The sequence below is a fragment of the Pan paniscus genome, chromosome 10 (assembly GCF_029289425.2).
Source record: "Pan paniscus chromosome 10, NHGRI_mPanPan1-v2.0_pri, whole genome shotgun sequence".
Lineage (NCBI taxonomy): Eukaryota > Metazoa > Chordata > Mammalia > Primates > Hominidae > Pan > Pan paniscus.
The window spans coordinates 13,974,177-14,046,265 of record NC_073259.2 but is presented as its reverse complement, the minus strand read 5'-3'; the positions used below and the strand labels follow the sequence as shown (position 1 = coordinate 14,046,265).

The following is a 72,089-nucleotide window of genomic DNA, read 5'->3' as shown; positions in this document are numbered from 1 at the left end:
AGACTATGAATTTGAACGAAAATGGAAATTAAAAAAGAAATTATCTTACACTCTGTACCTTCAGCACTTTTCAGTTCTGATTTCTCTTTGATGCATTTGAGCTTTGCATGGTGCTCTAACTTGTGCACTCCTGTGCCTCTCTTACAGCGTGAAAAGTTGTGATGAGTCACTGTCAAGGATAAAAGCAAGTTAGGTTTCTTTTTCTATATAACCACTAATTAGGGAAATAGGGGCTGACCTTCCTAAACTTTCTCTTATCCTAATAATTAAGGCCCTCATATTCTCTTTTCTTTCTATGCAGCTTGTTTGTTTCAGCTCCAGGTGAATTGGTTGAAAGCAATTGTTGAAAATTAATATTTTTATTATCATATTGTCCTTTTTTTTTTTTGAGACGGAGTCTCGCTCTGTCGCCCAGGCTGGAGTGCAGTAGCGCGATTTCGGCTCACTGCAAGCTCCACCTCCCGGGTTCACGCCATTCTCCTGCCTCAGCCTCCCGAGTAGCTGGGACTACAGGCGCCCGCCACCACGTCCGGCTAATTTTTTCTGTTTTTAGTAGAGACGGGGTTTCACTGTGTTAGCCAGGATGGTCTCGATCTCCTGACCTCGAGATCCGCCTGCCTCGGCCTCCCAAAGTGCTGGGATTACAGGCGTGAGCCACCGCGTCCGGCCCGTTTTGTTCTTTACGGGAGAAGTTTTGCAAACTTTTATGTGCACATGCTTGCAAGCATGTTTTTCTATCAAAATTTGTGTTAGAATAGGGGTTTTTGGTGCGCGCTGGGTTGTATGAACCTTACGCATTTCTAAAATACTTTCACCTTGAAATATATAAACAAATGTACCCTTCCTGGACAGCACACACCGGGGCCTGTTGTGGGGTGGGGGGAGGGGGGAGGGATAGCATTTGGAGATATGCCTAATGTTAACTGATGAGTTACTGGGTGCAGCACACCAACATGGCACATGTATGCATATGTAACTAACCTGCACGTTGTGCACATGTACCCTAGAACTTAAAGTATAATAAAATAAATAAATAAATAATGAAAAATAAACAAATGTAAAAAAGTGGAAAACAGTTTAGCAAATTATTGTGAGGTGAACACTCCAGGTAACAACTACTCAGCTCAAGAAACAGAATATTGCCAAAACCCCAGATAGCCTTCACATCTCAAGGGCAGCTCACTCCCTCGCCTTTAAAGGTAACCACTCTCCTTTACAGGTAACCATTCCTGGCTTTTAAAGTAACTGCTGTGCTTTGCTTCACAATTTTGTCACTTACTAACATGTCCCTATAGATCAGATTTGCCTGTTTTTGAACGGCAATCACACAGTATGTATTCTGATTCTTTTGTTGAGAATTGTTTCTGAAATTTATCTATTTTGTTACGTGCTCGCTATAATTCATCCATTGTCATTGCTGTAAAGTGAACTATTGTCTTCCTGAAATAAAATATATTTATCTATTCTACTCCTATTAGATGTGTGCATTGTTTCCAGTGTTTGGCTACTGTGAACTATGCTCTTCTGAGCATTTTCAACCATGCATTTGGAGCACATAAGCATGCGTTTCTGTAGGGCACATACGTAGGAGTGGAACTGCAGGCAATAGGGTACGAATATTGTAAACTATGATAGCGGTAAACTTTTCCAGAGTGATTGTAATGCTTAAACTCCACCAGAAGCAATTCACTAGAGGTCCATTTGCTCCATGGCATCATCAATATTTAGTAGTGCCAGACTTTTTATTGTTGCCATCCTGTTATGTTCGCAAAGGTGTCTCACTGTGAGTTGCATTTGCATTTCCCTGATAATTAATTAATGAGGCTGGCACTTTTGTGTGTTTATTAGACATTTCATTTTTCTCTTTGTTTTAGTACCTATTTAAGACTTTGCCCACTTTTTTTATTGTAAGTATTTTTCCTACTGGTTTGAAAAAATTTGTATATAATCTACATGTGAATTATTTATTAATTATATGCATTACAAGTATCTTCTCCTATGGCTTTTTATTTTCACTGTTACTGGTATGTTTTGTTGTACAGTAACTCATTTTAATGTAGTATAATTTGTCAATGTTTATTTTCTAGTGCATTTTGTGGCTTGTTTAAGAAATCATTCTCTACCTCCAGGTCATGAGGATATTCTCCATTTATCTTCTTAAAACTTTATTGATTTACTTTTCACATTTTGGACAATAATCCGCTCTAGATTTGTTTTTGTATACAGTGTGATGCAGGAGACCAATTTCATCTTTTAAATATAAATAATCAATGGGCTCTGCAACATTAATTGAACAAAATTGTCCTTTTCCCGTATATCTGAGATATCTTCTTTTGTTTTATATAAAGAGTCTTATATACATGCAGGATCTATAACCAAGCTCTCCTTTATTTTCCTCTAGTCTGTTTGTCTTGCACCTATATCATATTACTTTAATTATAATTATTTTATGTTTGATATCAGAAAGAATTTTTTTAATGGTGGTGATGGTTTCAAGGGTGTATACTAATCCCCCAAATTGAGATGTATACATTAAATATGTACAGGTTTTCATATGTCAATCGTACATCAATAAAGAGGTTGAAAGAAAGGAAAAAAGAAAGAAAGAGAGGGAAAGAGAGAGAGAGAACAATTCTTCCAACCTTGTTCTTTTCAAAGCCAGTCTATCTGAAAGTTATTTTTCTTCTGCTTACTCTTTTCTCATAAGATGTATCCCTTTGTAATCCCAGTCCAAAATGGGGGGAAATTTGCTATAGTAACCAACTTTTACATGTACAGAAAATGGTCTAAATTCCATCATTCAATCTCTATCACAAGGTACCACCATTGAAAGACAGAAGGTCAAGAATGTAGCTCTGAATATTCAGCGCAAGACCCTGAAGATATTATAGATAGGTTATGCTAGGAAAAATCAAGATACCAAAAGGCTTAGAGCAACTTCAGAAAAGTTGTTTGGAAATAATAATTCAAGAAGAGTTCTACTTTGGCTAATAACTTACCCAAACAACTTGCAATAAAACAGACACTGAGAAGTAAGATGAAAACTACAGCAATAACCGAAGGTATCAGCTGGGAATGCATGCCTCCTTCCACTAGGACCAAAAGAAAAATAGAGATTAACCTCCTCTCAGCTACAAGCTAGGAAAGCTAATTCTACCAAGGAGCAATCTAAAAGTGACAGCAAACCAAATATTTCAGATCTAGAGAAGAGCATAAATATTTTCTCCAAATAAATCAATTTTAGAGCTTATTGATGAATAAATAAATAAGAAAGAAAAATGTAAAATTTCTTGGTAATTTTGAAATGAAAAGAATTTTATAAGTAAGATACAAAACCCAAGAGCCATTAGAATAGATAATTTGAGTACATAAAAATTAAAACTTCTATATAACACAAGCAATGTTAGAGTCAAGGAACGTATGAAAGGAAAGTCTTGTCATAATATTAATATCCACACTGGATAAAGTATTTCAAAATCAACTAGAAAACTGAGCAAAACTCTGAGCAGGAAATTTGCTGAAATTTTAATTTGCTGAAGTTATAAATAGCCACTAATCAAACAAAAATATGCCCAATCAGGGAACTGTAAACGAAAAGATTGTGGTATAACTTTTCACACATCAGACTTTTTAAGTAAATTAAGTGCATGCAGTGTTGGCAAGGCTGAGGGGAAATAAGCACTCTTAGTGAGAAAATAAATGCTGCTGCCTGGACTGGAAAATTAGGAATGCCTTTTAGAAGGATCAATTTAGTGGCATTTATCCATTTTTAAATGCATTTCATTTGCTACAATAATTTCAATTACAGGTGTCTATTCTATAGAAATAATTGAGCTTGTTTATGTTAAAAGATATTCATTGCAGTACTTCTCAAAATAGAAAACACATACTGTAATCTAATATTTACATGTATATTATCAATAGTGGAAATTCTAAATTATGGTCCCTTCACACAATGATATTCTATATAGTAATTAAATAAGCATGTAATCAGTATATATTGATGCAAAAAATCTCTAAGAAATATTGTTACCTAAAAAGGTAATTCAATAGGATCACACTGTGATTACAGTTTGCCATGGTAGGGTGATGAGATAAAGTAAAACTTTAATTTTAATTTAAACATTTCCACATTTGTTCTATATATCTATCAAAAATATTATTTAATATTATCACAATACAAATCCACTGGTGTCACTTAAGTCAAACATAAAATGGGACAGTTAGAGCCTCTGATACAGCATAAGCCTAAATGCTTTTTCTACATCTTCCTTTTCTCTTTTTTCTTTAAAAGAATCTTCTCATATTACTCTCTTTCTTTTCATCTTATTTCTCTTTTATATATTTTATCTCCCCTCTTGGTCCAATATACATTTTATAAAGAAGTTTCTGTTATCCAACTTATTTGACTCTATGTCCTTCCTCCTCACCAACGTCATTTTTATTTCCTTCCACCTCCTTCTCCCCGTCATCATCAACAATCTTTAAAACTACCATCAATTCATATGTTTTAAATTAGTATAATTCCATCTGCTTCTTTGAAATTGAAAGGAGAGAAAGTACTCACGTTTACTTTGAGGTTTTTCTAGCCCCATTGTCTAATTAGTCTCTTGTTCAATGGTCAGGAGGGCAAGAATTTGTTCTATTTTTTTTCCCCCAGAGTATATTTCTGTGGATAGGGGAATATATTCAGAAATACTTGAGATCGAACACCAATGTTACATATTGTAGTGAGATTAGAAAGGTACCAGTATAAGAAAGTTAGCTCAAAAGAAGTCTTTTTCAAAGACGGGGGTTTCCTTTGATACATTCCGGGAGATGAGGCGAAAAAAAAAAAAGGAAATTGAGAAAGCAATACCAAACAACAGTTAGTAGAAACCCACAAGTATGTTGAAATCACTAGATCAGTGTGAAATGTGGAATTTCTCAATTTGTTTTTTTTTTTCATTTAGACAAAAAATTTAGCAACGCCCTAAAAGAAATAATTGTTATGCCCAATAAAAATTTAGTAAATGTCCCCTCTTTTTAAATTCTTTTTGTGAATATTATATTTTCAAAGGCAGTTATATTCTTGGGGTGAGTTCTATACTAAAAAGTTCTCTGGACTGAATAAAAAGTTGAGTCTAAGAGAGCAAAAGACAATGTGAACAATGAACAAAAACTTTTAAAGTACACATTGTGTGTACATGGCATGTGAAGACACAGCAACCTTTGTTTTCGAGTTGAGGAAGAGATGATAGAGCAGTTAATTAAATCCCAAGAACTTTCTAGGTGAGCAAAAAGAGTTGTGTTAAGGCAAAGACAAAGAAAATGTAAGATTCTGTGATAAAGACACCATCAGGGTCCCTGACTTCATTTATAGCACTGTTAGGGAGTGAATGTCTGTATCTCCTCAAAATTCACTGGTGGAAGCACTACCCTCCCATGTAATGGCATTTGGAGGTCAAAAGTTTGGGAGGTAATTAGGTTTAATATGAGGTCATGAGAATGGGGTCCTCATGATGGAATTATAAGAAGAGACCCGGCTAACGAGCTGTTTACTTCCTGCGGGTGCTCAGGCTGTGGCCGTCTTCCTTGCTGTTGCTCTTCTCATTGGAGAAGATGGCCCTGGAGACGGTGCTGAAGGACCTGTGGCATCTGTGGGCCTGTTTGCTGTGTTTCTGTGGGCCTGTTTGCTGTGTTCACTGGTCAAGGTACTATAGACCAGTTTGAATATGATGGTTGTGACTATTGAGATGCATATCTACAGATGAAGGGTAACTGAGAGATGCTCTATGGCTGCACCAGCTCCTCCTTTGATGGAATCATTGCGATGATGAGTCCAGAGGACAGCTGGGTCTCCAACTGGCAGCGAGTCAATAACTTTAAGCCAGGTGTATATGCGGTGTCAACCACTGGTCGCTTGCCCTAAGGAACCGTGCGGGAGCTGAAAAGTTGAGGAGTGGCCTACAAATCCAAAGACACAGCTATGAAGACCAGATGCAGGGCTGCCAGCATCTTTGCTCTCCACCTCCTGCCTCTGCTTATTTTTTGTTCTGGAACTAAATGGGCAGAGCTTCAAATGCTTCCTACCCTCCAATTCAGACTCAGCCAACTGTTGAGAGAACAGCACATCATTTTATCATTTTACCTTATTTGGACTTCAGGTGGGGGTGGGAGGGATTTGGGTTGGTGGATTAACAGATGGAATTGAGGAGAGAGTAGGATGCTGACTTTCCTACCTGTGGCCCAAGGCTGCGCCTTGCTCATGAAGAGGTCTAGGTCAAATGTCAATAAATAGAAACCTCTAGAAAGTTCTTAAGGCCATGACACCTGCCTCGCCTCCCTCTTCGTTTCTCTTAGGCACACAGTAAGAGCTTATTTGCCCTATAAGATACCTTCCCAGAGCAGCAGAGGCTCTTCCACTCCCTCTTGACTGTCTCAGCCTCCAGGATTGCAGCCTTTGTAGTGTGCTTCCTTGCTTCCTATCAGAAGGTGCTGTCCAGAGGCTCAGTAACCCCATCAGCTTGGTGGCCCTGGTGTCTTGCGCTTGTATCCTTCTGCCCTTGAGACCTGGCACAGCAGTATCCCTTGAAGAAATCCTGAGGCTTTGTAGTGCTCCTTGCTCCTTGACCATGTTTAATAATTCTTTTCCCCCTCTGCTCGTCAGTTTTCTTCTCTTTACTGCTCTTCCTATATCTTAGGCCAGTCTCACACACTCACATTTTACATTTTCCTTACTGGAGACCCTTGGGCCTTGGCCGACTGCTGGGTCCTAGTCTGCCTTGTTTGTGCCCCTGTAGGAGGCAGGTCCTTTTCTCCGCTGGCCCAGTAGGGGACCTTGGGTAACATCCCATTTTTTGGCCAAAGTGAGTTATTTGTTTTAGGATAAAAAATTTACTACAAATTCTCATTTACTTAAATTTCCACAGAAATCCTGTTAGTGTCCCCATTTTGATTTCCCTAAGTTCCTTGTTCTCCCTCTGTAAAAAGAGAATGATTACACCTTGCCTGTTTACCTCAGGAATGTTGTGATTATAGAAACGAAGCTATGTGAAAATTATGCAGCCATAAAAAATGATGAGTTCATGTCCTTTGTAGGGACATGGATGAAGCTGGAAACCATCATTCTCAGCAAACTATCACAAGGACAGAAAACCAAACACCACATGTTCTCACTCATAGGTGGGAATTGAACAGTGAGAACACTTGGACACAGGAAGGGGAACATCACACACCGGGGCTTGTTGTGGGGTGGGGGGAGGGAGGAGAGATAGCACTGGGAGAATGAGGAGTTAATGGGTGCAGCACACCAACATGTCACATGTATACATATGTAACAAACCTGCACGTTGTGCACATGTACCCTAGAACTTAAAGTATAATAAAAAATTTTTTAAAAAAATTTAAAAAAAGAGAAAGAGAGGAAAAAAAAAGAGAGATGAAAGAGTTCTCCAGAAGGCAGTCATCTGCAAGGCTAGTAGAAAGCCCTCACTGGTAAAGTGGTTAATTTGACAGGACTCCAAGAACGAATTTACATGACCTGAAGGAAGACACTTTGGGATTCATCACAGAAGCCACATAACCCACAGAGAGCAAAGAAGAGCGACACAGAACAGCTGCCCATCCAGGATTGCCATGGAGCCAAGGGAGGCTCCCCACAATGGGGAAATGATGAGTGACAGTCCCTAGGGACCCACACTTCTGCCATGCTGGCACTCTGATCTGAGACTTCCAGCTGTTAGAACGGTGAGAAATAAATGTCTCTCTTTCATACCAACCAGTCTATGGTATTCTGTTATAGTGGCCCAAGCTCACTAAGACAAGTACATAACAGCTTAGAGATCCTTTAAGAAAGATCTCTACAATTTCCAGAATATAGCCCTTTCCCTGAACTCTTCCCTAAGCTACAATATTACTTTAATGATATGTGTGTATATATATTCTGTGATCTTCAGTGAAATATTACTTTACTATGTTAAATTGGGGATGGGAGGAGGTAAAATTATAGATTTGGCAATCCATATATTTTCCGGCACCGCCAGTCACTACAAGAAGTATTCCAATAGCAACAATAGCACTAACCCACAAACTCGGATATGCAACCCTGGAAACTAGATTTTTGGTTAAAGTAATATTTATTTCTATCAAAAGGACCTGGGACTCCTAGAGAATACATAAATCCTGCTTAGAACAGGAAAGAAATAGAATAGGTTTGGCACATTCTGTTGTTCTCAGAAAGTGACTATAATTTCAAAAATATGAGGGAAACCCTACTCTAGAAACTTCTCAGAGCTGAATGAAAAGCTGTGTCCAAGACAGTTAAGATTACAAAAAGACAATATGAACAATAAGCAAAACCTCCATTAACCTTTATTTTTGAGTTGAAGAAGACGTGACAGAGCTGTTAATTAAATCCTAACATCTTCCTAGATAATAGAAATCAGGCTTGTTAAGGCAAAAAAAAAAAAAAAAAAGAGAGATTCTGTAGTATAGACACAATCTTTATCACAGGTAAAAGGTAAAGTGGTTAATTTGACAGGACTGCAAGAATAAATTCACATAATTTGAAGGAGGACACTTTGGGATTCATCACAGAAGTAACATAACCCACAGAGAGCAAAGAAGAGTGAGACAGGACAGCTGCCCACCCGGGATTGGCATGGAGCCAAGGGAGGCTCCCCACAACGAGGAAATGATGAGTGAGTGACAGTCCCTAGGGACCCACACTTCTGCCATGAACCCGTACAATCCTGGGCACAGGGGATGCCCCTGACACCCCCCCGAGTCCTGTCCTCCACCAGGCCTGCACTTACATGGAGAGCTGCATGGAGTCGAATTCATGGTGCTGAGGAGCAGACAGACTGCAGGCCTCCGCTAAACCTTGTCAGGCAAAGCCCACTGGCCTGGGCCCCCAGCAGAGCCACTCCACCCCCGCCTGAGGACTTGGGCTGGTAGCAGCTCTGCATTTCTATGGGATGGAGCTCGCAGAGGTAACACAACAGGAACACCGTTTTTTTTTGCCACTTCCATAGCCCCCGCCCCTACTGCCTTCAGGCTGGGAAGAGGGTGAAGAGCCTAAGGACTATCACAGACCTCCAGCATAGAACAACTGCCTTACAGAAAAGTGGCCACACTGTTTTCCATGCAAGTTCATGTGCCTGCTACTCCTCACTAGGCAGGCCTCCCCACCTGAGCCCCCAGCACCGCTGCCCTGCCTTGACCTAGGCACTTCAGGTGGTGGCAGCTCTGCATTTCTCTGGGGAGGAAATCCCAGAGAAAAACCACAGGTTCTCTACATTGCCATGACAGCATACTAGTCTTGCTGCTCTCGGGCTGGGGAAGGAACAAAGAGACTGATTGCTTTCCTGGCACCTCCAGCATGCTACAGCCACCACATGAGGAGGAGCCGAGTCTTTCTTCCCTGTGAATCCCTTGCCCCCTACTCTCTACCAGGCAGGGCCCCCATCTTGGGCCCGCTGCATGGTATCCCCACCCCCAGCTGAGCATTCCCATTAGCTGTGGCTCTGTATCTGTCTGGGGCAGAGTTCCCAGAGACCACTGACAGCCACTTTGCCGCTGTCACTGCAGTGGTACTGCCCTTGCTGCCCTTGGGCTAGGGAACGAACACAGAACACAGACTCTGATTGCTTTGCTGGCACCTCGAGCATACACAGCGACCATACAGAGGGGAGCCAGCCTCTCCTTCCAGTGAGCCCCTGACCCCCTGCTCTTCACTAGGCAGGGCCCTGGGCTTGGGCCCATAGCGTAGCCACCCCATCTCCAGCTGAACATTCCCACTGGCAGCAGCCCTGTGTCTCTCTGGGGTGGAGTTCCCAAAAGCAACTGACAGCCCCTCTGCCACTACCACTGCAGTGGTATCTACCCATGCTGCCACTAGGCTGGGGAAGGAAAAAAGAGCCTGAATGCTTACACCTTCAGAATGCCACAGTCACACTACAGAGGAGAGACCAGACTGTCTTCCCCATGAGCCTCATGCCCCTGCTGCTCTTCACCAGGCAGGGCCCCCTGGCTTGGGTTCACAATACAGCCACCTCACCTCATGCTGATCTTTCTGATTGGCAGCAGTTATGCTTTTCTCTGAGTGGAGCCCATGGAGACGAGTGACAGGCCCTCTGCCATTGCCACTGCCAAGGTTCCTGGCCCTGCTGCCCCCAAGCAGGGGAGGGGACAAAATGCCTGAGCTCACCCCAGAGCTGTGCTGAGCAGCCTGGAAATGCCAAGCCAAGATCTGTGGCCACTAATCTCAAGTATGAGAGAAGCCCACAATAACAGAGCACTGAGAGAGAGCACAGCCACAAATGTGAGGAAATACAGAGAAGCCACATGGATGATCAACAGCCTGCCTGCCAGTCATTATGCTTAGGCACCATCTATTAGATCCCAGCCCAAACTTCAACAACAAAAATACTTTGCTAACATACCTCCCTGTGAAACCAAGAGCAAGAATTCAGCCACAAATAAAGATCCCATGCAAAGCCTCAGTCCTCTGAAAACATCCAGAAATGAAGCCAACTGACTATACTCCAATTACACCACAGTTAAAGGAACATCAGCCCACACAGATGAGAAAAAAACTGGTGCAAGAAGTCTGGCAACTCTAAAAGCCAGAGTGTCTCCTTACCTCCAAACAACCGCACTACCTCTCCAGCAATGGTTCTTAACCAGAAGGAATGACAGGTGTAGAAATCAGAATCTAGGTGGCAATGAAGATCATTGAGACTCAGGAGAAAGTTGAAAACCATTCCAAGGAACCTAAGAAATCCAGTAAAACGATTCAAGAGATGAAAGACAAATTAGCTATTTTAAGAAGGAACCAAGTTGAGCTGATATGGATGAAAAACTCAATTCAAGAATTTCATAACACAATTAGAACTATTAACAGCAGACTAGATCAAGTTGAGGAAAGAATTTTGAAGCACGAAGACCAATTCTTTGAATTAGTTCAGTTAGACAAAAATAAAGAAAAAAGAATTTACAAAATGAACAAAACCTCTGGGAAATATGGGATTATGTAAAGATACCAAATCTATAACTCATTGGTGTCTCAGAAAGAGAAGGAAAAAGAGCATGCAATTGGGAAAAAATATATGAGAATATTGCCCATGAAAATTCTAACTAGAGAGGTTGACATTCAAATCCAGGAAATTCAGAGAACCCCTGCAAGATACTATACAAGACAACTATCCCCAAGACACATAGTCATCAGATTCTCCCAGGTCAACATAAAAGAAAAAAATATTAAAGGCAGCTAGAGAGAAGGTGCAGGTAACATACAAAGGGAAACACTTCATGCTAAAAGTGAACCTTTCAGCAGAAACCCTACAAGCCAGAAGAGATTGGGGGCCTATATTCAACATTCCTAAAGTAGATAATTTTTAACCAAGAATTTCATATTCAGCCAAACTAAACTTCATAAGTGAAGGAAAAATAGAATCTTTTCAGACATGCAAATGCTAAGGGAATTTGTTACCGTCAGCCCTGCCCTATCAGAGATCCTTAAGGGAGTGCTAAACATGGAAAGAAAAGACCATTACTGGTTGCCACAAAAACACATTCAAGAACATAGACCATTGGCACTATAAAGCAAATACACAGTGAAGTCTACATAACAACCAGCTAACAACATGATAACAGGATCAAATCTGCACATATCAATATTAACCTTGAATGTAAACAGGCCGAACACCCTATCAAAAGGCATAGAGCAGCAAGTTGGATAAAGAAGCAAGAACCAACTGGCTGCTGTCTTCAAGAGACACATCTCACATGCAATGACACCAATAGGCTCAAAGTAAAGAAACAGAGAAAAACCTACCAAGCAAACAGAAAACAAAAAAGAAGCAGGGGTTGCTATTCTTATTTCAGACAAAACAGACTTTAAACAAACAATGATCAAAAAGGACAAAGAAGAGCATTACATAATGCCCTAGATGATTCAACTCAATAAGAAAATTTAACTATCCTAAATATATACGTGGCCAACACTGGAACACCCAGATTCATCAAATAAATTGCTAGAGACTTAAGAAGAGACTTAGATAATGACACAATAGTAGTGGGAGACAACAACACCCCACCGACACTATTGGACAGATCATCAATGCAGAAAACTAAAAAAGATATTCAGGTTGTGAACTCAACGTTTGACCAAATGGACCTAACAGACATCTACAGAGCTCTTCATCCAAAAACAACATAATATACATTCTTCTCATCACCACATGGCACATACTGTAAAATCAACCACACACTCAGCCATTCTCCACAAATTCAAAAACACTGAAATCATACCATCCACACTCTCAGTCCACAGTGCAATAAAAATAGAAATAAATACTAAGAAGATTGCTCAGAACTATACAATTACATGGAAATTAAACAGTTGGCTTCTGAATAACTTTTGGGTAAACAATGGAATTAAGGTAGAAGTCAAGAACTTTTTAAAAACTAATGAAAACAAAGATACAACATACCAGAATCACTGAGACAGCTAAAACAGTGTTAAGAGGAAAGCTTATGCCACTAAATGCTCACATTAAAAAGTTAGAATGAACTCAATTTAATAACTTAACATCGCGACTAAAAGAACCAGAGAAACAAGACCAAACCAACCCTAAAGCTAGCAAAATAAACACCATAAGCAAAGTCAGAGCTGAATTGAATAAAATGGAAATGAGAAAAACCATACAAAAGGTTAATGAAAGCAAAGGTTGGTTTTTTTGAAAGAATAAATAAGATTGGTATACCACCAGCTAGACTAACAAAGAAAAAAAAGAGAAGATCCAAATAAATGCAATCAGAAATGACAAAGGGGGTGTTAACCACTGATGCCACAGAAATACAAAAAACCCTCAGAGGCTATTATGAACACCTCTATGCACACACACTAAAAAAACCTAGAAAAAATGGATAAATTCCTGAACACATAAAACCTCCAAAGATGAATCAGGAAGAGATTGGATCCCTAAACAGATCAATAACGAGTTCTGAAATTGAGTCAGTAAAAAAAGCCTACCAACAAGAAAAAGCGCAGGACCAGATGGATTCACAGCCAAATTCTACCAGATGTATAAGGAAGAGCTGATACCATTCCTATAGAAATATTCCACAAAATTGAGCAGGAAAAATTCTTTCCTAACTCATTCTATGAGGCCAGCATCATTCTGATACCAAAACCTGGCAGAGACACAACAAACAAAGAAAACATCAGGCCAATATTCTTGATCAACTTAATGCAGAAATTCTCAACAAAATACTAGCAAATTGAATCCAGCAGCACATCATAGAGCTAATCCACTGCAATCAAGTAGGCTTTACCTTTGGGATGCAAGGTTGGCTCAACATACATAAATCAATAAATGTAATTCATCATAAAAACAGAACTAAAACCAAAAACCACAGGATCATCACAATAAATAAACAAAAGGCTTTCAACAAAATTCAACATCCATTCATGTTAAAAACTCTCAACAAACTAGGCATTGAAGGAACATACCTCAAAAAATTAAGAGCCATCTATGACAAGTCCACAGCCAACATTATACTGAATGGACAAAAGCTGAAAGCATTGCCCTTGAAAAGTGGAATGAGACAAGGATGCCAACTCTCACCTCTCCTTTTTTTTTTTTTAGTTTTTCAAATAGTTTATATTTATAAAAATATGCCAAAATGACATTGAACCATTATCTAGCAATGTGTTTTGATGTCCCTATCACTCTTTTTTTTTTAAAAAAATTATTATTATTATACTTTAAGTTTTAGAGCACATGTGCACAACGTGCAGGTTTGTTACATATGCATACATGTGCCATGTTGGTTTGCTGCACCCATTAACTCCTCATTTACATTAGGTATATCTCCCAGTGCTATCCCTCCCCGCTCCCCCCACCCCACAACAGGCCCTGGTGTGTGATGTTCCCCTTCCTGTGTCCAAGTGTTCTCATTGTTCAATTCCCACCTGTGAGTGAGAACATGCGGTGTTTGGTTTTTTGTCCTTGTGACAGTTTTCTGAGAATGATGGTTTCCAGCTTCATCCATGTCCCTACAAAGGACATGAACTCATCATTTTTTATGGCTGCATAGTATTCCATGGGCGAACTCTCACCTCTTCTATTCAACATAGTACTGGAAGTCCTAGCCAGAGCAATCAGGCAACAGAAGGAATTAAAAGGCACTCAAGTAAGAAGAGAGGAACTCAAATTATCTCTCTTCACAGATTGTATATCTGTTCTATACCTACCAATCCTCATAGTTTCTGCCCAATGTGTCCTAGATCTGATAAACAATTTCAACAAAGTTTTAGAATACAAAATCAATGTACAAAAATCAGTAGCATTTCTACACACCATTAATACCCAAGATGACAGCCAGGTCATGAACACAATCCAATTCACAATAGCCAGAAAAAGAATAAAATACCTGGGAATACAGCTTCCCCACTGCAGAAGTGAAATTTCTCTACAAAAATCACAAACCACTGCTCAAGGAAATCAGAGATGACACAAACAAATGGAAAAACATTCCATGCTCATGGATAGAAAGAACCAATATTGTTAAAGTGGCCACACTGCCCAAAGCAATTTACACATTAAATACTATTCCTATCAAGCTACCAATGATATTCTTCACAAAATTAGAAAAAAACTATTTAAAAAGTCATATGGAACAAAAAATGAGCCTGAATAGCCAAAGCAATCCTAACAAAAAGAACAGGTCTGGAGACTGGAGACATTGTGCTACCTGACTTCAAGCTATATTACACGGCTACAGTAACCAAAAAGAGTGTGGTACTTGTACAGAAACAGACAGATAGACCAATGGAACAGGTTAGAGAACCAAGAAATAAAGCTGCACACCTACAACTATCTGATCTTCAACAAAAATGACAGTAACAAGCAATAGGGAAAGGATTCCCTATTCAATAAATGGTGCTGGGATAACTGGCTAGCCATGTGCAAAAGATTGAAACTGGACCCTTACCTTTCACTACATACAAAAATCAACCCAAGATGAATTAAAGTCTTAAATGTAAAATCTAAAACTATAAAAACCCTAGGAGAAAACTTAGGAAATACCATTCTGGACATCAGCCCTGGCAAAGGTATGACAAAGTCTCCAGGAGCAATTGCAACAAAAACAAAAATTGAAAAGTGGGAACTAATTAAACTAAAGAGTTTCTGAACAGCAAAAGAAACTAACAGAGTAAACAGACAACCTACAGAATGGGAGAAAATGTTTGCAAACTATGCATCTGACAAAGCTCTAATATGCAGAATCTGTAAGGAACTTAAACAAATCAACCAGCAAAAACACAAACAATCCCATTTAAGAAATGGGCAAAGGACATGAACAGATACGTCTCAAGAGAAGACATAAATGGCCAACAGGCATATGAAAAAATGCTCAATATTACTAATCATTAGGGAAATGCAAATCAAAACCATAATGAGATATCTCACACCAGTCAGAATGACTTTTTATAGCCAAAAATAACAGATGGTGAGGTTGCTGAGAAAAGGGACTGCTGATACACTGTTGCTGTGAATATAAATTGGTTCAGGCATTAAGGAAAGAAGCCTGGCAATTTCTCAAAGAACTTAAAATAGAACTGCCATTTGATCTAGCAATCCCATTACTGGGTATATACCCAAAAGAATATAAATTATTCCACCATAAAGACACATGCATATATATGTTAATCACAACACTTTTCATAATTGCAAGGACATGGAATAAGCCTAGATGCCCATCAATAGTGGACTGAATAAATAACATGTGGCACATATACACCATGGAATACTATGCACCCATAAAGAAGAATGGAATTATGTCCTTTGCTACAATATGGATGGAGCTGAAGTTCATTACGCTATGCAAATTAACACAGGAATGGAAAAACAAATATCAAATGTTCTCACTTATAAGTGGAAGCTAAACATTGCGTACACATGGACACAAAAAAGGACACAATAGACACTGGAGCCTACTTGAGGGTGGAGGATGGGAGGAGGGTGAGGATTCAAAAACCATCTGTCAAGTATTATGTTGCTTATCTGGATGGCAAAATTATCTGCACACCAAATCCCTATGACATGCAATTTACCCATGTAACTAACCTTCACATGTACCCCTTGAACCTAAAATAAAAGTTGTAAGGAAAAAAATTTTTTGATTAAAAATAAATAATTTAGGCAGAAAAACTGTTTATTTCATTATGATGATTAATTGGAACTTCTTGAATGTATAAAAATTCATGAATTTATAATGATCCAAAAAGGGAAATAATTTTTATAATATAAGATATTAATAAGTATTATGTTTTATTTTTAAGTGATTTTAGTAAAAAAAGCATGTTGATATATGTACATTACATTAATATATGCAAATGTTAGTTTCCTCTAGTAAGATTGTATACAATTCCAAGCTTAAGTATTTATTTGCTTTGTTTTGTTTTGTAAAAGTATATAATAGGTACCAGAAATGATATCTAATCCTGGGGAAAAAGTCAATTCTGTACCAACAACAGGGAAGACCAATATGCATCTGTTGTTACACTTAATGACCAAGTGGAAAGGGGAGCCAAGAGTCCATACTCTGAGTAACTGAGTGGAAAGAGGGCTCACAATGTACGGCTAAATGATGAATTGGTCAGAAAAACTAAGCAAAGGAGCTGACAACATAGATTTACTCATGTCCTGGAAGACAAATCCAAACATGGCCTTACTGATTATGATAAAATAAGAAATACATCATTTTGGAATGGTGTTAACAGGTTAAGCCAATGAGTTACATAACATTTACCAAGCGAGATATTAGAAGTACATTTCTCAGAGAGATATCTGGTTATAAAAAAATCTAAATTATATAAAAAGTATGATTCAAATAGACTGTTTCATGTCACAAGTGAAGTTTAAGAATAGAAATAATTATGAGTCTTATTTCATGTCCAAAAATCAATTGGTGGGTAAACAGATCACTTAATCTCGCCTCGATGCAATGAATGGTTACAATCTTGGAAAGGAATCAAAATAATGTGACTGAAACATAATAAGATACAAAAGTACGTATTGCAATACCCACCAAGAATGCACTGAAAAGGTATGCTTCAGTGTAGGTATGTTGCCAAAATTTACTGTGTGGTTTCAGCTTACGGAATATCAAAGATCTGAATGTCAACTTGAACTTTTTTCTAGCACCCGTGAACTTGACTGATCACTGATCATAGGATCACATTAACAATGGTAGTAATATAAGAACAACATGTTTTCCCAATTCCTTATTAATACCTGAGTATTTTATTTTAAATATTCATAAATATTCTAAATATAACTTTTGGTGAAAATTCTGTTGTGTATTTACATTTTGAATTATATTAAATTATATTTTGAATTCTATTAAGCAGTTAAAGTGCACATTCATTTTTGCCAGAATAAACTGCCACCATAATAACAACTGTGAGAATTTCTAATTTTATATTAAAAATTACTGAGACTTTGAATATTTAAATAAGGAAATGAAACAGCAGTGAACTTAAAGTGTAGTAATTTAAAAAAATTATACAGAACCATAGTGTAAATTAAAATATGTGCATATCTTTTTGGTTGTTTTAAAAATAAACAAAAACAAATCAAACACACAACAAAAAAAGAAACAGCAGTGAATATAAACACTAAAAGAGAGTGTAGTATACTTTAGGAAGACAATGATCTTTTTGCAAATGGTTTTAAACTTTATAGAATACAACAAAGTAGAAAAATAGGAATTAGATTATTTCATAATTCTATTATTTGTAGAATTGTTTAGTAAGCTAGAATTTCTAATAGTAGTCATATATTCCATTTAAGGTATGTTTCTTTCCCACTTTGTAGATTCTTCACATCTTTTAAGGATTAAATCACACCCCACAATTCATAAGGAAAAATCATGTACAAGAATTATGATAAATTGTACAATCTAAGACATATTTAAGGCCAAGTAATATCAAGGAAAAAAGAAAGTGTTAGAGGAAAATGAGGTACCCGATAGATATTTTGGTCCTCCATAAATCTCTTTGAAAGTAAATATTTGTTGCAATCCAGAAGCTGAGAGTGTTATGTAATTATTGCTGCACTATATACTCAAGTTCTTGTGACTTAACTACTAAAAACTTAGCTGCAATAATTTTTGATAAGTTTATATTTATTCTTTTATCCCAAATAACTCATTCTATGATGTGAGATTTATTTTAGCTTGGCTTTCTCCAAATGTTTATTTTAACATTTAGCCATTCAGCATTCATTTATTCAACAATTTACCGATCACTCCTGTGGTTTAATTGTGCCCCCAAAGTTCACGTATTGGAAACTTAATCACCAACACAACACTATTGGGAGCTGAGGCCTAATGGTAGGTGATTAGGTCCTAAGGGCTCTGCCTTTATGAATGGATTAATGCTACCATACAGTCAGTTTGTTATCATCAGAGTGGGCTTCTTAGAAAAGTGAGTTTGGCCCCTTTTGCTCTCTCTCTCTTTCATGCATGTGCTCTCTTGCCCTCCCACCTTTTTCCATGGGATGTTGCAGCAAGAAGATCCTCAACAGTTGTGGGCCCCTAGACCTTGGACTTCTCAGCTTCAGAATTGTAAGAAAGAAAGAAATCTCTGTTTTCTATAAATTACTTAATCTGTGGTATTCTGTTATAGCAGCATAAAGAAACTAGGCCAATTACCTGTTTTGTGACAGGCAGTGCTCTAGCCCTTCACAGTTTGATAGAACTGGCCGTGATGATGGATCAATATGGTAGCCATTAGCCTCAGGAGACTACTGAGCATTTGAAATGTGGCTAGTAAGACTGAGGAAATAGCTTTTTATTGTATTTAAGTTTGTTTAACTTCAATTGAAATAGCCAGAAGTGAACAGAGGCTACACTATAAAACGGCACAGCTCTAGACTCCTATGAAACAGGGAACAAAAGAGGCAAAAATCACCGCCCACATAAAACTTAAATCCTAGTAGGATGAGATAAAGTAATTAAAGATAATCATAAAACATACATAGTATGTTAAAAGACGATACGTGTAGTAGGATAAAATAGAACAGGACAAATGGGATTGGAACTACTGAGAGTGGGACAGGTATAATTCGGATCTATTCATCTGGGAAAGTCTCACTGAGGTCACATTCAAGTAAGCACTTAAAGATGGTGAGAGCTAGTCGTGTGGATTTCAGAGAGAAGAACCTTCCCGGGAGAGGGAGAGGAAACAGCTTGTGTAAAACCCTAAGGTGAAAGCTTATCTGACATTTTCAGGAAGAGGAAGTAGGCCAGTATGACCACCTAACTATATATTTGAGGCACCTTAGTTAGACAGTTAGAAAAGTAAGTACATGTGTTTTGGAAAAAATAATGAAGAATATGGCATTGATATTTTACAATACCTTTAAACATAGCACCAATTTCTGTAATCATTGCATTCGTATCTGCTGGAAGTTTTTGAAGTGTTCAAAAAATCAACCATATGAAATGGCTATTGTTGTTTAAGTATTTTTTAAGAAATTAATTTTCAAATATGTAGCTCATGTTTCTAAGCTCAGGAAACACTGTGTTTTAAATTTTTGTTTGTTAACTATACACTGCGCACCAAATTGTGCCCAAGGCCCCACAGGTATTAGAGATATTGTCAATAATATCTATGTTATAATATGATTTCATTAGTGGATGCTGAAAGATACAACAATTTTTTCTTCTTACTCTCTTATTAACCAATGACTTCAATTTTTCTTTTTTTATACCTCTTCCCAGGTACTTGCTATTCAATTATTTTTGTTCATATCAGTATTTATATTTTCAACCCTAGATTCTAAATTCTTGACATCTTGCTATAGTGCTTTATTCCTAATAATTCATTCCTGGGTTGGCTATGATAGTAGGAATGTAAATGAAAACCCTTGATATGCTTATTGGGTTCTGTTTTCTAGCTCTATATTAATACTCTAGCTCTCTATACTGTACCTAATACTTGTGTACTTGACTTTTATTTAAAACTATATAATTTTCTCTTTTTATCAGGTAGAAACAGCCCTAGCAATTAACTCCTAGTAGCTACCTATAAACCTGGCATATGTATACAATTGTTTAGTGAAGATATAAGTAGGAAAAGATTAAACTTTTGAACAAAAAGTATATATACCCAAGCACTGTCACTTGTAACAAGTAACAGTCCATCTATTCAACTTTATCAGGAAATCCAATGTTAAATGCGTTTTTGTGGAAACTTAACAGTTTGTGAAAGTTCAACAGTTTGCAGGAACTGAAGTAGATACACTTCAATTTAATCCCTCTTTGATAAAAAGCTGTCTTAAAGCACAAAACAGAGTCCACAAAATCATAAACAGAATTATTGATCTGGAGCATGTCACTTGGCTTCTCTGAAACAAAGTTGCCCCATCTGTAAAATGATGCTTGCCTCCTGATCTCATAAAGTTGCTGCGAAAAGGTAGGTCTGTGTGAAAACATGCATTTTCTTAAATATTTTAACTTTTATTTTAAGTTCAGGGATACATGTGCAGGTTTGTTATATAGGTAAACTGGGTGTCACTGGGGTTTGGTGTACAGATTATTTCACCACTCAGGTAATAAGCGTACTGCCCAATAAGTAGTATTTGATCCTCTCCACCCTCCCACCTTCCACCCTCAAGTAGGCCCTGGCGTCTGTCATTCCCTTCTTTGTGTCCGTGTGTCCTCAATGGAACACATGTTCTAAAACTGTAAAGAACTGCGTAAATAAGACACTATCATCTTTGTTAATGAAGATCCTTTAAATTTTACATCCTCAGTTTGAAGATCAGTGATTATACTGGATGCTCATGCCCTTACAACCAACTTCTGCTACTTTACATAAGGCCCCCCAACTATACTTATAGCATTTCTTAGTTTCCTTCTCTTCTTCACTGTCAGGCCATTAGTGTCACTTTTTGTCATTCTCAAGAAGAATCCACATGTCCACCTCTTGCAGTCAGCAGTTGATACCTCCTAATGCAATGGTTGTTAACAATTTCAGTCAACACGCTCTTTGTGAGTATTGCTCCTTTTATCATTCTTCCTCCAAAAAAATTAAACATACATTCATTTTGTGGGCGTTTTATCAAATCCAGGAGAATTCCATAACAACTCTGCATGGCCCTTGTCAGAATTAATTTAACTAGAAGATGGTCCTCTTTTTCTTTATCTGTCTTTTTTTACAACTCCAAAATAGGATGACAAATAAATAAAATGTTTCATTTTTTAAAGCTTATAATTTAGAGGAGAAACAAGATGAATTTAACTGCAGAGGAAGAAGGGAGAGGTTGCCCTCCTGTGGCTGCTACAGGTAAAACGACATTCAAGCTTCCCTCTGCACCACTTCTTTTGCAGGTTAAAATAAAGGAATCTCCTCTGAATAAACCAGAATTGAAACACAAGACCCACAGAGAAGAAAATGTCACGTTAGGGTACAGAATACAAGTTCTAACAAGCTCCCAAAAATGGATAGATCCACCCTAAACCCATGTTGAACAATGGGACAATCAGTGGTGATCCTGATACACTGCAGATTAAAAGCCCTTCTCCCTTTGTCCTGTCCTCCTGGACAACACATAACCTTCCTGGATTCTCATGCAATTGCAATGAGGAGAAAAGAGCTCCAAAATAACTGAGATTGAACTTCCTATGAGGCTGGCATAACAGGATCTTAGAACCAGATTTCCTTGCACACTCAGGTGTGTTGACAGTTATACCCAACACAACAAAGAGAAAGGCATAGTGTACAAGAAACAGTAGATCTAAACCAAACGAGCTGGGAAGGAAAGTCCTTGGATAACAACCATGAACAGGACTAAAGGATAGTGAGTCTAGTGTGGAGTAGCAGAAGGAGGATGCTGAGAAGAACAGATCAAAGCACAATGCTGTATAATAGAAAGATTGGGAGGATTGAAGATCAAGGGTATAACAGATAATTCAAGGAAAGGTAACTAGCAATATCAGAAAAAAATTAAAGTTGTACAAGAAAGGAGGATTTAAATAGGAATCAAATTGAAGTGTGGCTTGAGTTGAAATAATAGATGGAGTCTAAGTAAATAGAGGCCATGTGATCTGAGTGATGGAAGCAATCTCCTCTGAATAAATCAGAATTGAAACACAGGACCCACAGAGAAGAAAACATAATGTTAGCCCATATCTTGGCCCAAAAGAAATGTGATTATGTAAAAATTTATTGATTAGAGTTAGCCTTTGGACAAAGCATGGACATTCGGCCATGGTGTAGTATAGAATGTAAATGTCAACAACCTTGACAAGGTACAATTTAAAATGTGGCTGAAGTAAGAAGGAAAGGGATGAAATGAAGGAATATGAGGGGAGTATGGGAACAACTGTTCTCATTTTAATGAGATGAAACAAAAAATAGATGGCCAAGAATACTATTTAGACTTACAAAAGTAACCAACAAATTAATGAAAAGTAATAATATCATTACTTAATTATCAAAAGTCAAAGTAGAAAATGTAAAAATGAAAAGGAAAGTGGAAAAGAATTAGAGGAGCAGGGAGTACTGGATTGCAATTTGCAGAAATAGAAATATGAGTTTTATTTAGAATCATGGAAAAAATCACTAGAAGAACTTAAAAAAAAAAAGCTGACCAGGCATGGTGGCTCACACTTGTAATCTCAGCATTTTGGGAGGCTGAGGCGGGCAGATCATAAGGTCAAGGGATCAAGACCATGCTGACCAACATGGTAAAACCCCGTCTGCACTAAAAACACAAAAATTAGCTGGGCATGGTGGCGCTTGCCTGTAGTCCCAGCTACTCAGGGGGCTGAGGCAGGAGAATCACTTGAACCCAGGAGGCAGAGGTTGCAGTGAGCCAAGATCAAGCCACTGCACTCCAGCCTGGTGACAGAGCGAGACTCCGTCTCAAAATTTAATTAAAAAAAAGCTTAAATAACTTGCATCTGCACAGTAGTGCCAGGAAAGATTGGTTGCTTTTCATAATAAACTCTTTGGAACAATTTGAATTATCACCATGTGCATATTTTATTTTGGTGTTAATTTTTAAAATTTATTATTGACCTGTATGATGTCAGAGTTTGCATTCTTTTTATTATTTCATGCTGCCCAAACTGGTGATATAGGAATATAAATTATTGCAAGTAATTAAAGCATTACAACGGCAACAACGAATCCCCCTGAGTGTATCAGAGCACAGGAATAAGAATGGGGAATCTTTTATACAATGTCCAGAAATCATGTCTAACTCAGCCATGGTTGAAGATATTGTCAGTCTCTGAGGTAGTCTAACTCAGCTGCAGGAGAAAGTTCAAACCACTGCTCACACTTGAAATCAGAGAAGTAACAGCACTCAAAGTTTTAACAGATGCTTATGGGTACAGAGAATATGAAGGTGGGGTTAGAAAAGAGGATTGAGAGTTGATCGAGTAGTTTTTGGCAGAGATTCCAAAATTCATCAAGAGACAGGAGTCATGAACAAACTGAAGCAGACATCAAATCAATGGGTTAAAAATGGTTGTATTTTGGGAATGGTCTGAGGATAAGGTAAAGAATTTCTAAATTCATAAACTATGCTGGGTGGGGTGGCTCATGCTTGTAATCCCAGCGCTTTGGGAGGCCAAGGTGGGAAGATTTCTTAAGCTCAGGAATTGAGTCTAGCCTGGGCAACATAGTAAGACCTTGTCTTAATAATAAATAAATAAATAAATAAATAAATAAATAAAAAAAAATTATAGGCAATGTAAGTGTCTCACTATAGATATCAGATCCTATCAGGTACAATATTAATATCAGTCCTACTAATTAGAGGAACTGATGTCCTTTTTGAGTTCTCAGGTTAAACAGCAAAGCTGAGTTTGCAAAAAGACGATATTGGTGAATACAGCCAGAAGAGGCTGGAGTAAAGGGAGTGATTGACAGATATGGATGCTTTGGAAACGGATTCCTAATAAAGTGGTCTTACAGGTTGTGTCTCTGATTCATTATTTAGATCTTTTGTTGGATCTTTAATGTGTTTGTCCCCTGCCCTCCGACCATTGGCATTATATGTCAAGAGTTTATAAACCCTAAGGACATAATCGTGGCCTTTCTCTGCCCCATCTTCAAAGAAAGGAGTTATAAAAATAAACTTATGTAAATTATTTTAAGGAATTTGGGCCGTGCCAGTGTAGGTTCGGTACTGTATGAGTAGTCACGTCATTTTGTTATTGCGGTACAGGAAAATAGTTTTCTAGCTCAAATGTTCTTAAACTGAAATCATGTAAATGAGACCAGAAAGTCCTTGATGGTAGTGGTGAAGGCAAATTCAGTCAAATTTTTTTGAAGCAAAAAGCCAACCAAGAGTAAAGTTTGAAAATCATGAATTGAGGCAATGCCAAAATTGTCAAATTAGCATGTCAATAGTACACGTCACTGGGTGGCTCAGTACATCTTCTAGAAAGAAGAAATAGGCTCCCCAGGGATTGGAAAAGGAGCAGAAATGTACATCGTGGGAAGGAGGACAACAGTTATTCACTGCAGACTGATGAGCTTCATTTTAATAATTGCCAATAAAGCAAAACAAAGCATAAGATATTTTGAAACTGGCTTTTAAGTAACATTCATCTTGGCTTAGAAAATTTAAATGAAGGCATCTTACTCGATCCTCTCTATTGATGAAAATAGCCACTATTAACAAGACAGTGAAGCTGCACCCACAGATGCCCCTTCCCCCAGATGCTCTGTCCCAGGAAGATGGGAGTTTTATCTATAAGCCCATGACTGGGGCTGCTGCCTTTCTTTCAGAGATGCCCTGCCCAGAGAGGAGGAATCTAGAGAAGCAGTCTGGCTACAGTGGCTTTGCCGTTCTGCAGCGGGCTCCACCCAGTCCGAACTTCCCAGGGGGCTTTGTTTACACTATGAGAGGAAAACCACCTACTCAACCCTCCCCCTACCAAGCTCGTCCCAGGTCGACTTCAGGCTGCTGTGCTGGTTGCGATAATTTCAAGCCAGTGGATCTTAGCTTGCGGGGCTCTGTCGGGGTGGGATGCACTGAGCAAGACCACTTGGCTCCCTGGCTTCAGCCCCCTTTCCAGAGGAGTGAACAGCTCTGTCTCACTGGCGTTCCAAGCGCCACTGGGGTATGACAAAAAAACTCCTGCAGCTAGCTCAGTGTCTGCCCAAACAGCCACCCAGTTTTGTGCTTGAAACCCAGGGCCCTTGTGTGGTATAGGCATCACAGGGAATCTCCTGGTCTGTGGGTTGCAAAGACTGTGGGAGAAAAGCTTAGTATCTGGGCTGGATAGCACCATGCCTCACAGCAGGGTCTCTCATGGCTTTCCTTGGCTAGGGGAGGGAGTTCCCTGACTCCTTGCACTTCCTGGGTGAGGCAACACCCCACCCTGCTTCTGCTCGCCCTCTGTGGGCTGCATCCACTGTCTAACCAGTTCCAATGAGATGAACCAGGTACCTCAGTTGGAAATGCAGAAATCACCCACCTGTGTTGGTCTCACTGGGAGCTGCAGACCAGAGCTGTTCCTGTTCAGCCATCCTGCTTATTAAAAAAATTGACTCAAGATGGATTAAAGATTTAAATGTAAGACGTAAAACCATAAAAACCCTAGAAGAAAACCTAGGCAATACCATTCAGGACATAGGCATGGGCAATGACTTCATGACTAAAACACCAAAAGCAATGGCAACAAAAGACAAAATTGACAAATGGGATCTAATTAAACTAAAGAGCTTCTGCACAGCAAAAGAAACTATCATCAGAGTGAATGGGCAACCTACAGAATGGGAGAAAATTTTTGCAATCTATCCATCTGACAAAGGGCTAATTTCATGCATGTCCATGTGAAGAGACCACCAAACAGGCTTTGTGTGAGCAACAAGGCTGTTTATTTCACCTGGGTGCAGGTGGGCTGAGTCAGAAAAGAGAGTCAGCAAAGGGTGGTGGGATTATCATTAGTTCTTATAGGTTTGGGATAGGTGTACAAAGTACATTCTTAAGGGCGGGGAAGAATATTACAAATTACCTTCTTAAAGGTTGGGGAGAATATTACAAAGTACCTTCTTAAGAACGGGGGAGAATATATGTATCAGTTAGGGTGGGACAGGAACAAATCACAATGGTGGAATGTCATCATTTAAGGCTATTTTCACTTCTTTTGTGGATCTTCAATTGCTTCAGGCCATCTGGATGTATACGTGCAGGTCACAGGGGATATGATGGCTTAGCTTAGGCTCAGAGGCCTGACAGCTAATATCCAGAATCTACAAGGAACTTAAACAAATTTACAAGAAAAAAACAAATCACCCCATCAAAAAGTAGGTGAAGGATATTAACAGACCCTTTTCAAAAGAAGACTTTTATGTGGCCAAAAAACATATGAAAAAAAGCTCATCATCACTGGTCATTAGAGAAATGCAAATCAAAACCACAGTAAGATACCATATCACACCAGTTAGAATGGCAATCATTAAAAAGTCAGGAAACAACAGATGCTGGGGAGAATGTGGAGAAATAGAAATGCTTTTACATTGTTGGTGGGAGTGTAAATTAGTTCAACCACTGTGAAAGACAGTGTTGCAATTCCTCAAGGATCTAGAACAAGAAATACCATTTGACCCAACAATCCCATTACTGGGTATATACTCAAAAGATTATAAATCATTCTGCTATAAAGACACATGCACATGTATGTTTATTGTGGCACTATTCACAATAGCAAAGACTTGGAACCAACCCAAATGCCCATCAATGTTAGACTGAATAAAGAAAATGTGGCACATATACACCATGGAATACTATGCAACCATAAAAAAGAATGGGTTCATGTTCTTTGCAGGGATATGGATGAAGCTGGAAACCATCATTGTCAGCAAACTAACATGGTAACAGAAAACCAAACACCACATGTTCTCACTCATAAGTGGGAGTTGAACAATGAGAACATATGGACATAGGGAGGGGAAAAACACTTACTGGGGCCTGTTGGGGGAGGATAAGAGGGGGTACACCTTTGGGGAAAAGAGCTAATGCGTGCTGGGCTAATACCTAGGTGATGGGTTGATAAGTGCAACAAACTACCATGGTACACATTTACCTATGCAACAAACCTGCACATCCTGCACCTGTACTCCAGAACTTAAAAGATAAAGTATAAAAAATAAAAATAACAAAGATTCAGTCTGCTAGAGAAAATCTCTGAGCATTGTTTAATTTAAATATTGGTGTTTTCACAGAGAATTCATGGAGAAGGACAAAAAAAGAATTTCCTTGGTTAAAAAAAAAAAACCAACTTAATACAAGTATCCTAAGTAATATACCAATAAAAAGATGAGTTCCAGCTGACGCTAGCTCTAATCTTGGAGCATTATGAAAGATGTACCTCTAAAGCAATGATAGGTAACGTATGTTGATATGTCAGGCACTGCTCTAAGCACTGAATGGTAATTAACTTGTTTAATTTTCACAAAATGAGGTAAATGCTATTACTGCCATTTTACAAATAACATACCCAACACTTTAAAATTTAAAAACTTGCCTGAGCTCCTGAAGAGTGCTGGAATATGCTAGAACTGGAATTCAGATTTAGGCTTCATAACACTCAAGCCCATATTGGTAACCTCTAGGTTAAAATCCTCTGAGAAAAAAAGGACATCTTACCAGTTAAAAAACCACCAATAAACACTAACAGATAAATTAAAAACATCAGAAAATATCTAGCAATCAAATGTTGGGATTCATGACGAGAGTAACTAGAAAAGGAGACTGCGTAAGAAGCAGAGGAAGGAACAGATGTATACCAAGGGTCGTGGTGATGAAACTGGTATCGGCAAGCCAGATGGAAACCACAGCAGCAGTTCAGTGACTCAAAAGGGACCCACAGCTTCCTCTTTGGGTGGAAAATGTAAAGAATAGTGATCTGGGGTAATAAGCTTCTCAGCCAGGGTAACTCAGAAATGTTTACAAGTGAGTATGTCTAGACTTACAGTAAAGATCCATTTTTCTTTCCAAAAGTACTTCTGACACATTCTAGAGGGCAGACTGCAGTCAGAGACATTTTAAATAGAAGAAATGTCTTCAAGTAGTGAGACAGCATCCATACTTCCAGGCTACTGATGGGGTATATATGTAGGAGATGAACTCCTTAGGAAACACAGATTACACATTTACATCTCTAGTTCTTTTATAGTCAGGGGCATACTTAACTTTCCTTTCAAGGTTACAGTCGTTTCCCCAAACCACTATAATTTTATATTTCATTCTAATCCATCTCAGGTTATCATTTCCCTACTTCTTGTTATTTAGATAATTTGTGTATTGTGTTATATTTTCATTTGTAAGTGATAGAAATAAGCTTGTGGGCCAGGCATGGTAGCTCAGTGCTGTAATCTCAGCACTTTGGGAAGCCCAGGTAAGCAAATTGTTTGAGCCCAGGAGTTCCAGACCAGCCTGGAAAACATGGCAAAATCTCATCTCTGCTGAAGATACAAAAAATTAGCTGGGCGTAGTGGTGCTTGCCTGTAATTCCAACTACTCGGGAGGCTGAGGTGGAAGGATCACCTGAGCCCAGGAGGTTGTGCTGTGATCCATGGTCATGCCGCTTCACTTCAGCCTGGGCAACGGTAAGATCCTGTCTCAAAAAAAAAAAGAAAAGAAAAGAAAAGAAAAGAAAAGAAAAGAAAAGAAAGAAGCTTGCTAAAAACTACTAATGAAAAATGAATGTATAGGAAGGCTGCTTGTGCATTTCCCAGAATCCGTAGAGCAGAACAACCAGGCCCCACAAGCATAGGGTTGATGTAGCTTGGGGAATCTCAGACACAAAAGCATTTGTGGATCTTAAACCTAGAGCTCTGCCATCAGCAAGATTTGGTTCCCCAAATCGTGGACTCACATTTCTCAGCTTTCATTCGGAATCTATGTGAGGGAGAATTTAATTTTGATAGCCTAGAGCAAGTGTAGCCAAAAGGTGGACTCATGTAACTACAAACATGGTTACTAAGCTCTCTGGGGACAAACCTCAAAGGAAATAAAATTGTCAAAAAGTGGAAATGATAGCCCCAAACCTCCTACTTCATCCCAGTGTTTCTGCTTATGCAAAAATTTTTCTTAGAAAATGTGTACACATTACAACCAGCTCATTTACTTAGATATAGGGCACATTGGTCAGAGCTCTGAGATGACATACAATGGAGTGGAATGATCTCCTATGATCAGAATCAGTAGTCAAAATCTCAAAAGGTTAGATAGGTTGACCAAAAGTAATAAGAAACAACTGAACATGCATAAACATTAAGAGTCATGCTTGTGTCCAGAGATGTAATTGTATGGTCAGTAGTGGTTCGGGGAAAAACCCTCCACACACTGGAAGATCTGCTGTTATTTCCTACCCACAATTGAGCAGACTCCATTATATTTCGGAAGTACTCTGGAGATGGAGTTTATGTGTAAAGATTGTTTCATACAAAAATTACAAAACAGAAAGTTGTTTTCACTATTCAATAAACATGTTATATTTACATTTTCAAAGTATATTCCTTACTATAAAAGGGGAAGCTGGTTGGATCACTGAGAAGCCTTACCTTAAACCTATCACAGCCTTGTTATTAGCCGGTTGGGCAAAGGATAACATGAAGTGTTTTAGGCATTAACTAGATACCAGGTCATACATTTCCTTAATTTATTACAATTCCAATAAATTCCAAGAGAAATGGTCAGCAGAGAATGATTTATGACAGGCAGTATTTATGACAGGAGTTTGAGACCAGTGTAGGCAACATGGTGAAACCCTGTTTCTACTTAAAAATACAAAAATTACCTGGGTGTGGTTGTGCATGCCTGTAGTCCCAGTTACTTGAGGAGCTGAGGTGGGAGAATTGCTTAAAGGTCGAAGATGTAGTGAGTCAAGATTGCACCAATCCCAGAAAGTAATGACTTTTAACTCTTGAAATAGGGAAAATGAGGGTGGATGCACCCTTTTTGCTGCCCCACCTCTCCTCTCCCTATATGTACTATTGACAATTATTGGCCCACTCACTGGAATAAATTTTCAGTGTCAGATTACATTAGCAGTTGAATGCATGACTGAGAACTTCTATAGTTCCCACTGCCTCTCAGACCATTAATATGAAATACTAGAAAATAAATTGAATATATATTTGTAGCTGGGAATGGTAACAGGGTTGAGGTGCAAATCAATTTTAGCCTTTTGTAAAATGTATTAATTTTGCATGAGGAAATGTATGTTTGTAGTTGTTGACTTTAAAATAATTTAAAATAATCAAAAACAAGGTAAAATTTCATTGTGATTAAATTCTGATCTTATCACAGATTAAATAAGCAGATTATTTAAAGAAGCCAATATGCTGCCTTTTTTAATTTGTAATTTTTTTTGAGACAAGGTTTCATCAATTGCCCAAGCTGGAGTGCAGTGGTGCAATCTTGACTCACTACATCCTCGACCTTCTGAGTTCAAGCAATTCTCCCACCTCAGCTCCTCAAGTAACTGGGACTACAGGCATGCACCACCACACCCAGGTAATTTTTGTATTTTTAAGTAGAAACAGGGTTTCACCATGTTGCCTACGCTGGTCTCAAACTCCTAGATTCAAGTGACCTGCCTGCCTCAGCTTCCCAAAATGCTGGGATTACAGACGTGAGCCACTATGCCAGGCTTCAATTTTTAATTTTTTAAAATTTCATTTTATTGTGGTAAGAACATTTAACATGAGATCTACCATCTTAATAAATTTTTAAGTATACAATACAGTGTCATTGACTACAGGGACAATGTTGTACAACAGATCGCTGGAACTTATGCATCGTGCTTAACTGAAATTTTATGTTTGTTAATTAACAATGACCCATTTTTCCATACTGACAGTCCCTGGCAACCATCATTCCACTCATTCTATTCTTTGATGTTATGAATTTGACTATTTTAGATTGCTTATAAAGGTAAAATTATGCAATCTTTGTCTTTCTGTCACTAGCTCATTTCACTTAAAATAATGTCCTCAAGGCCCATCCATGTTGTCACATCGGATTGTCTTCTTTTTGTTGTAATATTCCATTGTATGTACCACAAACCACATTTTCTTTAGCCTTTCATCTGTCCAAGTATACTTGGGCTGTTTCTGTGTCTTGCGTATTGTAAATAATGCTGTAATGAACATAGAACTGCTAATATCTCTTTAAGATCCTGATTTTGATTCTTTTGGATAAATACCCAGAAATGAAATTTCTGGATCACATTATAGTTCTACATTTAATTTTTAAAGGAATCTCCATACTGTTTGTCATAGCATCTGCACCACGTCGTTATTTCATTTTGTTTCATTTGGCTTCACTATTTTGCATTCCCACCAACAGTATACAAGCATTTCAATTTCTCCACATCATCAATACTTGGAGTCATTTGTTTCTGTGAGAATAGCCATCCTGACAAATCTGAGAGGATTTCTCACTGTGATTTTGATTTGCATTTCCCTGATGATTAGTGATGTTCAGCATTTTTTCATAAAGCTATTGTTATTTGTGTGTCTTCTTTGTAGAAATGGCTACTCAAGTACTTTGTCCACTTTTTACTATTATTATTTTTTGACACAAGATCTTGCTCTGTTGCCCAGGCTGGAGTTCAGTGGCACAATCACGGCTCACTGTATCCTCTACCTCTCTGGCTCAAGTAATCCTCCAGCCTCAACCCCCAAGTAACCATGCCTGGCTAACTTTTGTATTTTTTGTAGAGACAGGGCTCCACTATGTTGCCTAGGCTGGTCTGCAACTCCTGAGCTCAAACAATCCATCTGCCTTGGCCTCCCAGAGTGCTGGGATTATAGGCATGAGCCACCGTGCCTGGCCCTTTCTCCATTTTTAAAATCAAGTTATTAGCTTTTCTGCTATTGAGTTGTAGGAGCTCCCTATATATTTTGGATATTAATCTCTTATCATATACATGGTTTGCAAAAGAATCTGTAGATTGCCTTTTCACTCTGTGATTGTCTCATTTACTAGGCTGAAACTTTTGGTTTGATGTAGTTTCATTTGCTTATTTTTGGTTTTGTTGCTTGTGCTTTCAGTGTTGTGTCCATGAAATCACCTCCAAGACCAATGTCACGAAACTTTTCCTCGAAATTTTCTTTTAGAAGTTTTACAGTTTCTGGTCATAGATTTAATCCTTTTATATTTTTGTGTTTGGTGTAAGATAAGCGTCCAATTTCATTCTTTTGCCTGTGGATATTCAGTATTTCCTACACCATTTGTTGAAGATACTATCTTTTCCCCATTGTGTATTCTTGGCACCATTGTTAAAGATCAGTTGACCATATATATGAGGGTTTATTTCTAGACACTCAATTCTATTCTATTTGTCTATATGTCTATCTTTATACAAGTACCAAATTGTTTGATTACTGTAGCTTTGTAATATATGTTGAAATTATGAAGTGTGATGCCTCCAGCTTTGTTTTTCTTGTTCAAGAATTATTTGACTATTTGAAGTCATATAAATTGTAGAATTGTTTCATATAAATTATAGAATTGTTTTTAATATTTCTGTAAAAATGTCATTAGGATTTTATTAGGGAGAGGGTGAATCTGTAGGCCACTTTTGTAGCATGGACATTGTAATGACATTAATTCTTCCAATCCATGAACACAGGATGTCTTTCCATTTATCTCCACCAGCTTTAATTTCTTTCTTCAGTGTTTTATGCCTTTCAGTACATAAGTCTTTCACCTCCTTGGTTAGGTTTATTCATAAGTATCGTATTCTTTTTGATGCTACTGTAAATGGGGTAGTTTTCTTAATTTCCTTTTCAGATAATTTGTTGTTAGTGCATAGAAATACAACTGAATTCTGTATGTTTATTTTGCATCTTGCAACTATGCTGAAATTGTTCATTAGTTCTAATAGTCTTTGTGAAGTTTTTAGGATTTTCTATATGTAAGGTCATTTTATCTGTAAACAGATAAATTAACTTATTCCTCCTGTATTTGGATGCTTTTTATTTATTTTTCTTGCCTAATTGCTCAGGCTGGAACATTCAATACTATGTTGAAATGATGAGAGAGGCATCCTTGTCTTGATCCAGATTTTAGAGAAAAATCTTTCAGTTTTTCACCATTGAATATGATAGTAGATATGATGCTTTTCAAATATGGTCTTCATTGATTAAGTTAAATTCTTTCTACACCTAATTTGTTGAGGGTTTTATAATAAAAGGGTATGAAATTTTGTCAAATACTCTTCTTCATCTATTTAGATGATCATATAATTTTTATGCTTCATTTTGTTGATATACTGTATCACATTGATTAAGTATATTGAATGATACTTGCATACTAGGGCTAAATGTCACTTGTTCATGTTGTATTATACTTTTTATGTGCTTTTTAAGTTCATTAGTTGCAAACTAAGTTAATTAGGGATATTGAGCTATAATTTTCTTTTTTTGCAGTGTCTTTATGTGGCTTTGGCATCAGGGTGATACTGATTTCATAGAATGAGTTGATAACTTTCTTTGCCTCCATGATCCAATCACCTCCCACCTTGCACCACCTCCAACATTAGAGATTACATTTCAACATGAGGTTTGGAGGAAACATCCAAACTATATCAGATGCCACAGAAATAAAAAGAACCATAAGGAACTATTATAAAAAAATTTATGCCAACAAATTAGATAACTTAGAGGAAATGGATAAATCCCCAGAAACATACAAACTACCAAGACTGAATCAAGAAGAAACAGCCTAAACATTCCAATAACAAATAAGGAGATTGACTCATAATCAAACTATCCAAAAAAGAAAACTCTAGGATCAGACAGCTTCACTGGTGAACTCTAATAAATATCTAAAAAATAACTAACATCAATTCCCATCAAAGTATTACAAACAACAGAAGAGGGAACACATCAATTTTGCCTTTCGTGACAGATATTGACTTAAATTCTGTTTTGTCTAATGTAATTATAAACACAACTACTCTAAATTTTTGTTTGTTTGTTTTATGTGTTGATTTTTTTTTGTTATACTTTAAGTTCTAGGGTACATGGGCACAATATGCAGGTTTCTTACATATGTATACATGCGCCATGCTGGTGTGCTGCACCCATTAACTCATCATTTATATTAGGTATATCTCCTAATGCTATCCCTCCCCACTCCCGCAACCCCACAACAGTCCTCAGTGTGTGGTGTTCCCCATCCTGTGTCCAAGTGTTCTCATTGTTCAATTCCCACCTATGAGTGAGAACATGCGGTGTTTCATTTTCTGTCCTTGTGACAGTTTGCTCAGAATGATGGTTTCCAGCCTCATCCATGTCCCTACAAAGGACATGAACTCATCCTTTTTTATGGCTGCATAGTATTCCATGGTGAATATGTGCCACATTTTCTTAATCCATTGTATCACTGATGGACATTTGGGTTGGTTCCAAGTCTTTGCTATTGTGAATAGTGCTGCAATAAACATACATGTGCCTGTATCTTTATAGCAGCATGATTTATAATCCTTTGGGTATATACCCAGTAATGGGATGACTGGGTCAAATGATATTTCTAGTTCTAAATCCTTGAGGAATCACCACACTGTCTTCCACAATGGTTGAACTACTTTACAGTCCCATCAACAGTGTAAAAGTGTTCCTATTTCTCCACATCCGCTCCAGCACCTGTTGTTTCCTGACTTTTTAATGATTGCCATTCTAACTGGTGTGAGATGGTATCTCATTGTGGTTTTGATTTGCATTTCTCTGATGGCCAGTGATGATGAACTGCTCTAAATTATTGATATACTTCAATTTCAAAGAGAAAAAAATCAGAATTTTGCCTCATTAATGGAAATCCAATAAAAGGGGTCGATTTCAGAGAACATTAAGTGTTCTGAAGATTCAAAAGCACAAATTTTTGTGCTTTTGAAATAATTAATTCATTACTAGAAAAAATTGTAGTCCCAGTAATAGGACAGATGCTGGGAATATGAAGATTAATACCATATGTCTTAGTCCATTTAGGACTAAGTCTATTAAGACTTTTTATTCCATAGCAATCCATCACTGTAAAGAAATACATGAGGCTGGGTAATTTATAAAGATGTAAGGTTTATTTGGTTCATGATACTGGATGGCTTGAAAGTTCGAGATTAGGCATCTGCATTTGATGACGGCCTCAGGCTACTCCCACTCCTAGCAGAAAGTGAAGGGAAATTGGCTTATGCAAAGATCGTATGGCAAGAGAGGAGGCAAAAGGGAAAAGGGAGTTGCCAGGCTGTGTTTATCAACCAGATCTTGAGGGAACTAATGAGTGAGAACTCACTCACTTTTGAGAGAAAGCACTAATCTATTTATGAGGGATTCACCCCATGACCCAAACACCTCTCATTAGGCCCCACGTCTAACATTCAGATGAAATTTCAACATAAGTTTTGGAGAAGACACATATCCAAATCATAGCACCATAAAATCATTACCATCAAGGGTCTACCATCGGTAGACAAAAAAAATGGAATTCCACTTGGAATTATTGCATTCCAATGTCTCTGATCAGGAACAGGGGCAGGCTTCAACTAATTGTCAATAATGGCCATATTTTTTACTCCAAAATGTTTATATCCACACCATTCCTCCCCTTGAGCAAAGTGCCATATATGCTATGATTTAAAATAACTTTAATATTTTAAAGACAGAAATAATATTTGCCTATCCATTCATTCTAGAAAAACAGATTGAGTTGTTATTTTCCAAGGCAGAGCATTGTCTTAATTTTCTAAGAATAGTGTCTTCACATCCCTCTCAAAAGCATCACAGAGATTTCAAACTTGGAATGTGCAAAAACAAAAACAAAAAAGAAAACAAAAACCTCTGAGTTCCCCTCCCCCACCCCATGTAAAACATTCTCATGCCCCAGGATTCTGTGTCTGTGGAATTTCTTTATTTTAAAGTGTATTGAAATCATGTCATTCTTCACCTCAAAGCCTATAAAGGCTCCTTATCTTGCTCAGAATAAAATTTAAAACTCTTTATCATGACCTAGAAAGCTCTATGTGACCAAATTTCTCTACTTCACTGAGCTTCTCTTCCAAAACACACCTCCATTCACGCTTATTTTTATTTTAAGGATTGGCAAGTTTTGGAGCCTTGGAACTCGTAATTCAACTGAAAACTTTTCCTCAGCTATCTCTCTGGTATAATTTTTCTCTTCCTTGAAGCAATTGCTCAAATGTCACCTTAACAGAGAGGCTTCCCTAAATACCTTAAGTAAATTAGTACCCCACTGTCACTCCCTTTTCCTCCATTCTGCTTCTGTGCATTAAAAATTTGTTTTGTTTTTTGTATGGAATATTTCATAAATTTGCATATTATTCTTGCACAGCAGCCATGCTAATCTTCTCTGTATCGTTCCAATTTTAATATATGTGCTGCTGAAGAAAGCACTGCTTCTATGCATCTTTAAAGCACATATATTATATATGATGTATTTTTTATTTATTTGTTGCATCTTTCCACTAGAACACTAGCATGCAATCTATATAAGAACAAGAACTCTTTTTTTTACTTCCTTATTCCTATCTAGGAAATATCTTGTCACAAAATAAACCTGCTGTATATATTTTCTGAATAAATAGAAAATAAGTCATTGGGTCTACATAGTCTGTATTGACAATATTTGTTTTATGAATTACACACTATATTATGCATTGCCATATGTGCCTAGACCTCTAAATTCTACAGCCTACAGCACTGATTCCCCAACAGATATGTCGCAGAATACTATTTGGTGACATATTTATAAGTATTCCATAAAAAATTAATTGAAAAACCCTTTGGGCTGGGTGTGGTGGCTCATGCCTGTAATCCCAGCACTTTGGGAGGCTGAGGCAGGTGGATGGCTTGAGCTCAGGAGTTTGAGACCGGCAGGCAAAATGGTGAAACCTGTCTCTATCAAAAATACAAAAATTAGCTGAGTGTGGTAGTGGGTGCCTGTAATCCTAACTATTACGATGGCTGAGGCACGAGAAACGCTTGAACTCAGGAGGTGGAGGTTGTAGTGAGCCGAGGTCACATCTCTGCATTCCAGCCTGGGTGACAAAGCAAGACCCTGTCTCAAAAAAAAAAAAAAAAAAAAAGAAAAGAAAAACCCTTTATATCTCTACATCCTACTTTGAAGATTTATGATGCATATTGTCATGTAAAAAAAAAATTCTGAAACTCCTACAAAAATAAATCTACTTAAATTTGCTTAAGACAAGGGAGTGATGTCAGCAAAATAGCAGAGTAGGAGATACCATTCCTCATCTCCCCCCTCAACCTACACACAAAAACACACACAACTGGACAGATATCGAACACTGAAGAGAGCGTTGGGAGGGTTGAAGGTTTCAATCAAGAACCTGAAGCAACACAGTGGAGTTAAAAAAAAAAAAAAAAAAAGGAGAATAATCACAAACAGAAAAGGTCACTGAGGAGACTGGCATACCCAAGACATCTGGAGATGGCTAGGAAAAAAGAAGAAAGCAGGGGCTATCAGTATCAGACACATGGTGGACGTCAATGCAGTCCTTTGCGGAGGATGCTGGTAGCTTTCACCACTGAGGCAACACACAGACATTGTCCCCATGCAAATGCCCTGAATAGGAAGACACTGCTGTGCCCTTAATCCCAAAATGGAGCCACTCTTGTGCCATTGCTGGACTAGGGCCAAAACCCATTCCTGTGTGGACCCCAGACCCTGAAGCTGCAGCTACTCCATGCCTATGCTGTAGACCTCAACTCCATGGCCACATCATGTACACCCACACTTCAGACATGGGAGCCACCATCACTGAAGGCTGACTCCACAACACACCCTGAGCCATGACCAGTCTGAGCACATCCATGTGACCCAGGCTCTGCCACCACCCCATGAGTGCCCATATTTGGGCATCTAAGCCACTGCCACAGTAAGTCAGCCCACATCCTGGAGTGGAGCAACTATCACTTTGTAGATTTCTGTACTCCAGACCCTGACTCCATGGCCACACTATGTGTACCTATGCCTCAGTCACCAGACCCACCACTGCTGCAGGCTAGCCCCACCCCTGGCCTTGAAGCTATAGTCACTCTTCACACACCTAAGCTTTGGACCCTGGCTCCATCATAACTTTATGAGTGCCATGCCTCAGACATCAAAGCCACTGCCGCAGCAAATTAGCTCACATGTCAGCTCCTGGAGTCACTGTGGCTCTCAGGCCACTCCACCAGCACCTGCACTGCAAACACCAGAGCCAATGCTGCAGCAGGTGTGCCCATGCCCCAGTCTGAGTTTGACAGAGCTGCACAGAGACTACACTGCTGTGCCCTCACCAAAGCAGGAAGGGCAACATCCCACCCAGCCAGTGTTTTTGCACTCACTCATAGTTGAAAGTTTTCCCCCTCTAAAACCAGTCTATAAAGTCTGTAACATGTAACTGTTTCATCAGATGCACAGACATCAATGCACAGCAACAAGAAACATCAAAAACAAAGGAAACATGTTGCCAGCAAAAGAACACAATAAGCTCTGCAAGGCCTGCTGCCTCTGTAGATCCCAGCTCTGTGGGCAGGGCATAGCTGAACAAAAGGCAGCAGAAACTTCCGCAGACTTAAACATCCCTGTCTGACAGCTCTGAAGAGACCAGTGGTTCTCCCAGCACAGTGCTTGAGCTCTGAGAACAGACAGACTGCCTCCTCAAGTGGGTCCCTGACCCCTGTGTAGCCTGACTGGGAGATATCTCCCAGTAGGGGCTGACTGACACCTCATATGGGTGTGTGCCCCTCTGGGACGAAGCTTCCAGAGGAAGGATCAGACAGCAATATTTGCTGTTCTGCAATATTTGCTGTTCTGCAGCCTCTGCTGGTGATACCCAGGCAAACAGGGTCTGGAGTGAACCTCCAGCAAACACCAACAGACCTGCAGCTGAGGGATCTGACTCTTAGAACGAAAACTAACAAACAGAAAGGAATAGCATCAACATCAACAAAAAGGACATCCACACCAAAACTCCATCTGTAGGTTACCAACATCAAAGACCAAAGGTAGATAAAACCACAAAGATGGGGAGAAACCAGACCAGAAAAGCTGAAAATTCTAAAAACCAGAGTTCCTCTTCTCCTCCAAAGGATTGCAGCTCCACGCCAGCAATGGAACAAAGCTGGATGGAGAAGGACTCTGATGAGCTGACAGAGTAGGCTTCAGAAGGTCAGTAATAACAAACTTCTCTGAGCTAAAGAGGATGTTCAAACCCATTGCAAAGAAGCTAAAAACTTTGAAAAAAGATAAGAAAAATGGTTAACTAGAACAGTGTAAAGAAGACCTTATATGACCTGATGGAGCTGAAAACCATGACACAAAAACTACGTAAGCATGCACAAGCTTCAATAGCCGATTTGATCAAGTGGAAGAAAGGGTATCAGTGATTGAAGATCAAATTAATGAAATAAAGTAAGAGGAGAAGTTTAGAGAAAAAAGAGTAAAAAGAAAGGAACAAAGCCTCCAAGAAATATGAGACTATGTGAAAAGACCAAATCTACATTTAATTGGTGTACCCAAAAGTGATGGGGAGAATGGAACCAAGTTGGAAAACACTCTTCAGGATATTATCCAGGAGAACTTCCCCAACCTAGCAAGCCAGGCCAACATTCAAATTCAGGAAATACAGAGAACACCACAAAGATACTCCTTGAGAAGAGCAATCCCAAGACACATAATTGTCAGATTCACCAAGGTTGAAACGAAGGAAAAAATGTTAAGGGCAGCCAGAGAGAAAGGTTGGGTTACCCATAAAGGGAAGCCCATCAGACTAACAGTGGATCTCAGCAGAAACCCAATAAGCTAGAAGAGAGTGGGGGCCCATATTCAAAATTCTTACAGAAAACAATTTTCAACCCAGAATTTCAAATCCAGCCAAACTAAACTTCATAAGTGAAGGAGAAATAAAATCCTTTACAGACAAGCAAATGCTGAGAGATTTTGTCACCACCAGGCCTGCCTTATTAGAGCACCTGAAGGAAGCACTAAACATGGAAAGGAACAACCAGTACCAGGCACTGCAAAAACATGACAAATTGTAAAGACCATCAAGGCTAGGAAGAAACTTCATCAACTAACGGGCAAAATAACCATCTAACATCATAATGACAGGATCAAATTCACACATAACAATATTAACCTTAAATGTAAATGGGCTAAATTCCCCTGTTAAAACACACAGACTGGCAAATTGGATATGGAGTCAAGACCCATCAGTGTGCTGTATTCAGGAGACCCATCTCACGTGCAGAGACACACATTGGCTCAAAATAAGGGGATGGAGGAAGATCTACCAGACAAAAGGAAAGCAAAAAAAAAAAAAAAAAAAAAAAGCAGGGGTTGCAATCCCAGTCTCTGATAAAACAGACTTAAAACCAACAAAGATTAAAAGAGACAAAGAAGGCCATCACATAATGGCAAAGGGATCAGTTCAACAAGAAGAGCTAAGTATCCTAAATACATATGCACCCAATACAGGAGCACCCAGATTCATAAAGCAAGTCCTTAGAGACCTACAAAGAGACTTAGACTCCCACACAATAATAATGGGAGACTTTAACACCCAACTGTCAACATTAGACAGATCAACGATACAGAAAGTTAACAAGGATATCCAGGAATTGAACTCAGCTCTGCGCCAAGCAGACCTAATAGACATCTACAGAACTCTCCACCCCAAATCAACAGAATATACATTTTTTTTTTAGCACCACACCACACCTATTCCAAAATTGACCACATAGTTGGAAGTAAAGCTCTCCTCAGCAAATGTAAAATAACAGAAATTATAACAAACTGTCTCTCAGACCACAGTGCAATCAAACTAGAACTCAGGATTAAGAAACTCACTCAAAACCACTCAACTACATGGAAACTGAACAACCTGCTCCTGAATGAATACTGGGTACAAAACGAAATGAAGGCAGAAATAAAGATGTTCTTTGAAACCAATGAGAACAAAGACACAACATACCAGAATCTCTGGGACACATTCAAAGCAGTGATAAGTGTGATGAGCAGAAATAGGCTTCATTAGAGTAGAGTGACTATTAAAAAATATAACTTTCTAGGAGCTATAAATCAAAGCTTTAAAAAGATGTTTGGATATATTTGAGTGTTCAGATCATGAAAATAGAAACTGCCCTGCCTACTGTAAGAACAGACTGATGGGAAATTATACACCTGGTCAACTTAACCTTTAAACAGACAATGCTGTAAAAGCTAATGGTTTCTCTGATATTTATTATAAGTTTTAGTACTGATTTCCTTTTCCAGTGCTGCACACTCCTGTGTTTGGAACTTTAACAGATTTGCAACAAAATCCTATATCCAGCTTCCTATAATTTAATTAAAGAAAAACACATCCAGATAAAGGCTTTATTATGTTCTATTATTATTATACTTTAAATTCTGGGGTATATGTGTAGAACATGGAGATTTGTTACATAGGTATTCATGTGTGAAATCTTTGTTATTAACAGAGCAGATAGCATCAGAAATCATGTGACTATTATGATTCTCAGAATATGTCTTAACTTTCAGGGCAAAATTAACACTGAAAGCTCTAGCTTAAGTGTTGGCACCTTTGTGGGAAAAAAATCACTTTTGAAACTCAGACTTCAATAATTTAAAATTATTGAAGACAATAATTTAAAATTATGTGAAATGTTTTAAATTTGTGAACTCCTAATTACTGTCTTAATGATTCATTTTCTTGAGAGCGATAATTGTATAAAAAGCTATTGCAGCTTTATTTTCAATATGACATGCCTGTAAACCATGGAGTTTTCCCTGTTTGTAAATAGACATTGTAGATAATTGAATGTTTGATTTTAGAAAGGTCATTAGTTTCTTGTTACACATTTTGTTAGTCTGGTTTTTGTTGCTTATTGGGTTCTTGAAAATAGTTGATGCTGTGTTATGTATAACTTTTCTAATAAAAGTTGTGTTATAAGCTGTAAAAAAAATATTTTGGAGCAGAGGAAATGGAAATCACCTAGTAAGATGATAGATTTAGAACCATATATATGTCGAATTGTCACAAATGTAAATGGATTAAATTTTTAACCTAAAAGGTGATTGCCATATTGGATTTTTTAAAATTTAACTATATGCTACTTATTAAGAGCACATGTGGAAATACAAAGATAAAAATGCTCAAAAATAGAAGATGGAAAAAAAAATTTTACAGCACTAACATAATGAAAGTTACTGTATCTATTTTAATATCAGGAGAAAAATTAAAGCCAAAGGCATTACTAAATTTAAAGAAAGTGACTCCACAATGATAAAAGAATTAATTTGCCATGTACAAGTAATAATTATAACATTGTATATACCTTGTCATGGCTTCAATATACAGGTATCTCTTTCTATAGGAAGCTTTAATATCCAAATATTTGCTAAATTAATTTAAAAAATTGTTGTGACAAATTTCTATTCAAGGGGGAAAAATATGTTAGAATCTACATATGCATCACAGTTACAACTATTCAAGTTGCTCATGAGTCCAGGTGAGAAGATGTTCGGTACTACCAACTTCCCAATCCTTTCCCAATTGCTTATCCCTTTATAGGCTCCTACTGCCAGATTCTTCTGAGTATCAGTCAATATAGGCTCGATTTGGATGATGGGATTCTTCTTTATATTATGGTATTTTCAGTGCAATGGAAAAGAATAACATAATTTGTATCATATATCATGCAACTTTTGCATATAGTCATGCCCACTAATAAGTTTAATATGCACTAAATAATTAGATAATTTGTTTTAAAGTATGTTATGCAGAAATCCTTTGTGGATACATATTAATGACCATTTTGGTAGTTGTTTAGAAAATTTGTTGAGGTTTTTATATAAAATAAAAATATACTATCATTATCATTGCCATTGAAAATGATGGATTACAGGCTCTAGTTAACTCAAACTTTGCTAACCATCATATTTTCAGGAATAGATTAGATTTGGGTAACAAGAAATGCTTGCAAGCAAAGAAAGATTTGACAAAATTTAAATGAGAAATAGACAAATTCCCAATCAGCGAGAGATCTTAACACATATTTCTCAGAAATAAAACAAGTAAACCAAGAATACAGGATATAGCAGTATCAAACACCCTGCTTGCCAAACTTGATTGAATCAACATATATAAAATGCCAAATCCCTAACTGCAGAATAAAATTTATTTCCAGGATACATTAATAGCCAACACCAAGTTGCCAGCCATGTGAGTGAGCCATCTAGAAAACATGTCTTTCAACTCTTGTCAGGCCTTCAGATGATTGTAGTTCCAACTACCATCTTGACCAAAAAGATTTCTTTATGGTATATTGAGGAAGGAAAGTCATAATTTTCAAAAGATACTGCCTTATAAATCTTCTAACAAACAAAATAGTACAGTCTCTGAAACAATAAATATTTGTGTAATGAAGTGTGAAGAAAGAAAAAAATGAATAACAAGTGAAAGAATGGAACAAAGAGAGGAAGGGTGCATTCTATCATTAATGGAAAAGAGGAAACGAGAAGATTGATTAAAGGGAAACAGGTATCTTTCCATTTCTGTGAACCTCTATAACATAAGGATTATGTGTAAATTACAGGAAGAAATTATCATTTCATGATAGGTTTCAATTTTAAAGACGTCAGTGAAAAAATTACGTCAGTAATTCTTCTCTTCTTTCCAATTAAGCTTCTACTCATAGGTAAATCTTATTCATCTCACATATTGAATTCCTTCTAGTTTCACAGATAACATCATTCCAACCCCATCCTGTAGGTTTCCAGAAGACTATTGAAGCACATTGCTCTGCAGAATGATTGGGCTCACCTAGGTGCCAAAATCTAAAGGAAAACAAAAAGGTAGTACACATCTTCAAAGAATGCATGGTGAATGATTAGAAAGTATAAAAGTCTGGGGTGAACAAAGTGGGATTTAGGAAGAGAGAACGTTGCAATGATTGTTCCTTCTTCTCATACTACCCTCCTCAAATCCTCAAGTATGGACACATACTTTTACACTTGCTCTTTAACATTCTGCTGGCAAAATTTTATGAGATGGTTTATTCCTAGATCTTTCCGCTGCAATCATCTTCCTCTTTACAGAGCCTTTATGCTGGCGGGGTTATTAAATAATTTCCTTCTTACTGACATGAAATAAAGAGGCTATCTCCTTACATCTATGTATTCTTATCACCTTCCTAAGCTTCTTTATTCTCATGGATCTGCCTTAAGTGAATCTTAGGATGCCTGAATCTGGATGTAAAAGTTACCCTGCCTCCAGGGAATACGTTCTGGGTAAAGACTGGGAGGTTGGACATAACTTTTGGAATTACAAGACCTGGTTTTGATACTCACTCATTTTGATCATGGGGAAGTAATTCAATCTCCCCAGGTATTAGATTCCTCATCTTTAAAAATGGGAATTATAATAAGGTCCCTAACTAACTCACAAGATTTTGGAAGAATCAAATAAGATAATGTATAACTGAATTCTTTTTTAAAGCCACAAGTAAATAGTATTATTATGTAATTTTTCTACTAAAATTGTACATAGTTCTGACCCAGATATTTTAAGTTTTATTAATTAGAGATCAGTTTAAGTGTCTACTTGTGTTTAGAAACAGCAAAATATAATAGTTTAGAGCACCATCTCTGGAATCAGATAGACATGGAGTTGACATCCAGTTTCTCATCTTATTAGTTTATTGATTTGGGGCAAGTTATTTAATTTTTTATCTGTAAAATTAGTTCATAAAAAGAGAAGTTTTCATGAAGTTTAAGTGAGATAATGCATATCCTTAGTAATGCTTAATAATTGTTAGATCCTGTTATCATAATTACCAATATTAACATTATTAGTAACTCCTAACAAAATTTCCCTAGATTTTCTACGTAAACAAGGCCCCAGAACTGCACTCACCTGACATTTTTCTCATAAGGTGTCTTATCAATCCATTGCCAATTATTATTACCTTGTGGGTCTGAAAGCCCCAGAAAATAAGAAAATTACTCGTTCAGCTGCTGGACAATGAAATTCTGCATGAAGGAAAAAAAAGGAGTCAAAGACTTTGGTATTTCCAGATTGAACAGAGTAAAGGTTGCTTATAGCCTTCAGAGCTATTCTTTAGAAGAAAACACAAGGTGCAAGGAGCAGTCACATGATGGCCTACTGACCAGGAGTACAGGCCAAAAGTAACAATATCATTACAGGGAAGAAACAGTCCTAATACAGGAATTCTTGTCTCAGAATTTCATTCTTTTCTTTACCAAGAAACAGAATTGTCTTTAAATGTACATAAATTTAGTTTTGTGTTTTCAATCTTTTTTTTATTTTATATGTTGAGATGGTGTAATGGCTAATTCTATGCATCAACCTGACTGGGCCAAGGGGTGACCAGATGAGAGTTAGGGTGTTTTCAGATGAGATTAGCATTTGAATTGGTAAGCTCAGTAGTAGATTGCCCTCCCCAATGTGGGTATGCATTAGCCAATCTGTTCAGGACCTGAATAGAACAAAAGGCAGAGGAAGGAGGAATTCATCCATATTTTTATTTCTTCCTGCCTGCCCGCTGCTTGACCTAAGACATCGATCTTTTACTACCCTTGGACTAGATTTACACCATTGGTTCCCCTGAATTTCAGGCCTTTGAACTCAAACTGGACCTACACCACCAGCTTTTCTAGGTCTCCTACTTCCAGATGGCAGACTGCAGGACTTCTTAGCCTACATAATCATGTGAGCCTATTTTTTCATATAAATCTTTTCATATATACATATGTGTGTGTGTATAGACACACACACACACACACATACATATACATATATATATATAGAGAGAGAGAGAGTTTTTCTGGAGCACGTTGACTGCTAAGATGTGTTCCATATTAATTTCCTACTGTTTTTCAGTGAAATTGCATTGGGGTTCTTAAAATACAAATTTGTTTCTCTACTCCCCTGAGTACTTCTTCCCTAGAAAGTAGCAAATTACTAACCATCATTCTCAGCAAACTATCACAAGGACAGAAAATCAAACACCACATGTTCTCACTCATAGGTAGGAACTGAACAATGAGAACACTTAGACACAGGGCGGGGAACATCACACACTGGGGCCTGCGTAGGGTAGGGGGCTGGGGGAGGGATAGCATTAGGAGAAATACCTAATATAAATGATGAGTTAATGGGTGCAGCAAACCAACATGGCACATGTATACCTATGTAACAAACCTGCACGTTGTGCACATGTACCCTAGAACTTAAAGTATAATTTTAAAAAAAAGAAAGAAAGTAGCAAATTACTTGGAAAAGTTAAACATAATAGAGAGCTCACTAGGTTTTAACTATAGTCGATTTATTTATTTCATAAAAAATAATTCTTCTCATCTTTCCAATTAAGCTTCTAAAATACCTTTAGCTATGTCCAGATTGTTTTCCTATAAGTAACTTTATCAAGGCAAATGGAAATTAATTTTGAATTGAACCTGAAGGCTTAACAAGTATTTGTTGTGTATTGCCCCGAGGCTTCCTGACATAACCTAATATTCCAGGGTGGGGAGTAGTGCTTCTCAGCCAAAAATGTTACATACTAAATAAGAAAGTTTTCCTGGTATTAATTTGTATTTTTTAAAGTACCTGCTCAAAAGAACAAAGCCAGACACATCACATTACCCAACTTCAAACTATACTATAAGGCTACAGTAACCAAAACATTAGAGTACTGCTACAAATATAGACACATAGACCAATGGGACAAAATAGAGAATCTAGAAATCAAGCCAAACATCTGTAGCCATCTGATCTTTGACAAAGTTGACAATAGAAAGCAGTAGAGAAAGAATTCCCTATTCAATAAATGGTGCTGGATAGCTGGGTAATCATATGCAGAAGAATAAATCTGAACCCCTACCTTTCACCATAGACAAAAATTAACTCAAAATGGATTAAAAGTTTAAGTATATGACCTCAAATATAAGAATCCTAGAAGAAACCCTAGGAACCACCATGCCGGACATCAGCCTCGGGAAAGAATTTATGACTAAGTCCTCAAAAGCATTTGCAATGAAAACAAAAATTCTCAAGTGGGACCTAATTAAACTAAAATGCTTCTTAGCAAAAGAAACTATCAATGGAGCAAACAGGCAACCTACAAAATATGAGAAATATTCACAAATTACACATCCAGCAAAGGTCTAACATCCAGAATCTATCCGGAACTTGAACAATTGAACAAACAAGAAACAAACAACCCCATTAAAAAATGGGCAAAAGACATAAACAGACACTTCTCAAAAGAAGATATATAAGCAGCCAACAAACATAAGAAAAAATGCACATCTCTAATCATGAAAAAAATGCAAACAAAAAGCACAATGAGATACCATCTCACAGCAGTCAGTATGGCTATTACTTAAAAGTCAAAAACAGCACATGCTGGAGAGGCTGTAGAGAAAAGGGAACACTTACATACATTGCTGGTGGGAATGCGAATTAGTTCAGCCTCCATGGAAAGCAATTTGGAGATTTCTCAAAAAACATAAAACAGAAGTACCATTCAACCCAGAAATCCCATTACTAGGTATATATCCAGCAGCAAATGAACCATTTCACCAAAAAAAGTATGTACTCATATGTTCATTGCAATAGTATTTCCAATAGTAAAAACATGGAATCGACCTAGGTGCCTATCAATGGTGAATTGGATAAAGAAAATATAATACATATACACCATGGAATACTATATAGTCATTAAAATGATTTAAATCATGTCCTTTGCAGCAACATGGATGCAGCTGGAGGCCATTATCCTAAGTGAATTCACACAGGAACAGAAAACCAAATACCACATGTTCTCACTTATAAGAAGTAGGAGCTAAACACTGAGTACTCATGGATATAAACTTAGCAAAAATAGATACTGGGGACTAGTAGAGGAGGAAGGGAGAGGGAATGGAATGGGGTAATGGTTGAAATACTAACTATTGGGTACTACACTTAGTACCTGGGTAACAGGATCAGTTGTACCCCAAACCTCAGCATTGTGCAATATACCCATATAACAAACATGAACATGTACTTTCTAAATCTGAGACAGAAGTTGAAATTAATTTTTAAAAGTACATGTTCCACTGATGTCAGTAAGATGGCAGAATATAAAGCCCCATGCCCTAGTTCCCCCATGAAGACACTGACTTAATATATGAACCAAATTGCCTTTGTAAACTTCAGAAAATAGTTAAAAGTTTACAGCACCACTGGTAAGACCAAAGCCAAGAAAACTGGCATTGAAGCAGGTAAGAAAGTTTGCTGCATTTACTTGCCATAATCCTTCCTCATACTGGGGCACAATGCAATACAGAAAAAACTCCCATCTCTAAGCATCTCTCTTGGAAGGGAAAGAGAAGAGTGAAACATGCGTCAGTTTTCTGGCTTTCCAGGGGACCACCTTAGGGACTGGTTTCTATCACACCTAATTCAGACTGCTAATAGGAAACACAACATATTTGGGATACTTGGTGGTGGCTGAGAACGAAAGCAAGCATGGCAGCTTATTACTGCTCTAGAGAGACTGGTACTGCATATAGACACCAGGTAAAGCAAGAGAATACAAGCTCCTAAAAATGAAACCTGTGTAAATTACTTTATCTGGAAAAGTACACACACAGATCCAGAGAAGATGCATCACCAGAAAAAGTTTGAGAGACTCCTGGAATCTATACCCAGGCTGATTGGTGAAGGTGTGTATGAAGCCAGACAATAAACACTAGAATAGGTGTTTTTTTGATGCCTAAATGTAAACAAAAGATCTCAAGATGTACAATGAAACAAAAAAAAGGCTAAATTAAAGGAACAAAATAAATCTCTAGACACTGTCTTAATCACACTGTCAAAAGTCAGAGAGAAAGAATGTTAAAAGCAGCAAGAGAAAAGTGCTCATCATGTACAACCAAGCTCCTATAACTGTCAGCAGATTTCTCAGTGAAACCTTCCAGGACAGAAGGGACTGTTATGATACATTCAAAATACTGAAAAAAATAAAATCAGCCAACTAAGAAAATTGTATCTGGGAAAACTATCATTCAAAAGTGAAGAAGAGGCTGGGTGCAGTGACTCACATCTGTAATCCCAGCACTTTAAGAAGCTGAGGCAGGTGAATCACTTGAGGCCAGGGGTTCGAGATCAGCCTGGCCAATATGGTAAAACCACATTTCTACTAAAAATACAAAAATTAGCCGAGTGTGGTGGCCCATGCCTGTAATCTCAGCTACTCAGGAGGCTGAGGCACAAGAATCTCTTGAGCCTGGGAGGCAGAGGTTGTAGTAAGCTGAGATGACACCACTACACTCCTGCCCAGGTGGCAGAGGGAGACCCTGTTTCAAAAAAAAAAAAAAAACACAAAAGTGAAGAAATTAAGAATTTCCCAGATAAACAAAAGCTGAGAGAATTCATTGCCACTAAAACCTAAAACAAATGCTAAAGGGAATCCTTTAAGTTGAAGTGAAAGACTCATAGATAGAACCATGAAAGCATATGCAAGATTTCTGGTAAAAGTAAATATATACATAAATACAGAACTCTGTAATATTGTAATGTTAGTGCATAAATCACTTTTAATTCTGGTACAGAATTCAATTGACTTGTCCTCAAGTTCACTGATTCTTTCTTACATTCTTTTAATACATTTCTTTAAAAATATATTAAAATAGCTGTAAAATCTTTGTTGTGGAAGTCAGTGTGGCAATTCCTCAGGGATCTAGAACTAGAAATACCATTTGACCCAGCCATCCCATTACTGGGTATATACCCAAAGGAGTATAAATCATGCTGCTATAAAGACACATGCACACGTATGTTTATTGCGGCACTATTCACAATAGCAAAGACTTGGAACCAACCCAAATGTCCAACAATGATAGACTGGATTAAGAAAATGTGGTACATATACACCATGGAATACTATGCAGCCATAAAAAAGGATAAGTTCATGTCCTTTGTAGGGACATGGATGAAGCTGGAAGCCATAATTCTCAGCAAACTATCGCAAGGACAAAAAACCAAACACCGCATGTTCTCATTCATAGGTGGGAATTGAACAATAAGAACACTTGGACACAGGAAGGGGAACATCACACCCCAGGGCCTGTTGTGGGGTGGCGGGAGTGGGGAGGGATAGCATTAAGAGATATACCGAATGTAAATGACGATTTAATGGGTGCAGCACACCAACATGGCACATGTATACATATGTAACAAACCTGCACATTGTGCACATGTACCCTAAAACTTAAAGTATAATAAAAAATAAAAAAATAAAAAATCTATGTTAACGGATGCATGATGTAAAAATAAGTAATTTGGGGCACCAGTGACATAAATGGGGAGGGGGGGATATCTGAAGGAATAGAGGGCTTTTTGTATACAATTGAAGTTAAGTTGTTATCATCTTAAAATGGTTATAATTTTAATATCTTTAGTATGTTTTATGTAATCCTCATAAAGATAACAACAAAGAAATACTTATAGAAGATACACAAAAGGAAATGAGAAAGGAATCAAAACATACCACTCCAGAAAATCAATGAAACACAAGAGATTGCAGCAAGAGAGGAACAAAATGGCAAAATACACAAGATATACGAAATACTGAGGAAAACGGCAATATTAACTCCTTCTCTATAAAGAATTGCTTTAAATGCAAATGGATTAAACTTCCCAAGACCTAGATTGGTGCAATTATTAATAAAAAACAAGATTCAACTATATACTGTATATAAAAGTCTTATGTTATCTCAAAAGCACTCACAGGCTGAAGTGAAAAGAAAGAAAAAGATATTCCTTGCAAATGTTAACAAAGAAAGAGCATGGGTCACCATATTTATATCAGACTGATAAAATCTAACTCAAAAGCTGCCCCAAGAGAGAAAGAAGGAAGATATGGCAATTATAAATATATATGCACCCAATATCAGAGCACCTAGATATGTAAGACAAACATTACAGAAGTGAAGGGAGAAATAGACACCACCATAATAAGTGGGAGCTAAGCTATGAGTAGGAGACATTGACAAATGCTTATCTAGACTAAGTAAGAAAAAGGAAAGAAGATTCAAATGACTAAAATGAGATGTGAAATAGAAGATATTACAAAATATCTGCAGAAATAAAAGGGATTATAAGAGACTACTGAGAACAATTATATGCCAATAAATTAGGTAACAGAAGAAATTCATAGAATTCTAGAAACATACCACCTGCCAAGAGTGAATGATAAAGAAATAAAAATCTGAATAGATCAATAACTAGTAGGGAAATTAATCTGTAATCAAAACCTCCCAACAAAAAAAAGCCCAGAATCAGAAGGCTTCACTAGTGAATTCTACCATATATTTAAAGAAGAATTAACACTAATCCTCCTGAAACAATATCAAAAAATCGAAGAGGAGGAAATATTTCTGAACTCATTTGATGAGATCAGCATTTTCCTGGTATCAAAACTAGAAAAAGATACTACGAAAAAACAACAGACTAATGTGCCTGATGAATATTGATATAAAAACTCTCAGCAGAATACTACAAACCACTCCAATAATATACTAAAAGGGTTACACACAGTGACAAACTGGGATTTATTTCTGGAATTTAAAAATTGTTCAACACATGAAAATCAATGTAATAAACCACATTATGAAAATTAAGAACAAAAACCACCTGATTACCTCAATTGGTGCATAAAACCCATTTGACAAAATACAACATCCTTTACTAATAAAAACACTCAGCAAACAAGGAACAGAAGGAAAGTATCTCAACATGATAAAAGTCATATATATAAATCCCATGACTAACATCATACTCAATTTTTTAAATTTCAATATGTTTTGGGGGAACAGATGGTGTTTGGTTACATGAATAAGTTCTTTAGTGGTGATTTCTGATATTTTGGTGCACCCATACCTAAGCAGTGTACACTGTACCCAATGTGTAGTCTTTTATCCCTCACCCATTTCTCACACTTTCCCCTGACTCCCCAAAGTCCATTATATTATTCTTATGCCTTTGCATCCTCATAGCTTAGCTCCCACTTATGAGTGAGAATATACGATGTTTGGTTTTCCATTCCTGAGTTACTTCACTTAGAATAATGGTCTTTAATTCCATCCAAGTTGCTGCCAATGCCATTATTTCATTTCTTTTTATGGCTGAGTAGTATTATAGACAAATGACAGGCATTTGGGCTGGTTTCACATTTTTTCAATTGTGAATTGTGCTGCTATAAACATGCATGTACAAGTATCTTTTTCATATAATGACTTATTTTCCTCTGGGTAGATACCCAGTAGTGGGATTGCTGGATCAAAGGTAGTTCTGCTTTTAGTTCTTTAAGGAATCCCCACAATGCTTTCCACAGTGGTTGTAGTAGTTTACATTCCCACCAACAGTGTAAAAGTATTCCCTTTTCAGCACCTCTATACCAACATCTATTTTATTTTGATGTTTTGATTATGGCCATTCTTGCAGGAGTAAGGTGGTATCATATTGTGGTTTTGATTTACATTTCCCTGATCATTAGTGATGTTGAGCATTTTTTCATAAGTTTGTTGGTCATTTGTATATCTTCTTTAGAGAATTATCTATTCATGTCCTTAGCCCACTTTTTGATGGGATTGTTTGTATTTTTCTTGCTGATTTGTTCAAGTTCATTGAAGATTCTGGATATTAGTCTTTTGTTGAATGTAGAGATTGCAAAGATTTTCTCCTACTTTGTGTGTTGTCTGTTTACTCTGCTGATTATTTCTTTTGCTGTGCAAAAGCTTTTTAGTTTAATTAAGTCTCAGCTATTTATCTTTGTTTAGGTTGCATTTGCTTTTGGGTTCTTGGTCATGAAGTCTTTGCCTAAGCCAATGTCTAGAAGGGTTTTTCCAATGTTATCTTCAAGAATTTTTATGGTTCCAAGTCTTAGATTTAAGTCCTTGATCCACCTTGAGTTGATTTTTGTATAAGATGAGAAATCAGGAGCCAGTTTCATTCTTCTACATGTGGCTTGCCAATTATCCCACCACGGTTTGTTGAATAGGGTGTCCTTTTCCCACTTTATGTTTTTGTTTGCTTTGTTGAAGATGTTGACTGTAAATATTTGGCTTTATTTCTGGGTTCTCTATTCTGTTCCATTGGTCCATGTGTCTCTTTTTATACCAGTACCATGTTGTTTTGGTGAATATGGCCTTATAGTATAGTTTAGAGTTAGGTAATGTAATGCCTCCAGATCTGTTCTTTTTGCTTAGTCTTACTTTGGCTATGCAGCATCTTTTTTGATTCCATATGAATTTTAGGGTTTTTTTTTTTCTAGTTCTGAGAGGAATGATGGTGGTACTTTTATGGAAATTACATTGAATTTGTAGACTGCTTTTGGCAATATGGTCATTTTAACAATATTGATTCTAATCATCCATGAGGATGTGTTTCCATTTGCTTGTGTCATCTGTGATTTCTTTCAGCAGTGTTTTGTAGTTTTCCTTAGAGAGGTCTTTCACCTCCTTGGTTAAGTAAATTCCTAAATATTTTTGTTTTGCAGCTACTGTAAAAGGGGTTGAGTTCTTGATTTGATTCTCCACATGGCCACTGATAGTATATAGCAGAGCAACTGATTTGTGTACATTAATTTTGTATCCTGAAACTTTGCTGAACTCATTTATCAGTTTTAGGAACTTTTTGGATGAGTCTTTAGGGTTTTCTAGGTATAACCATGTCATCAGCAAACAGCAATTGTTCAACTTCCTTATTACCAATTTGGATGCCCTTTGGTTTTTTTCTCTTGTCTGATTGCTCTGGCTAGGACTTCCAGTACTATGTTGAATAAAAATGGTAAGAGTGGGCATCCTTGTCTTGTTCCAGTTCTCAGGGGGAATGATTTTAACTTTTCCTTGTTGAGTATAATGTTGGCTGTAGGTTTGTCATAGATGACTTTTATTACCTCAAGCTATGTCCCTTCTATGCTGATTTTACTGAGGGTTTTAATAATAAAGATATGCTGGATTTTGTCAAATGGTTTTTCTGGGTCTATCGAGATGATAATATAATTTTTGTTTTTAATTCTGTTTATATGGTGTATCACGTTAATTGACTTGCAGATATTAAACCATCCTTGCATCCCTGGATCATACTAAATTTTGAGAAATTAAAAGCTTTTCCTCTAAGATTCAGAACAAGGCAAGAATGCCTATTCTCATCACTTCTTTTCAACATAGTACTGGAAGTCCTAGCCAGAGCAACTTGGCAAGGAAGAGAAAAAAATTATCCAAATAAGAAAGGAAGAAGTAAAATTGTCTCTGTTCACAGATGACATAATCTTATATGTAACAAACCCTGAATATTCAACAAAAAATCTGTTAGAACTCATAAGCAAATTCAGCAGTTTCAGAATGCAAAATCAATGTAGAAAAAATAGTATCATTTCTAAACACTAAAAATAAACAATCTAAAAAGAAAATTGAGAAAATAATCCCATTTAAAGTAGCATCAAGGCCACATGTGGTGGCTCACGCCTGTAATCCCAGCCCTTTGGGAGGCTGAGGTGGGTGGATCACTTGAAATCAGGAGTTCAAGACCAGCCTGGCCAACATGGTGAAACCCTATCTCTACTAAAAATACAAAACATTAGCTGGGCATAGTGGCTCATGCCTGTAATCCTAGCTACTTGGGAGGCTGAGGCTGGAGAATCGTTTGAACCTGGGAGGCAGAGGTCACAGTGAGCCAAGATCACACCACTGCACTCCAGCCTAGTGACAGAGCAAAACTCCGTCTTGGGGGAAAAAAAAAAAGCAAAATAAATAAAGTAGCATCAAAAATAATAAAATACTTAGAAATAATCTTAACCAAGGAGGCAAAGCACTTGCACTATAAAAACTACAAAACATTGATAAAGGAAACCAAAGAGGACACAAATCAATGGAAATACATCTCATGTTTAATGATTGGTAGGCTTAATATAGTTAAAATGCAATCTAAAGAGTCAACGTGATCCCTACCAAAATCCCAATGTTATTTTTTGCAGAAAGAAAGAAAATTCTAAAGGTCATATGGAATATCAAGAAATCCCTAATAGCCAAAATAACCTTGAAAAAGAACAAAGTTGGATGCCTCACACTTCCTGATTTCAAAATATCTTCCAAAGCTACAGTAATCGAAGCAATGTGGTGCTGGCATAAAGACAGACATAGAGACCAATGGAACAGAATAGAGAGTCCAGAAATAAACACTCACATATATGGTCAAATAGTCTCCAACAAGGTGCCAACACCGCACAATGGGGAAAGACAATCTCTCTTTAACAAATGGAGCTAGAAATACTGGATATCCATAGGCAAAATAATCAAGTTGAATCCTTATCTTACGTCATATAAGAAATTAACTCAAAATGTTTTAAAGACCTAAACAAAGGCCTAAAACTGTAAAACTCCAGGAAGAAAACATAAGCAAAAAGATTCATGACATTGAAATTAGCAATGTATTGGATATGAAACCAAAATCATGGGGAGCAAAAGCAAAAAAATAGACAAATGGAACTCCGTCAAACTAAGAACTTCTACAAAGCAAAGGAAACAATCAACTAAGGAAAAGACAGCCTAAGGAATAAAAGAAAATACTTGCAAACCATATATCTGGTAAGGGGTTAATATCAAGAATATATAAGGAACACCTCCAACTCAACAACAATAAAACAAATAACACAGTTAAAAAGAGGGCAAAGGACTTGAATAGACATTTCTCCAAAGAAGATATACACATTGTCAACAGTATATTTTAAAAGTTGCCAGTCGGGTGAGGTGGCTCACACCTGTAACCCCAGCACTTTGGGAGGCCAAGGCAGGTGGATCATGAGGTCAGGAGTTCAAGACCAGCCTGACCAAGATGGTGAAACCCCATCTTTACTAAAAATACAAAAATTAGCCAATCATGGTGGCAGGCACCTGTAAGCCCAGCTACTCAGGAGGTTGAGGCAGAGAATTGCTTGAACCCGGGAGGCGGATGTTGCAGTGAGCTGAGATTGCGCCACTGCACTCCAGCCTGGGTGACAGAGCGACACTCTGTCTCAAAAAAACAAAACAAAACAAAAAAAACCCAAAACAACACTTGCTCAACATCACTAATCATTAAAGGAATACAAATCAAAATCACAATGAGATATTACCTCACATCCATTAGGATTGTCACTATTCAAAAAGCAAAACAGAAAATAACAAGTGTTGACCAGAATGTGAAGTGAGACCCTTGGGTACTCTTGCTGGTGATGTTAAATGGCACAGTCATCATGAAAACAGTATGAAGATTCCTCAAAAAATTAAAAATAGAACTAACTTGTGATCCAGCAATCCCACTTGTGGGTATATATCCAAAGAATTAAAAGCAGAAACTCTAAAAGATTATTTGCACACCCACATTCATTGCGCAATTATTCACCATAGCTGCAAAGTGGAAGCAACCTAAGTGACAACTGACAAGTAAATGAATGGAAATGTAGCATCTTATGTGTTCTCACCACAAAAAAGGAGAAAAAGAAGGCTAAATATATGAGGTAATAGATATATTAATTATCTTGATTGTGGTAACCATTTCACAATATATTTGTATATCAAATCATCACAGTGTACACCTTAAATATATACTACTTTTGGTGGTCAGTCACACTTCAATAAACCTGGAAAATAAGAAATCAAATAAAACAAAGAAACAAAAAACAAGTGTTAGATACACATACAATGGAATGTTATTCAGCCCTAAAGTGAAAGAAAGTCCTGTCATATATGAGAACATGGACGAATCTTGTGGATATTATACTAAATGAAGTAGGTTATTCAAAAAATGACAAATACTATATAATTTCACTTATATAAAGTATTTAAAATAGTCAAACTCATAGAAACAGAAAGTAGAGGAGTGATTGCCAGGGCTTTCAGGGATGGGGAAATGGGTAGTTCTTGTTCAATGGACGGGGAGTTCCAGTTTTGCAAGATGAAAAAGTTCTAGAGATCTGTTACCCAGTAATGTGAAAATAGTAAATGCTACTGAACAGTACACTGAAAAATGGTTATGACAGTAAATTTTATATTATGTGTTTTCTCTACAATTAAATAAATTTTAAATGGAAACAGTACCTGCTCTGCTTCTGTGTTGAACACAACCAAATGTGCTCCCATCTTAACACAGTTCTGCTCACTCTTAGACCAAACCTTCTCTTCACTGGAAATGTAGTAGCAACTGGAACCAAATGACTTCCAAGAAGCTGGGCAACATCCCCAGGCTATTTTTGTGTTACATGAAAAAAAAGAGTGAGTGCAAGATAAGATAAATGAGATTAATGATCTGCAATTGCTTTGTAGAGACAGTTTCTTAATTCATGTTTTTACTGTTTCCTGAATTATAGAATTTGGGTTCCTAGAATTGATTTCACATAAACATTCTTTAGCATTAAGTCCTCAATATTTACTAAAATTTACCTGCAGAATTTCTCCCAATTTTCTTTTTTGCAAAAAAAAAAAAGTCACTATTGAGTTTTGTTTTTCATGTCCCTTATACATTATCAGCACCAAGTCCTCTTAGAATTTTAAATGACTAACACAGACGAACCTAGAAACCCAGTTCTGCTCAGTAATCTCTGGCAAGCCACAGAGCCTTAGGTTTTCAAAATGGTAACTATTCACAAGTTGGTTATGAGAATTAGAATTATGCCTCATTAGAATTCCATTTATCATGTATGTCTTTGAGCAAATTCATAACCTTCTTGAGCCTCAATGATTCCATCTCTAAAATGGAAATAATAATAGTGCCAACCTCACAGGGGGACTTAATCACATAAAATGTGTAAAGCATTTTAAAAGGTGCTTAACATAGAATAATTGCTCAATAAATGTTACCTATTACTAATTTTCACACAGTATTAAATGCTTTAAGCATCTTAAACAATTAGCAGTTCTCTTCCCTTACAAGTACCAGTTTGCCACTCTTCTAGGATTAAAGAAATCCATAGCTAGCCATATACAAATCCACTGATATATTTTATATCAATATGATTTTGATTAAGTATAATTTAAACAAATATATATGTATACCTAAATAGTAAATTGTTTAGGTTTGTTTTGTTATGAAATTGTAGGCCAGGTGCAGTGGCTCACACCTGTAATCCCAGCACTTTGGGAGGCCGAGGCGGGCGGATCACGAGGTCAGGAGATCAAGACCATCCTGGCTAACAAGATGAAACCCCAATCTCTACTAAAAATACAAAAAGAAATTAGCCAGGTGTGGTGGCAGGCGCCTTTAGTCCCAGCACTCTGGAGGCTGAGGCAGGAGAATGGCGTGAACCCGGGAGGCGGAGCTTACAGTGAGCCGAGATTGCACCACCGCACTCCAGCCTGGGCGACAGAGTGAGACTCCGTCTCAAAAAAAAAAAAAAAGAAAAAGAAAGAAATTTTAAACAGCAATTATAAGATATGTGATCTTCTTGGGCTTATTTTTTTATTTTGCATTACTAATATTCATCCATGTTATTACATATAGTTCTATTTTATTCATTTTTTTACATAACTATATCATTACATATTAAGTGATTAAAAACCAAAAATCTTATTCTTCCTTTTATAATGTTATAAAATGAATAAAATAGATTAACCATACCTATATTATTTGCATATTGGCTGCTTTTAGAAATATACCTTCATTGTGCATTCTGCTCATTATTAATGATTGCTTTAATATGTCTCAAAGTATGTATTAACATACGATTTGAATTTTGAAAGTCAAATTTGACTGACTTTGCCAGTTGAGCTGTGTACACCAAACATTTTTTGTAAGTTGAACATGTGAAATTGCCAGCTCCAAGGCTGACAAAAAATATTGACAGCTGTGATCAATAAAAGCATCTGTCAAAAGGGTATGCTAACATTAATAATATTTTATTTTCTCAATTTATGCTGAGAATAATGAGCTGATCAAGTTACTTTGCAAGTGTAGAAAGTAGCAGGTGTAAATCATAATCATTTGATAAGCCTTATTAGAACACTTTTTGGTATACCTTTGAGAAAGCAAATAACTACTGACCGAGAAATAAATCTTTTGCAAAATTATTCTATAATATTTCTTTTTCTTTACTTTCAATAACATTGGTAGTAACCTGATCAAATTCTCAGTTTACGAACCATTATAAATAACTTTTGACAACAGATCACTATATCGTCGTAAGCAGATAATGCTGAAAGAATATCCAAAATTGAGTGACATTCAAACAAAGCCTTTTTCATTCTAATTTACTGACTTAGGTGAGCAAGATTTTTCAGTTAATGTCATTAAATTGGAAAATAGGAGATGAATTGGTGTTGAATATGTTAGCAACAATATTATAATTACATTCGATAGCATTTTTTCAAAGTTCCACTCATCTCATTAAGATTTAGACTTCCAATAGTTTTACTTAATTATTAATGATTTATCAAAATCTATAATAACTTTGTGATGTTTTGATATTGTGTCCTGATAATAATTATGATAGTAAATCAATGCAGAACACATTTTATACCACTCGAAGCCTAATGGGCCACAGGAAATTAAAATATTAGGCATGTTTATCTACATATTTTGACAGATGAGAAAAGTATCATGTAAATTTTAGTTCAAGGGGATAGAAAAATGATGTAAAACATCCAACTGTTAAACAATACATGTTTCTGATTGTTTTAATGGATGATGGGGGTTAACACTTTGTAATAGTATTTACACACAAGTAAATACATTTTAAAAGAGAAATAACATTTTTGTTTTTTAAAGTCAATATTTACAATGTTCCAGAAATTAAAGCTTTTGCTTCTATAGCATGATAAAAATCTGATGTCAAATTATGAAGGGGTGGGTTGCCCCTCCACACCTGTGGGTGTTTCTCGTTAGGTGGAACGAGAGACTTGGAAAAGAAAAAGACACAGAGACAAAGTATAGAGAAAGAAATAAGGGGACCCAGGGAACCAGCGTTCAGCATATGGAGGATCCCGCCAGCCTCTGAGTTCCTTTAGTATTTATTGATCATTTTTGGGTGTTTCTCAGAGAGGGGGATGTGGCAGGGTCATAAGATAATAGTGGAGAGAAGGTCAGCAGATAAACATGTGAACAAAGTTCTCTGCATCATAGACAAGGTAAAGGATTAAGTGCTGTGCTTTTAGATGTGCATCCACATAAACATCTCAATGCCTTACAGAGCAGTATTGCTGCCTGCATGTCCCACCTCCAGCCCTAAGGCGGTTTTCCCCTATCTCAGTAGATGGAACATACAATCGGGTTTTATACCGAGACATTCCATTGCCCAGGGACGGGCAGGAGACAGATGCCTTCCTCTTGTCTCAGCTGCAAAGAGGCATGCCTTCCTCTTTTACTAATCCTCCTCAGCACAGACCCTTTACGGGTGTTGGGCTGGGGGACAGTCAGGTCTTTCCCTTCCCACGAGGCCATATTTCAGACTGTCACATGGGGAGAAACCTTGGACAATACCTGGCTTTCCTAGGCAGAGGTCCCTGTGGCCTTCCGCAGTGTTTGTGTACCTGGGTACTTGAGATTAGGGAGTGGTGATGACTCTTAACGAGCATGCTGCCTTCAAGCATCTGTTTAACAAAGCACATCCTGCACAGCCCTTAATCCATTTAACCCTGAGTTGACACAGCACGTGTTTCAGAGAGCACAGGGATGGGGGTAAGGTTACAGATTAACAGCATCTCAAGGCAGAAGAATTCTTCTTAGTACGGAACAAAATGGAGTCTCCTATGTCTACTTCTTTCTACACAGACACAGTAACAATCTGATCTCTCTTTCTTTTCCCCACAAAATTAAACTGTATTGGAGGGTATATATGTTTTCAAAATCCTTTTTGGGGGTTGACAAGCAAAACAGTCAAAACTGGCCTAGGCCGAGTGCAGGTGGATTGAAGGAACTCTAGCTCTTCGTATGCAGCTGAAAGTCTCCACACTCTGATTAAAACTGAGTGGGAAAGAAACTGAAGAAGATACAATGTGGATTTCAATTATTTTTTAACGTTAATCAAAATGGAAATTTTGTGTATGGACTTTTATTTTTATTTTTCATTGTAATGATCATTTGAAAGGATGTTGTTAAAATTGGAGCACTTTTATTTGCTGACATGGTATTATACAAAATAATTGTATTTTATCACATAAGCTTTTCTGTAACTTTAAGTAGTTGTATTGAACAGCTTGGCTGGTCATTTACATTGGATATACTTAGGGGGCAAATGAACAGTCTCTTATGCCAGATGGATATGGAGTTAATTTAATTAATATCCATCTCTGTCCCATTTCAGGGCATTCTGAAGGCAAAAGCTAAGGTGCCCATTGTTGCTTCCAGGAAAATATTCATTCAAATGCTAGTTGTTGAAACAATGTTCCACATAGGTGAGAAGAAAACTATGCACTTTACTTCTCTTTCCCTTTTTCTTTTCTTTTTTTTTTTTTTTGACTGTCCTAAATTGCTTATTAGGTATGAATTTTACAAACTTTACTTTTATTAGCGGTAACGGTGGAGCTGGAGGGTATTGCACATTCTCCAATCTGCCAGATGAGAACCACAAATAGTGTGGTGGAACTTATGGCCCTTTCCAAGGCCACGGCTCTTTCAGCCTGCAGATGTCAGCCCACACATCTCCCTGTGCTTGTGGACTGGTTTGGTGATCCACTGGGTGTCAGGATTTCTTCTGATAGCTTTATAAAATGGATCGATGAGGATAACCCTCAAAAATTTTTATGTGGAATCTTCACCAACGCAGTAAGAATTTGGGACTCTTAGAGCCCCACAGTGGCATCCAGCTCGCTCCTCTGCAACAGACTGAAGGTTTGGAGCAAACTTTGGCTGGTTAACACCGTGATAGACAGGCTTGCGGTAAGTTGTACCCTTAGGAACTGGGCGTTTTTGGCCACCAGGGCGAACACGAATCCTATATATAAGGTAACCTTGTTTGGCCTTGTAGCCCAGTCGGCCCGCTTTATCAGGCCAGGTGGGGTGGGGAGCCCTGTGGAGAGCAGAGAGCTGGCGGTACTGTCAGCAGTGGACCCTCAGAAGAAAGCTCATGACATCAGACTGCTTCTTTCTCCATAGCTCCTGGATGTACTTGTATGCACCCATCTTGACTTACGTGATGGCTTCCGCCAGACAGAAAGGCTCTTCCCCTTTTCCATGAAGCTGACTGATATGGTTTGTTTCTCTGTCTCCACCCAAATCTCACCTTGAATTGTACTCCCATAATTCCCACGTGCTGTGAGAGGGACCCTGTGGGAGATAATTGAATCTTGGGGGTGGTTTCCCCCTTACTGTTCTCCTGGTAGTGAATAAGTCTCACAAGATCTGATGGTTTGATAAGAGGAAACCCATCTCACTTGGCTCTCATTCTCTCTTCTCTTGTCTGCTGCCATGTGAGACGCGACTTTCACCTTCCACCATGATTGTGAGGTCTCCCCAACCACGTGGAGCTGTGAGTCCAATAAACCTCTTTCTTTTGTAAATTGCCCAGTCTCAGGTATGTCTTTACCAGCAGCATGAAAACTGACTAATACACCAACCATAATCCTAAATTCAACTCTGCCAACTCTCCGCATATGAAGTTAACAACAGTATATTTTGGACAGGCATCAGTCGCATCCTGAACCAATTTGACCAGGAATAAAGCTAGTATTTGGGATGGAGATGGGTAGTATTAATTGGAAACCTTAAATATCAAAGAAATTATTTTATGATGGAGGGTGAGGGGAATGTAAGAACTGTAAGAATTGTTATAAATAATTTCCAGGGTTGGCCTGAGCAAATTACATGCATGTAGGTTTATAATATTTACCAAGCTCAAGAAGTGTGATGAAGGAAGTATTCTGGAGGCATGTCTAGAGCCTGATATGAACATGTATGTTTAGAGAAATTATGAAAATATCCAAGCAGAGGCTTTAATAAAACATACACACACAAATGCACAATAGAATACACCAATCTTGATCTCAACCCTGATTTCTCCCTGAGAAAAAAGAAAGTCTATTTCAGTATTTTAAAGATTTACCTGGCACCTTTGTCCCTTCACTGAAGCAGGTGAGACTTGAATGATATGAGTGTAGTTCAGACAGCCTTTTGCCATTTTCACCATATGTAAAATGGTAAGTTACTGTAAAGGAAGAAGAAGCATTAGTGTCCATCTATTATTTTGCTATAAAGCCTTAGGCTCTATATCTGTACAGTGCTGGCTTACCTCTGACCCCCACTGCTGTTTCTCTAGGCAAGCCCCATAAAAACCATGCCAAATTATTATTTGCTTGTATTCATTTATCTTATTTTTTTATATATATCCCTCATTTAATTTTTTGGTCTTTTCACCACTAGAATTTAGGCTCCATGCTCTTGGACAGAGATTCTGCCTGTTTCCCACAACAATTAATCACAAACACAACTTAAAGGTATCAAAACATCTCATGTACCCCGTAAATATATACACCTACTATGTACCCACAATTTTAAATAATAATTTAAAAATATTTTATTATGAAAAAAGAAGGAAGTCTGAAGGTGAAAACTGATAATTTTTTTTAATCGCAAACACCTACAAGGGTAACTGTCACAAAGTCATCAATAAATATTTATGGACTCACTGGATGTCTGCTTCTCCTTAGCCTTAATAACCTTGATGCAAGCACACAGGTTATTTTGATGTTTTCTAGATAATTCTAGCTGCAGGTAGCCACACATAAACATATGGGCTAAGTAACCACCAAGGGGAAACTTTAAACGTTTATAAAAATATTTTTAATGTCTCAAATGAACATTAACTTTTATGTTAATGTTCACTTTCAGCAAGACCTTTTATCTCTCAGGATCTGATCTGATTCTTCACTCATTTCTTTTTTGTCCTTCTATAACTAGAGCTCAATACAGTCAAATCTTTCTGCCCCGCTCTTAGTTCATGTTTTGAGATCCTGAATTTGTGTTTCTTTTTATGAAATAACTATTCTTAAACCCCCTTCTCTCTTGCACTTGATTATGAAAAGTAAAACAGATTCTAACTTTGGTGATAATTATTTGTATTTTACTAAATATTGTGAGATTTATTTAAATCTCTGAGGGAACTATAGCTACAACCTGATTGACAGGGGAAGTCACTTTCACTCCCTCCCAGACTATTCAATAACCATTTTTAATCACCTTATCAATGAATAGAAATGCAAATTGTGAATCGGAGAGGAAAAAGGTCTTTAAGACTTCTCACACAATGAACTTGAGACATGTATTTGGAGGCAAGCAGAACAGGGAAGAAATATTTTATCCTCTTTATCTCCATCATTTCATTTGAATACTTTTTCCTCTCACATTGGAAAGGATCTGCACATGAATCAAAGAATCTAATATAGAATATGACAATTATGACAGCAATTAGAGTTGCACTCCCAATACAAGAGTTTTGTCACCAGGGAACACACGATTACTAGTGAATCCAGTCCTGAAAGATGGTGTCTTAGATGATGGCTACAATGGACAACATGGATATGTGAGGCCATGATTAAGAAAATGCTAATAAAACCAGGTAAAGTACATCTACAAGAATTCAGTTTTCAAAAGATAGAGGGAGAAAAACAAAGGGAAAAGGAGAAATCAAGGAAAGTGTGGCATTCCAAGTAAGAGCTGACGTATTAATGGGGCAAAGGAGAATATATCCTAGGAAACCTGTATGGAATATTCAAGGGAAAGGAAGCAAGGAAAATGCACCTCAGTGAAGAACTTACCTACACAGCTCACAATGAAGCAAGCACTGAGGAGTGCAATGGAAATCCCAGCCACAGACCAGAGTCTCAGGGACCACCAGCCTCTTTTCTCTGTCCAATCAGGAAGACAACAAATGCAGTTACCAGGGGGCCAGGGAGCCAAAATCCCCAGGAAGCTTACAACAATGAACAAACTAGATGAAGAACCTCAGAGCAGTTAAAAACTTAAAGCAAGAAGACAGCTTACAAACTCCCTCAGAATAAATAACCAGGTAGTAGCTCTGTGGCCCAAAAGAATACAGGTAAAACATACGCTCAACCAACTGGAATTTTCATATCTTTATTCTTTCTTCTAAACTATTACATGTTTCCATTGATTTCCTTTCTCAAAACATCACTTTTGTCTCCCATTTCTCATATCTCTGTATTGATATTTGGTTTCTTCAGTATATCCAAGAGATATCTGCACTCCCATGTTTATTGTAGCACTATTCACAGTAGCCAAGATATGAAATCAACCTAAGTGTCCATCAACAGATGAATGGATAAAGAAAATGTAGTATAATATATACAATGGCATATTATTCCACCATAAAAAAGAATAAAATCCTGCCATTTGCAACAGCACAGATGGAACCAGAGGACATCGTGTTAAGTGAAATGAGCCAGGCACAGAAAGGCAAACATTGCATATTCTGACTCATATGTGGGAGTTAAAAAAATTGATCTCATGGAGGTAGCGAATAGAATGGTGGTTACCAGAGGCCAGGAAGGTTAATTCGGAAGAGAAGATAGAGAAGGGTTGTTTCATACCTACAAAAATACAATTAGCTAGAAGAAATAAAATCTAGTGTCCCTTAGCACAGCAGGATAACTGTAGTTAACTTTTTTTTTTTTTTTTGACATGGAGTCTCACTCTCCCAGGCTGGAGCACAATGAGGCAATCTTGGCACCCTGCAACCTCCACCTCCTGGGTTCAAGTGATTCTCCTGCCTCAGCCTCCTGAGTGGCTAGGATTACAGGTGCATGCCACCATGCCCAGCTAAGTTTTGTCTTTTTATTAGAGACGGGATTTCACCATGTTGGCCAGGCTGGTCTCTAACTCCTGACCTCAAGTGATCCACCCGCCTCAGCCTCCCAAAGTGCTGAGATTACAGGTGTGGGCCACTGAGCCTAACCCAACAATAATTTATTGCATATGTCAAAATAGCTAGAAGAGTAGATTTGGAATGTTCCAAACACAAAGACATGATAAATATTTGAGGTGATGGATAATGTAATTTTCCAGACTTTACCATTACGCATCATATTCTTGTGTCAAAATATCACATGGAGCCCATAAACATGCACAACTATTTTGTATCCATAAAAAATTTTAATAAAAAATTTTTAAAACGTTATTGATGGACATGCAAAGAGTTGAAGCTAAAGTCAAATTTTCATGCATTAAAAATGGGAAGCTTTTTTCTTACAAAAAAATTAGAAAAGCAAGTACAAAAAAAACTTAGGGTAATTGGAAAGAGTACTGCTTCCTGGATTTCAAAATTAGTCAAAAGACTTCTAAGAGCAGACATCCAATAATCAGTTATTTCCCTGTTTACCGTCTATCATGTAAATCTTTTCTGTCTCCCTAAACTATCAATAAAATCTGGTACAAACCTCCCAAAAAATATTTGCTTTCTTATTCTTTCAAGTGCTTATGGCTCTGGCTCTGAAGACTTACTCTTTCTTTCAAATTCCTTTGAGTCTACTGTATTGGTCCAATCACTAGCTCTTCAATCTGTTCTTTGGCTACTTCTTCTCTCCAGGTGATCTCATTTCACCATACACTTCCACTTTCCTCTGAAACTGAGGAAATACTCACCTGTACTTTGAGGTTGCTGCTCTTGCATCATTATGCAGGCTCCCTGTGTTGAGAAGGTCCAGGAACCTTTTGTACCTCTCTCCCTAAAGATGTTGCCCAGAGACACAGCTTCATTTAAAGAAGCTAGAGCTCAGGGACAAACTGCTACACACTCTCATAGGACTAAGAGACTTCCAACATTAAGTGTACCTCAAAAAAAGAAGTCACAATTACAACTAAAGTTTCCAGTGATTTCGATACGTGGGGTAAAAAAAAAAAAAACAAAAGAGGAATTGAGAAACATATTGAAAACCATTCATGAGAACTTTGACAAGAATACTTAGATCATTTCTTCAGTTTCTAACATAAAATTTCTCTGTCTAATTCCTATTCATTCTGGCATGCAAAATAGAAAATTTTGTATCTCCTAAAAGACAACTATTTAGAGAACTTGGTTAAATTAAGTGCTCCCTAACTAACCTTTACATTGGCTGCTTATTTTATGCAAGCCTTAATCCATGTGTTGAACAGTGTCCTAGGAAGTAAGCAAAAGTTTGATTGGATGGATATGGTTTAGATATGAAGGGTAACATAGTAAATAACAAAACCCATGAACATTGCTAAGGAATGTGACTGCAAAATGAAACATTCTGAAATCAGTCTGCAAAGGTGATGAAACATTCTTACTGCATCCAGACTAATATTGGGCAGATGTCAGTGATATTTTGTAATCTCCCTGATTAGGCAAAAGGGAGCCTGAAGTGATATAAAATCAGAAACAGGCTTCATGAATTTTATATTGTAGCACAGAAAATATATGATGTTTTCTTGTCCTCATAGATTCTTAGTAGAGACACTCTCCTGAAAACAAAAGGCAGAGAAACAAGAGAAAAAGCAGCAGTTTATCAATGTGTGTTATACCCATCACTCAGGAGAGAACTCAGTTCAAATATATTTATCTCTTTCATGGCAGTGGCTTACAGGCCTTGCTTAAATAGTATGTTAACAAACAGCCATAAATCTTATGGAGTGCTGAGAACGAAAAAAAAAAAAAAAACTGTTATTTGAGGAATGTGAGTGCCTTGAAACTATCAAGTCCAGAGTGGACTCATGAGAGAGATATGACAGAAGTCACGCCTCACTCCCACCTTGCATGAAATTTACCTCTTGAAGCCATTTGCTATGTAGGTTCTAGACTAACTGAACCCTAAAATTTAACAGTATACAGCTAATTACTAATCAATGTGGTTTCTGTAAACCAATGATAATTTACTGATGAGTAACTTTTTAATTCACTCCCTCTCCTGATTCATTCTTTTTTTAATTTTTATTTTTCCATAAGTTATTGAGGTACAGGTGGTATTTGGTTACATGAGTAAGGTTTTTAGTGGTGATTTGTGAGATTTTTGTGCACCCATCACCCAAGCAGCATACCCTGCACCATATTTGTAATATTTTATCCCTCATCCCCCTCCCACTCTTCCCCCCAAGTCCCCAAAGTCCATTGTACCATTCTTATACATTTTGTGTCATAGCAGCTTAGCTCCCCATATCATTGAGAACATATGATGTTTGGTTTTCCATTCCTGAGTTACTTCACTTAGGATAATAGTCTCCAATCTCATCCAGGTCAGTGCAAGTGCTATTAATACATTGCTTCTTATGACTGAGTAGTAGTCCATTGTATATCTATACCACAGTTTCTTTATCCACTCATTGATTGATGAGCATTTGGGATGGTTCCATGATTTTTCAGATTCATTCTTTTTTCTTTAAAATCTTCAGTCTTTCCTTTGTTCTCTAGACCACTTCCCAAGGCAACCTAGAAGTGTTTTCCTGGGTAGCTGTCCTCATCCTTTGCCCAAATAAACTCTCTATATTAATGTGGCTTCAGCTACTTCCTTTAGGATGATAGTGAAAAGACAAAGAAGAGAGTATCTTCACGATTCCAAAAGGAAATGAAATACAGGAAGGTATTTTAACAGGAAGAGTAAAATCTGCTTCTAAATCCTTTTACAAGTATCGTAAAGGAGCTAATCCTTAGCTGGGAAAAGTAGAAAGGAAGGCAGGAAGACCTTTGTCTTTGTAAATTGTTGTTCTGCCAACAGGCAAGAAGAAGGAGGGGAAGAATGTTCTCCTACATTGCCACCTTTTTCAGCTCAACAATTTGCAGTTATCTTAGAAAAGGTTATTTTGGTTTCCTCCAATCATTACCTAAGGGCTTTGAAATACTTAATCATTCACATGCAGTCTCTAAAATGTAGATCATTCTATTAACATCACAAACAGCTCCACATTCTCAAGTGAGCAATCTTGTATACAAGAGAATCTACTATGAATATTGAACTTGTGATATTATAAGAAACATGTATATTTCATTTTTGTTTATCACAGAGCTTCTGAAACCCTAAAACTTCCTGGTTGATAGAAATGATAAGAGCATCTTTGGTTACAATGTTTGGGTTTTGTCCTCAGCTTCTCAACCATGTTCTAGAGTAATAAAGGTGTAAGAAAAATCTTATGTTATCTATTTGTTTTTTGTTCCAAGTTTCTGAAATAGCTCCAGGGCAATAAAAGATGAAAGAAAAAAATTAACAATAGTTACCTAACTGAACATTAAAAAAAATTTTAAGATGAAAAGAGAGTCTTTTATGATTCATAACAAGTTTAACCAAGCCTGGTGTCTATGCTCGTGAGGTAACTCTTAATGTTCCCCAAGACTGCTTCAGGATGGGGGCTGGTTGCCAGAGGAACCAACCATGTGACTAGAGGATGGAAACTTTCAGCCCCACTCCTCCGGGGAAGAAAAAGGCCTGGAGATTGAGTTCAGTCACTAATGGCTAATGATGTAACCAACCATGCCTTCATAATAGAGCCTCCATAAAAACTCTCAACAATGGTTTTAAACTGAACAGGGATTTTTAAAGTGACGAGATAGTTACAGCTATAGCGAATGATGAAATAGACATTGAGTCACAGGATAAAAGCTCAGAAAAGTTCCCCAATGGTTAATTTGAGATGCATTTGATCATAAAAGGACAAGGGAGAAGTGGTTATAAGATGTCAACATTTGTTTCCAGTTCCCGTCAGAGACAAAGAAACACAAACCCAAGGATTGAATCACTTGGTGGTCCAGTAAAAGAATGCATTCTCCTCAGCTATCTGGAGGTAAAGTAGTTTAAACACTTCTTTGGTTCTCATCTGTCTCCTATTATGCTCCCCTAATCACGTTCTGGTCTTGACCATTAGCAACCCTATGCTCCATTCTCTTTGCTTCTTTCTATTTATTTGTCCTGTATAAATTTCTAGATTACAGTGACATGCCTTTGAATCAAGAGCGCTGAAATGGTAGGAGCAAAGGCAAAAAGAAGAGATGCACCAATATAAAATATAATATAATATAAAACAAAATCAAGAGAGAGAATGCTAAATCAGAGCAAAAGCAGAATTGTGGGCAGGCTCAGGCCACATCTCCAAACAAACATTAAGTTCTTTGAGCCTGTCCAGGGAGTAATGCAAAAACAAGCAATGGAGAAGATGGGAACTACTAGAGATTGAAAATAAAAGCATATACTAGTATACCAGTAGACAAAGTGAAAATTGTTGTTTTGGCTTGATCTCTTTTAAATGAGATGTGAGAGGTGAACTAACAATATGAACTAAATCCTTTTCCTAAAAAGAGTATTGGGTTGTTCTTTTGAAAACTGGTATCCATGATTGGATCTATCCATGATTGAACTAAGCAGGCACAACTTGATTCTCTTGTATCTGAATTAAGATAAAAACAATTACATCGATTGCTGGTGACAAACATTGCCCCTGGGAGATATTTAGACTCAGATATGAGGTACACACAAATTAATATAAAATGTCCTCAAATAACTGCCCGGCTGACCCACTGTCTGGGAAGTGAGGGGCGGAGGTGAGGAGAGCCTCTGCCCCACGGCCGTGCAACCCTCCAGATGTGAAGTGGCAGCCTTGTTTGTGATCTTTCCGCCCTCCCCAAGTTTGCATTTTTGACAGTAAAGTTTATTTTTAAATTTAAATATACACATATCCTCAAATACACAAGACATATAGCATTTCATTATTTTCAATGTATTAGGTTTTTTGTTATTGTTGATTCCTATTACCACTGGATAATAAGAAATTCTTTGGAAGTCATTCTTGGGACTATCCTCTGTCCCTGGGATTATATCAAGATTCTAGAGATTATGTAGATCCAGAAATTGAAGGAGGGAAAAGTGGCAGTTTATTGTTCATGGATCCACACTGGTCACACCTGTACCCTCATGTGCCCCAGCCCTCAGTGCCATGATACCTCCCCAATGCTTTGAAGCCGACTTTGTTCTGTTAGTTGTTCTTCGTGCAAGAGTTGGTCTACAACAAGCTAGTTCACCATTACTGGAATTGGGACAGCTCATTTGGGTAACCCTAAATGATTTTGTTTTCCCTTAACCCTTATCAGGGGTTTGGAGTAGTGGAGTTGAGTTGTTGGGAAGTTGAAACCAATCTAGATGAATAATGATTAAACTCTTATGGGCCAATGACCCATGTGAGATTCTGATTAAAGCTTTGACTCTATAACAGGTTATTATTTTCATAAATACATAACAAAAATTATATATATTTTTATCAAAAATTAACTTCGTTAACATCAACAGCATAAGCTATTTTTACCAAAAAAAGTGTCTCTTTTTAATTTTTATATAACTATTAAGGTCCTTTCTTTTTACTGTATATTTTGGCTTTTATTTTAGATACAGGGGGTACATGTGTAGGATTGCTCATTGAGTATATTGGACCCAGCTAGTGAGCACAGTACCCAAAAGATAGTTTTTCAAACCTTGCCCCATCCTCCCTCTCCCAACTAGTAATCCACCGCGTCTATTGTTTTCATATTTATATCCATGTGTGCTCAGTGTTTAACTCCCACTCGTAAGTGAGGACGTGCAGTATTTGGTTTCCTGTTCTGATGTTAATTCCCTTAAGATTATGGTCTCCAGCTCCATCCATGTTACTACAAAGGACATGATTCCTTTTTTTTCATGGCTATGTAGCGTTCCATGTTGCATATATACCACATTTTTTTATACAATCCACCACTGATGGGCACCTAGGTTGATTCCATGTCTTTGCAATGGTGACTAGCACAGCAATGAAAATATGAGTGCATGTGTCTTTTTGATGTAATAATCCATATTCCTTTGGATATGTACTCTAATGGAATTTCTGCATTGAATGGTAGCTCTGTTTTAAGTTCTTTGAGAACCTCCAAACTGTTTTCCACAGTGGCTTAAATAATTTACATTCCCTCCAGCAGTGTATAAACACTTTTCTCCACAGCCTTGCCAGCATCTGTCATTTCTTGACATTTTAATTATAGCCAAAATGTGTACTTTTTACATTCAAACTAG

At 37.4% G+C, this 72,089-nt stretch overlaps 2 protein-coding genes, 1 non-coding gene and 2 pseudogenes across 3 annotated transcripts in view; 1 reads left to right on the top strand and 4 right to left on the bottom strand.

Annotated features, from left to right (window-relative positions):
- CLEC4D (C-type lectin domain family 4 member D) overlaps positions 1–4,825 on the bottom strand; it is an 8,973-nt gene extending 4,148 nt beyond the window's left edge. The window contains exons 1-3 of the mRNA XM_003808664.5: positions 4,568–4,825; positions 3,000–3,092; positions 59–169 (exon numbers count right to left, since the gene is read on the bottom strand). Coding sequence (XP_003808712.1) covers positions 59–169; positions 3,000–3,092; positions 4,568–4,595 — 232 coding nt within the window. The 5' untranslated portion in view covers positions 4,596–4,825. The remainder of the gene's footprint in view (positions 1–58; positions 170–2,999; positions 3,093–4,567) is intronic.
- Positions 4,826–5,601: 776 nt separating this feature from the next.
- On the top strand, positions 5,602–8,860 carry LOC106635337 (transcription elongation factor SPT4-A-like; annotated as a pseudogene).
- Positions 8,861–36,338: 27,478 nt separating this feature from the next.
- Positions 36,339–36,445, bottom strand: LOC112436731 (U6 spliceosomal RNA). Its single transcript, XR_003025436.1, has one exon. It is a non-coding gene; the product is annotated as a U6 spliceosomal RNA (small nuclear RNA).
- A 7,308-nt stretch (positions 36,446–43,753) lies between these two features.
- CLEC6A (C-type lectin domain containing 6A) lies at positions 43,754–67,160 on the bottom strand. The gene is given in 6 exon segments (XM_055095354.1): positions 43,754–43,898; positions 44,977–45,092; positions 57,207–57,352; positions 63,140–63,241; positions 64,851–64,940; positions 66,694–67,160. Coding segments are annotated over 6 exon segments (630 nt in total). The 5' UTR covers positions 66,725–67,160.
- On the bottom strand, positions 59,961–62,381 carry LOC100972305 (large ribosomal subunit protein eL15-like; annotated as a pseudogene).
- Positions 67,161–72,089: the final 4,929 nt, after the last annotated feature.